The sequence below is a fragment of the Bos mutus genome, chromosome 10 (assembly GCF_027580195.1).
Source record: "Bos mutus isolate GX-2022 chromosome 10, NWIPB_WYAK_1.1, whole genome shotgun sequence".
Taxonomy (NCBI): domain Eukaryota; kingdom Metazoa; phylum Chordata; class Mammalia; order Artiodactyla; family Bovidae; genus Bos; species Bos mutus.
The window spans coordinates 50,365,169-50,437,257 of NC_091626.1; the positions used below are offsets into that span (position 1 = coordinate 50,365,169).

Consider the following 72,089-nt stretch of genomic DNA (forward strand, 5'->3'; position numbering starts at 1 on the left):
CTCTTCCTGCCTTCAATGTTTCCCAGCATCCGGTCTTTTCTAATGAGTCAGTTCTTTGAATCAGGTGACCAAAGTATTGGAGTTTCAGCTTTAGCATCAGTCCTTCCAATGAATATTCAGAGTTGATTTCCTTTAGGATTAACTGGTTTGATCTTCTTGTAGTTCAAATATTATATTACAAAATTTAGTCTTATCTCAAACATGCTTTCATTGAAAGACCTGTTTTTAACCCTAATTCTCTGAAGCTTTCCTACCCTTGACCTCTTTCTCTAAGATGCTACTAAAACTATCAACAAATTTGGCTATGCTTGAGCAACAGGTTATTTCAGTGGTCTTTGACACATTATAAGCTCTCTAAGGGAAAGCACAGTGCTTCTTATTTATTCTCTACCCTCTCCTCATCACTGCGGATGGTGATTGCAGCCATGACGTTAAAAGATGCTTGCTCCTTGGAAGGAAAGTTATGACCAACCTAGACAGCATCTTAAAAAGCAGAGAAATTACTCTGCCAACAAAGGTCCGTCTAGTCAAGGCTGTGGTTTTTCCAATAGTCATGTATGGATGTGAGAGTTGGACTATAAAGAAAGCTGAGCACCAAAGAACTGATTCTTTTGAACTGTGGTGTTGGAGAAGACTCTTGAGAGTCCCTTGGACTGCAAGGAGATCCAACCAGTTCATCCTAAAGGAGATCAGTCCTGGGTGTTCATTGGAAGGACTGATGTTGAAGCTGAAACTCCAACGCTTTGGCCACCTGATGCGGAGAGCTGACTCATTTGAAAAGACTCTGATGCTGGGAAAGATTGAGGGCAGGAGGAGAAGGGGATGACAGAGGATGAGATGGTTAGATGGCATCACCGACACAACAGACATGGGTTTGGGTGGACTCCAGGAGTTGGTGATGGACAGGGAGGCCTGGCGTGCTGCGGTTCATGGGGTCGCAGAGGCGGACACGACTGAACTGAACTGAACCCTCTCCTCCTGGTGTTCAAACACTGGTGGATGGGGGAGGAAAGGTGTCATGAATTTCAGAGGAGCTCCAGCAGGCAGAGCAGGGATGTACAGTGGTCAAAGAGAAGGAGCTCTTATTGCAGAGAAGCGGCATTCACAAATAAGAAATCCTGTGGTTAGGACAACCCTTCCCTTTTTCTTGGTTTTATCTACTCACTGTGTCCTCTTCACACCTGTTATTCAAATAGCATTATTTTAAATATAAAAAAAAATAAACCATTCAAACTCCATCCCACTCACTTAACTTCAAGCTAGTATGTGAGCTTTGAAGTGGTCTTTGCCTCCAGCTTGAAGCTTGAGGATGCGCATAATAATGGATATCTGGTTGCCAAACGTTTGGTTCTCACCAGAAATGGTGATTCGGTTACTGAAAAAAATGCTGACCTGCGTCTCTAATTTAATAAATACCTACTACATTTCACACAAATACTGGAAGGCTTCCTGGATTCAATCAGCCATACTAAAATAAATAAATAAGCTTTTTTTTGTCCTAGTGGGCCCAAGAAGGTACCAATCTACATTTCCCACTTTTCTCACTGTACACTCTTGTCCAAATTCTACGCTTCCCTCAGACTGGCTTAGTCCCAGTTCCTGCAACAAGCCAGGTGTTCCCCTCCTCCATGTCGTTGCTCATTCTGTTCCCTCCGCAGGAACAGCCACCCCCACCCCTCCACCCCCGCCTCCCCGCCACCTCCTCTAGTTTCACGGGCTCCTTCTCATTTGGCTGAAAGGTCAGCGGTGGCAACCTCATTTAGAAGCCTGTCTTAGCACTTGACCTTTAACGCGTTTGCCTTGTTCCTTGGCTGTTGCCTTCTAGTCCATCCATCTTCGGGTCCAGCTTCCTAATTCCCAGGGGATGGGGAAGTCCTGTTCCTCTAGGTCGTCCAGTCCCATGCACGTAGTAGGTGCGCAGTAAACGCTCACAAAGAGTTTGACCACTATGTGCTCTAACCCTGGGTCAAGTAGCAGAGCGAAGAGTGCCTGTCTGTTCACCTCCTTGCCAGCTCCCTAGCCCAGCCCAGCGCATCCGACCGGAGGCTGGGGACAAGCCCGCGTGCTTCTCTTGCCGCCCCCGCGGCGCGAGGAGCCCAGTCACGGGCGTTGGAAATTCCGGCGCGTGCCGGCGCGCTGGGCCGGGCGGGGGCGGGGGAACCCGTGGAGTGAGCCTGTGACGTACGGGGGCGTGGCTCCAGAGCCTCCGCCCCCTCTTCCTCGCCCTCTCTCGCGGGTCGGGGTTACATGGCGGCGACTGCGGCAAAGCGAGAGCCTCGGAGACGCCGCTGCCGCCAGCACAGCCGGAGACCTGAGCCGACACTGGGGGGCTGTCCGTGGGCCCCGCACTCCCTCGATGAGTCGGAGAAGTCCGGTAGGTATATGTGTGTGCGTGTGCGGGGCGCGCCGCCGGGGCAGCTCAGGAGGGCGCCGCGGCGGGCCCGGTGGCTGAGCCGGCTCTCTCCTCCATTGTGTGTGACCCTCCGGCGGCCGTCGCTCAACAAAGGCGCTTTTGTTCCTTCTCCCGCCCGCCCTCGGCCCGCCCGCCGGCTCGCTCTCTTGGGCCTGGCCGGCGCGTCCTCCCGCGGGCCGCCGGCGGCGGGCCGGGGTCCCCGCGTGGGGCCGGCAGAGCGGCCGGCGCGCCCCTCCCACCCGGCACGCCCCTCGCGGGCCGGGGTGCCGGGCCCAGCAGTGCGCGCCCGCCTCGGGCCCGGCTTGCTGGCTGCCTCCCGACCGCTTACGTCTGGCTCCGCAGGTTCGAAACCCGGCCCGGCCGGCGGCGGGCTGACGCGGGGCGGCGGCCGGGAGGGGTGACCCGCCCCAGCCGCGTGAGGTGGCGCGGAGTCTAGCCTTCCTGGCACGCCGCCTTTCGAAATGCTCCCGCGTCTCCTCCCCCATCCGACTCCGGTGACTCGGCCTCAGCTGACTCCGGCCGGGCAAAGTCTCCCAGTGCACTCGGCACATTGCGTAGCGCGCCGGTCACTCGACTCGGCGCGGAGCCCCGAAGTCCTCTGCCCGAGTTGAATCTGGCCGCTAAGGAGGTACAGAAAAACTCCTCCAAATCGGAATTCCTAATTTCTTCCCCCTTCCTTTACTACAGCCTTGTCTGAGCTGCGTTCGGGACGCGCAGCGGGGGTGGTCCTTGAAAGTCCCCAAATGAAAACTTGTTTTGTCGGTTCACTGAAAAAGAGCTTCCTCGCTTCTCGGTGCATTTTTCTCTGACTTGGTGAGGTTCGTTGAAAAGCAAGGATTTTTTTGGCCGCTTTTTGTTCCTTGATTGGTAAGACTGGTTCAGGTGTTAGGTGGGAGCGTTCCGAAGCAGGATCTTTTCGATTCCTTTCCTTTTTATTTCTACCTTTGCTCGCTCATTGGGAAAGGTCCACTAACGTGAGGTACTGCATTTGCAGCACAATTAGTGTTCTTTTCCTTCATCGCTAAAAATGCCCTCCAAAGTCAGTCTGAGTTTTGTTTTGTTTTTTTTTTTTTACAGATACAAGATGATTTATCAAAGGAAAGAAAAAGTAACAGGGGACAAAATAGAGCGATAACAGCTTCAGAGTACTTTTCCGATTGTTTGAGTCGTCTAGCCTTGTTATTTTTTAAAGCTCTGATTGGACGCATCCTCTCTCTTGAACGTTGGGGAACTGAAATGGAAAGAGTAGTCTAATTAGAAGATTGAAGGGATCAAACAGGAGTGGGCTCTGAAAGGAAATTGCCTCTAGAGTTTCTTCTTAGAATGTCAGATACTTATGTTTGAAATATGCTTGGTAATCGGTGGCAGAGGCTTTACATTTCTTGAATGGGTAGTTGTTCAGACATGTTTAGGAAGGGCTTGCTATGTGCCAAGGAGCAGAGTCCTTTCACATATATGTGCTACATCACTGAGTAAGAATTGCCTTGTGAAACTTGTAAAATTGCTTATTGGTGTCCTGAATTCAAGAATTGCAGTCGTCTAGGAAATATACCAGATTTGAGCACGAGGTGTTTCAATCACCTAAGAATTACTGTTAGAAAAAGAGCTCTGGGAAATGGAGGATTATTTATAAAAACCTTTATGACCATATTTTGTAGTTCAGTTATTTGCAAAAGAGGATTAAAAATGTTTGCTACTTTCTGTGATTAAGAAAGAATCCAGAGAAGATTGATTTGAAGATCAGTTAATTTTGCGATAGAAAAAGTACGTGTTCTAATGACAAATGTTAGTACTAAAAGTGTTGCAGCATTTTGCATAAGTTCGTTTAAACATCGTGAGAATTCATAACTGAGAAAATAGTAAGGTTTGCTGACTCAGGGTACATTGCTGAAGGGGATGGGGTCGGGTAGGAGGAAGCTTCGAAGTGCTGCAAGTTTTGAGTTGGGTGATGACTCATCCTGCCCACGGACTGCTACGTGGCCCTTTTTTTTTATACACTATTTTTTTTTTTTAATGATAGGCTAAAATGCTCCTGTCTACATTATAATTCTCTATCACACAGAGGAGCCACAGATTCTCTAAAAAAGTAATGGCTTCTGAAATTGCATTTTAAAGGGATATCTTATATCCTGCAGGTGGAATTTGGTAACATTTGTTGAAAAGAAAGGTAAAATTAATTGCTAGTCAGTTGGGGCAATGAAATATTTGATCCTATGGGTTGGCCAAAAAGTACATTTGGGTTTTCCTGTAAAATGTTAGGTGAAAACCGGAGGGAACTTTTTGGCCAGTGCCACAGCAGTTCCTTGGCTATTGATGAGAGAGGTTTCTTATGGATTTTTTACAGATAGTACTTTTATGGTATAGATAGAAATTAACCTTTTTGTTTCCATTGGTAATGTAAAAGTTAACTTTGTACTATCTAGAAATTAGTTTGTGTTGTAAAACTACAGCAGTGTTTAATCAGATAAAGCTCTGAACATGAGCATTTCACTCTGGTGGAATTATATATAGTGCTTTCTCCTTTTTTCTAATCTATATTAATTTAATAGACTATAATATATAATAATTTAAAAGTTAAAATAGGTATTGTTATAGGCACTATTTTTTCATCAGTCCTTTTCTTAGATGAGCTGATTGTATAGTTCCAAATTTAAGGTTTACATTGAAATTTGGTAATAAAATATTTTGACTGATTGTAGAAAGCCATTGTTTAGCAGGTTGGCCTAAAATAAGATTGAGAAAAATGGGGATTGAGAATAACAATGTGTTTTAAAAGTGAGAAGAAAAACTCGCCATTCTCATATTTTTCTTTGTGTATCTTCTCAGTGATTTATTTGAATGGTTTTGTGGGCAGTAAAGTGTATTAATGTGAATTAAATCTTTGAAGAGATTTTGGAAGAACATTGCATGATTTATATAGGGGAACTTTAATAAAGTTTAGTTAAAACTTTAAAATATACTTCCTACTAAAGTAAATATAAAAATACAAGTAGAAAGTATTAAAGACTTTCAAAAGCCTTTTAGAGGTTGAACGTGTATTTCCAGTGTGTGTTTGTGTTTTAAGAATGTAGGTAATTACCTGTCATGCTTAATTCAGAATTTATAAACTGGTTGTGTTAGTCTGTCTTCCTTCTATGAGGTATTGACTTATGAAATGATGATGAGCCTCCCTGTTGCTTTCCAGTTCTGTGTTTGCATTGCCCACTTGAATTCTGTGTTACTTTAGGGCCCCTGTTAAAATAGAACATGCCTCAATAGTAAATTCTTTGTAGCGTTGTTGGCTTCCCACTGTCAGCTCCTTTAGCCTGTTTTGTGGACTCTTAACGTTACCCTATAGCCTGCTAGAGATACGGAGATTTTGGTTGGTTTTATTGCTCAGTCCTGATTGAGACTTTACAAAAACAAAAATGTTATTGTAGTTACTGGGTTTTTTTCCCCTTGGGAGTTGCTTTTCATGTGGAACTGATTCCTTTAAAGTAATAGTGGCATGGGCAGAATCCACCAGTGTTTTTTTTCCTTCTGAACTGCATATTTGGAAAGTGTAGTGTATCCCCTTTGATACTTTTTAAAAGGTTTATCTTACATAACATGTCTACCTTTTAAATCCATTTCTGAAAAAGTATACAGAGATTGTAGCAAACGACATTTTCCCATTGATTTTCATTTAAATTTGATGTCTTTTTCATAGGGAAAAAAATTTATTTCAGGAAAGATACTGTCTCTTCAGAATGTGAGAAATCTATGTGCATTTAATTCTGTACAACCATAAAACTATAAAATGTTAGTTTTTACGGAGGAGTCATGGACATTTTATCTTCCCCCAGGTACATCATTTGACTGCTCAAGAAACTGAGGCCCAGAGTGATCTAAAATCTTGGTACAGGGTGATTTCTGGACCAGTAGTATTAGCATCATTTGGGAATTAAATGCAGAATCCTGACCCCATCTCAAGACTTATTTAGAAGCTACAGTTTAACTAGATTCTCAAGTGATTCAAACCCATGTTCATTTCTGGCAACACTGCTAAGTGATGCATACATAAGTTGCTCCGCTGGTTAGTGACTGATTTGGAAAACTCAGGTCTTCTGAGTTGCTCTTTCCATTGACCCTCCTAAAAAACATCAAAAGGAAGATTGAGAATCTAATCACTGTCCAGTAGAACTTTCTGTGATGATAGAAGTATTAGTATTTTACTCTGTGTTGTCCAGTGAGATAATCACTAGCCACATGACAGTTGAGCATTTGACAGGTGGCTAGTATACCCAAGGAACTGAATTTTTAATTATATGTATTTCTAATTAATTTATTCTTCGCTGCATGGAGTTAGTGGCTACTGTATTGGACAGCACATATTTAGATGATCTTTGCCCACATTAAGTTTAAAATTATTTGAGCTGTAATTTAATAACTGATTAGGCTTAATTTGGGATTCCCTGATGGCTCAGATGGTCAAGAGTCTGCCTGCAATGTGGGAGACCCAGGTTCGATCCCTTGGTTGGGAAGATCACCTGGAGAAGGAAATGGCAACCCACTCCAGTATTCTTGCCTGGAAAATCCCATGGATGGAGGAGCCTTGCAGGCAACAGTCCATGAGGTCACAACAAAGTCGGACAGGACTGAGCAACTTCACTTCACTTAAACTTAATTTAATAATTTCCTCCTAATTTACAAGTTGGAGTGATGGTAGGTTTCTAACTACCTACATCCCTAAAATGCCTAGGTATTAGTTTAGTAGTTATTATAAAGCAATGCCAATTTTCTGATATACTCCTGTGTTCAATAGTGTAGATAATCTAAGCTGCTGCTCCTGCTAAGTCACTTCAGTTGTGTCCGACTCTGTGCGACCCCATAGACGGCAGCCCACCAGGCTCCCCCGTCCCTGGGATTCTCCAAGCAAGAACACTGGAGTGGGTTGCCATTTCCTTCTCTAATGCATGAAAGTGAAAAGTGAAAGTGAAGTTGCTCAGTCGTGTCCGACTCTTAGCGACCCCATGGACTGCAGCCTTCCAGGCTCCTCAATCCATGGGATTTTCCAGGCAAGAGTACTGGAGTGGGGTGCCATTGCCTTCTCCGAATCTAAGCTGCAAGAATATCTATTTCCCCATTTGTCTCAAACACTTGGATTTAAAAATATTAAAAATAAACTGTTAGGGACTTCCTGGTGGTCCAGTGGCTGAGACTCCACACTCCCAATGCAGGGGCCTTAGTTCAATCCCTAGTCAGGGAACGAGATCCCACATGCCCCAACTAAGAGTATGCATGTCACAACTGAAAATCCCAAAGGCTGTAACTAAGATCTGGTTTGGCCAAGTACGTAAATATTTAAAATAAATAACCTGTTAAGTAAGTGTTCCTTAATTATCTTATGGGTAGCATTGAGGGGACAGTTTTTGCCTCTGGCATAATATCTCCAGGTTTTTTGGCAGTTGTCGATAGCTGCCAGATTGATCTGCCTTTTCTTGTGTTATTTCCAGGTGTAGAAACATTGAGTGGTTCTTAACCTTCCACCTTATGCAGTGGGAAGATTGTAACCCTAGAGTAAGTCAGAGTGACCTGTGTCCAAATCTTGCATGATTTTGGTGAACTTGCTTTATCTTTTGGAGCAGTGCTCTTGTTTGTAAAATGAGACTTAAAAGGTGGTGGTTCTGAGTAACAGAAATAGTTTTTTACTTAGAAAATGTGTGTGTGTACTCAGTCATGTCCGATTCTTTGTGAACCCATAGACTGGTAGCCCTCCATTCTCCTCTGTCCATGGAATTTTCTGGTCAAGAATACTGGAGTGAGTTGCCATTTCCTTCTCCAGGGGAGCTTCCTGACCCAGGGATCAGACCCACATCTCCCACTTCTCTTGTACTGTAGGTGATTCTTTACTGCTGAGCCACCAAAGAATCCCCACTCAGAAAATGCCTGGCACTTAATGGACACTCAGTAAATTTGAATTACCTTCCCTTTCCCTTGTTCTCAGCTTCTTACAGCCTGTATTTAGTTTTATGTTTAAGATTCTGATTTTAAATCTTGTTGGTTCCCACCAATTACATGACTTCTTGCCTTGCTTCATTCATGTATATCCCTAGTACATTCCTCCACTTGTGCTCTAAATTCCTTCTCTTGATCTTTTTTTTTTAAATATTTTTTTGATGTGAACCATTTTTAAAGTCTTTATTGAACTTGTTACAATATTGCTTCTGTTTCACCTTTTGGTTTTCTGGCCAAGAGGTATGTGGGATCATAGCTCCCTGACCAGGGATCGAAGCATCACCCCCTGCATTAGAAAGTGAAGTCTTAACCACTGGACCACCAGGGGAGTCCCGTTCTCTTAGCTTCTTAAGGACTCGTCTCTTGCCTGCCTCATGAATTTTGCCCCTTCTATTGGACTGTCTTTGAAAAAGTGAAAAGTAAAAGTACCAATCCAACTCTTTGCAACCCCATGGGCTGTAGCTCTCCAGGCTCCTCTGTTCTTGGAATTATCTAGGCAAGAATACTGCAGTGGATAGCCAATCCTTTCTCCGGGGATCTTCTTGACCTAGGGATCGAACCAGGTATCTTTATTGATATACAGATGTGCTGTAGAGCTATACAGTAGCCACTAGCCACATTTGGCTATTTAAACAAAAATTATCAGTTCCTTAGTCATGCTAATTATATTTTACTTGCTTGGTATCCTTGTGTAGCTATTGGCTTCTGTACTGGACAGTGTAGATATAGAGTAGAAATCTCTTACAAACCCTCTCCTGATTCCACATTTTTCTCTTCTAGCTATTGCCTCATTTCTCTAGTCTACTTTGAAGCATATTTTCAAGAACTATCTTTGTGTTCTCCTTCCACTTTGCTTTGTTCTTCAACTCCAGACTTGTGTCACCATCTCACCACTGAAAGTACTCTTAAGTCAAGGTTACCAGCGATACCATTTACCAAATCCATCTTAAAGGATCTTATAGCAGCATTCAGTATTGTTAACAGTTTCCTGCCTATTCACCTGCTTCTCTTAGTTTATGAGACACATATTTTTGTTCTCTTCCTACTTCACACCTTGTCATACATTAACAGGCTTCTCTCTCCTCTCCTGCCTCTAAGTATTGGCATATCCCAGAGGTTGGTCTGGGCTTCCCTGGTAGCTCAGCTGGTAAAGAATCCACCTGCATGGAGAAGGAAATGGCAACCCACTCCAGTGTTCTTGCCTGGAGAATCCCATGGACGGAGAAGCCTGGTAGGCTGCAGTCCATGGGGTCACCCAGAGTCGGACACGACACAGGCGACTTGGCAGCAGCATTGTCGAAGGTCAAGGGCCAAAGCAGGCCATATCTGACCAGAAACTGTGTGTGTGTCTATCTTTGGTGCTGTTTAAAGGCCTTGGCTGTACCCGGGTGTCTCAGCTTTGAAGGCCTGTGTCTCTAATCACTTCTGTTGCTTTGGGGTGGGCAATGATGAGTGTGTTGCTTCCATATGGGGAAATAATAATAATAAAAGCCTTGAGTTATTTTCAGATTCTCCTTGAAAAAAAAAAAAAAAGAATCCACCTGCAGTGTAGGAAACCTAGGTTCGATTCCTGGGTTGGGAAGATCCCCCTGGAGGAGGGCATGGCAAACCACTCCAGTATTCTTGTCTGGAGAAACCCCATGGGCAGAGGAGCCTGATGGGCTTCAGTCTTTGGGGTTGCAAAGAGTTGGACACGACTGAGCGACTAAGCACACAGAGGTTGGTCCTGGACTTTCTTCCTCTTCTCTTAGTTCTGTCCATAGATAGTCTCATTCAATTTAGTTTTTAAAATACTATCTCAGTTCATTCAGTTCAGTCGCTCAGTCGTGTGTGACTCTTTGAGACCCCATGAATTGCAGCACGCCAGGCCTCCCTGTCCATCACCAACTCCCAGAGTCTACCCAAACCCATGTCAACTGAGTCGGTGATGCCATCTAACCATCTCATCCTCTGTCGTCCCCTTCTCCTCCTGCCCCCAATCCCTCCCAGCATCAGAGTCTTTTCCAGTGAGTCAACTCTTAGCACGAGGTGGCCAAATTACTGGAGTTTCAGCTTTAGCATCATTCCTTCCAAAGAACACCCAGGGCTGATCTCCTTCAGAATGGACTGGTTGGATCTCCTTGCAGTCCAAGGGATTCTCAGGAGTCTTCTCCAACACCACAGTTCAAAAGCATCAATTCTTCGGCGCTCAGCTTTCTTCACAGTCCAACTCTCACATCCATACATGACCACTGGAAAAACCATGGCCTTGACTAGACGGACCTTTGTTGGCAAAGTAATGTCTCTGCTTTTCAATATGCTGTCTAGGTTGGTCATAACTTTCCTTCCAAAGAGTAAGCATCTTTTAATTTCATGGCTGCAGTCACCATCTGCAGTGATCTATTTCCCATGAAGTGATGGGACCAGATGTCATGATCTTCATTTTCTGAATGTTGAGCTTCAAGCCAACTTTCTCACTCTCCTCTTTCACTTTCATCAAGAAGCTTTTTAGTTCCTCTTCACTTTCTGCCATAAGGGTGGTGTCATCAGCATATCTGAGGTGATTGATATTTCTCCCGGCAATCTTGATTCCAGCTTGTGTTTCTTCCAGCCCAGCGTTTCTCATGACGTACTCTGCATATAAGTTAAATAAGCAGGGTGACAATATACACCTTTGACGTTGTCCTTTTCCTATTTGGAACCAGTCTGTTGTTCCATGTCCAGTTCGAACTGTTGCTTCCTGACCTGCATACAGGTTTCTCAAGAGGCAGGTCAGGTGGTCTGGTATTCCCATCTCTTGAAGAATTTTCCACAGTTTATTGTGATCCACACAGTCAAAGGCTTTGGCATAGTCAATAAAGCACTATCTACATGTGAATAATTATCAAATATATGTTTCTGGTTTAAATATCTCACCTGAATAGACTTAACGTGTCCAAAATAGAACTCCTTCTCTTATAGTGTTATTCCAGTCTCCCCATCTCAGTAATTGGCACCTAGGAGTTATGCTTAAAACCTATGTTTCCCTGTATCATCCACCATATCCAATCCATCGCCAGGTTTTCTTGGTCTCCAGAATATTCGGGTTGTCCTGGTTTTCTTCCTCATTTCTACCAGCCTGGTCTCAGTCGCCGTTATCTCATGTGGCCTGCTGAAATAGCTTTTAACTGGTCTCTCCTTTCACTTGACCATCTTCTTCAGTGCATTCTCCTCCCAGTAGCTAGAATTATCTTGGAAACATGGAAATGCAACCATGCCAGTTGTCTGCTTAAAATTCTTCAATAGCTTTCTTAGTTATAAAATTCAGAATCGTGCCTCTTTTTCGCATCACTCCCTGCTCCCTTTACTAAGGACACCGTCAGTACACTGGCTTCTTTTCTTTTCCTCCAAAATTCCAAGTTACATCCTGATCTAGATTGTATTTCTTTCCCCTCTGTTTGGGATCCTCTTGTTCCATCTCTTAGTAGTGCTGCTTCCGTTTACTATTCGGGTTGCAGCATTTTAGATGGCCATTTCCAAGCCACTCCATCAGAGCACTTGGCCAAACCTGAAGTTATACTTACTTGTTGGTCTTTTCTCATTAGAGTGTAAACTGTTTGGAAGCAGAAGAACCTTAATTGTCTTATTCTCCACTGTGCCATAGAACACTGCTTGACACATGCCAAGTGCTCAGTAAATTTTTGTGCACCTATAAAATGTTTGGCTCCCTTAAATTTCTGAAGGGAAAAATATGTTAAAGATTGCATTGTAGTCATTGTAACATGATTCTGAACTGAGTTTTTTAGCTCTCTGTACATTATTGGTACAGTTGCAAAAACTTAAATGGGATCTGAGTATTAGGTGGTAATACTATGCCAGTGTCAATTTTCTGATTTTGATGATTGTATTCTGGTTATGCGGAAGAATGTCCTGTCTATAAGAAACACTAGGGTTGGGAAGAAAGGTACAGTGTACTTGTCAATAAATTACATTACTATTAGAAAGAAGATCATGGGCTTTGGACTGAAACCTGAAGTTCAAATTCTGGCTCTCAGTGTGTGTGACTTTTAATGCATTATTTAAATTCTCTAAAAATCTCAGGACCCATTTTGCAGTGTTGTTAGGAGGATTTAGTGTAAGAGTAGTATGCTTCATATATAATACATTCTTAGGCTTTCTGTTGTTCTGTATTAAAAAAAATCTATTCTCATGTTCAGTGCTGTGATTTCCTTTATAATACAAATTTTTTCATTAATTGCTTTTATAAAAGCTGATAATGTAAGATAAATATGTACCAGATAATGTTATTTATATCCTCAAGTTAAAACTTTTTGAACTGTATTCCATAATGTAGTTCTTAAATTCTTAAAAACTGTATACTTTTAAGTTATAAAGTAGAGCCTCTAAAAATTATTTCAATTAAAATATGTGGGAAAAATAATAAAATATGTGTCTTTGTCTTGTGTAACATGGTAAATTTTTATCTTCTTTGAAAGTGTCAGTGAATCTGTGGTATTTAAATGCTAATGTATTAGTTTGTATCATTATTGATGTAAAAATTACACAAAAACTGCCTAGCAAAATGAATCATTACTTACAATTGGTGATTTTAGTTTTCTCTTTTTCTTTCCCTTCACTCCCCTTGATGGGATATTATTAAGTAAACATAATGACCAAAAAGGAACTTTCCAGGTGGCTAAGTGGTAAAGAATACACCTGCCAATGCAGGAAATGCACGAGATGTGGATTTGATCCCTGGGTCAGGAAGGTCCCCTGCAGAAGGAAGTGGCAACCCAGTCCAGTATTCTTGCCTGGAAAATTCCATGGACAGAGGAGCCTGGCAGGCTACAGTCCGTGGGGTCGCAAAGGAGTCGAACACGACTCTTGACTAAAACAGCACATACAGCAACGACAGATGACCAAAAAGGGAGAAGGTGTTTAAGGATGACCCCTGAGCCTTTTTATTTTTTTCAGTCTATTTTTCACAGTTTATTTTCACAGTCTATTTAAACAGTATAAACTACTTCACTAACACTGCAAACCTTAAGACCGCATGATTCAGGTCACCCTCTTGAAACACACTGTGCTCTTATGTTTTACTTCTACATATGCTGTAACCCCAATACATTACTACTTTTGCTTTAAACAATCAATAGTCTCTTAAAGACATTTAAACGTGTGGATTGGGTTGTTTTTTTTTTTAAGGCTTTTTGCTTTTTCCAATTATTTATGCTTTCTGTAGATCTTCCATTTGGTTCATCTTCATGATAACAAACTTCTTTTAGCGTTTCTTGTAATGGGGATCTGTTGGACAAATTCTTTTCATTTTTTTCTCTTTGAAAATGTTTTTGTTTTGTCCTTTTTGAAGTATGTTTCCCTCGATTTAGACTTCTGGGCTGGTTGTTTCTTTCGACACTTGAGAGATGATGTTCTGTTGTCTTTAGCTTTTGTGTTTGTCTGCCTTTGTTCCTATTGTTTTTCCCTAGTATATACTTTTTTCTCTTTCATAGTTGCTTTTAAGAGTTGCTCTTGACCTTCCCGCTCTCTAACTTTCAACAGTTTATCATGTGCCTAGATTTTTCTTTGTATTTATCCTGCTTGCAGTTCATTGACCTTCCAGGTCTGTGAGTTGATGTCTTTATCAGTTTGGGGAAGTTTTTGCCCATTGTCTCATCACATACTTCTGCCCTGTCAGCTTTGTAAATCATGTCAGCTTTCTGAACTACTTTTCAGCCTTGCTGCTGGCTCTTTGGATTGCTTGGACATTTTCTTTGATTTCCAGTACCACCTCCGGTTTTCTTTACATCAGGTTTTTGCCCATTTTCTTAGGAAGAATATTTGCCTTATACTCAAGAGTGCCTTTGAGGGATTTATCTCATACTTCCTGTCTTGACCTCCACCTTGAGAGGGGCATCTGTCTTGGACAAAATGGATGCCCATATGCTTCATGAGGTTTTCTCTCAGCTTTTCTGACTTGGCTTCAGACTTGTACTCTCAGTGAAGACCCGTGGGGAAGGATTGGCAGGTAGGGCTTGTAACTGGGCTTCCTCTGAATTCTAATCTGTTACCTGAACCCGCGTGCGGCAAATATCATTGTTTATAAATTTGACTGGCTTCTTCTTCGTCCTGTTAGTGGAAAATATCTTGTTCTCTTGCAACTTTATGAGAAATGAGAATAACCATGATCTCTTGTGTTAGGAAGGGCTTGATATTTTCTAGGGTTTAGAGTTCTTTGCATCCTTAGCTTTCAGGTGTATTTCTTAATTACAGTTCTGTAGCTAAGAGTCAGACACGACTGAGCGACTTCACTTTCACTTTTCACTTTCGTGTGTTGGAGAAGGAAATGGCAACCCACTCCCATGTTCTTGCCTGGAGAATCCCAGGGATGGGGGAGCCTGGTCTATGGGGTTGCACAGAGTCGGACACAACTGAAGTGACTTAGCAGCAGCAGCAGCAGCTTACTCAGTTTATCATGGTTTATCGGAAGAGAGTAATGGTATCTTGCAACTTTCTGCATTTTAATCAGAAGTGGAAATCCTGAGTTTTTCACTAAACTTAAAATATTTTGGAGCTGGAAGAGATTGTAGAAATCATGGAGTTTAGCTACATCATTTTCCTGATGAGGAACTGAGACATAGTAATATGAGAGGCTTTGATTACAAAGCTAGTTTCGCCACAGATCCTGGACTAAACTTCAGATCACTTTAGTTCATGCTTCTTTGTTTTTAATATGGGGTTGGTGACATCAGATGAGAAGTTTTCAGCAGTATCAAACTGTCATGTGACTCTGATAAGAGACTTATGCTATTTTTTTTTTAATTTGGCCGCATCAGGTCTTAGTTGCATCACATAGGGTCTTCGTTGTGGCTCACAGTCTCTAGAACTCAGGCTCAATTGTTATGATGCCTGGGCTTCATTGCTCCATAGCATGTGAAATCTTCTGGGACCAGGGATTAAACCTATGTCCCCTGCATTGGAAGGTGGATGCTTAACCACTTGACCATCAGGCAAGTTCCTACTTACACTATTTTCTATCTTACAAGCTTTCTTGTTTAGGTTTGGAGAAAATGAGAAACAAAGGAGAAAAGATATTCCAGAAAAGCTATATGCCATTCTGAATAATTTTTTTTAAAAATTGGGCACACTCTTAAATAAGCATGTGATTGTCTCCATTTGGTGGGGGTCCAGACATGTTTTATGTGGCCTTGAGCAGTGGGACCTTCTTCAGACCCTCACCAGGGTTAGCTCAGAAATAACAGCTGTTGTATTTGATGCCAGTCTGGAAAGCTGTGGTGCTTTCAGATTCTCCTAACATGGGATAAAGAACAGTACAATCAGAGAGTACTGGCATGATCTTCCATATCTTCACAATACCTACTTGCTAAGCTAGCAGGACTTTTTACAGAGTCCTGCTCATCTGGTTATATAGGGCACTGCTTCAGTGGTGCAGTCCCTCTCCACTACCTCAGCAAAACAAACTAGGAGCTATAACAGCTAACGTTTTTCTGTTTCTCCAGTCCAACTGGGTTGAAATCAATTGCTTTCTTCGTGTGTTGGCAGACCTATATGTTCACCATAGGGTGAGGCTCCTGAGCTAATGCCTGGAAAGGAAAGCACCGTATCTGGAGTCATCACCGATGTTCCCACATGGTAGGTCAGAATGTGATCAAATTCTGAAAAAATTGAGGGTAGAGCTTGTGTTCTCCAAAGCTTTCTCCTACCAAGTAGAATATGTTATTTACATTAATTCATTCAGTAGTGTTTAAGGTGCCTGCCATCAGGAACTATGCTCAGAAAATGTCAGTAAAGGTACTTAGTCCCAAACCTTTAAAAATAGAACTGCAGCAAGGGGGAAGGGAGTGGTGCCCTAGAAAATGAAGATTAGAGGATTTGAAGATTAGAGGGTAGATTAAATGAGATTGGGGATGGATGGCAAAAGACAAAGGAAGGAAAATGCTATGGAAAAGAGAAAGCAAGCCTAGTGGACAGAGAGAAGTCTACTACAATGGAATCTACTGCAGTGGAATACAATGCTCTAGGAGTACGTGCTCCATGAGGCTTTTTTTTTTTTTAACCAATTTGATGCCTTCTATACCTTAATGCCTAAGACAGTGCCTGGCATTTGATAAGCACTCAAGGTTTTGTTGAATAAAAATGTAGTGGATGGATGGAAGAATTGAAACAAACAGTGAAAGCTCTTAAAAACTGCTTCTGGGCCATTTTGGGATGGCATTTCCCTACTGCCTTGAAGTTGGTGCCACCATGTGACCTGCTTTGGTCAGTAAAATATGAGTAGAAGTGAAGTGTATGATTTGTTGGATGAAGGTTTACGAATCAGTGGGGCGGCCCAGGTGGATCAGTGGTAAAGATCCTGCCTCCCAGTACAGGAGATGCGGGTTCCATCCCTGGGTCAGGAAGATCCCCTGGAGGACATGGCAGCCCACTTCAGTATTCTTGCCAGGATAATCCTTAAGACAGAAGAGCCTGGCGGGCTACAGTCCATGGAGTTGTGAGCAGTTGGACATGACTGAGCACGCACGACGTTACATATCAGTGAGATATTCTCATTTCTTTCCCTCTGGCACATTGAGTGGCTGTGATAGAGGTGGTATAGCTCCTTCAGGAGTTTGGATAACAGCTGTTTCACTTGTTGCATGAGCCAGATTTAAAAGGTCTTTTTACTCACTGAGGTTTGGGGGTTATTTGTTACTGTAACACTGTATAAGTTGTCTCTCAACTACTATAGAAATTTGTATTCATTTTTGTTTAGTTGGAATCGTTAGATTTCCAAAGGTACTTGAAGAAGAAGGCTGCCCAAGTGTCTTCTGCTTATATATTTGCCCCAGTGTTTCCTTGCCATTGGTTAGGAGAAGAGTCTTAGAAATGACGGCTCTGACAGGAGGAAGATAGGAAGGGGTTGAAGGGTTATTATAATTATTTTAAATTTTCCAGCCATAAATTTGTAGATGGGATTGTGTTTAATGTTTTATGTTAAATGTTTAATGTTAATTTTATAGCAATTTCAATCACAGTTCCACCATTCTGGGCGTCCTAGTATATTAAGTGGGAGCAAAACCTAGTCAGGTTAGAAAACTTGTACTGTGCTTTCATAGGTCATAGACTTTTAGAATTGGAAGGGTATGCCTAGCCGCTGTTAACGGAGGAGGCAATGGCACCCCACTCCAGTACTCTTGCCTGGAAAATCCCATGGACGGAGGAGCTTGGTGGGCTGCAGTCCATGGGGTCGCTAAGAGTCGGACACGACTGAGCGACTTCACTTTCACTTTAGAGATCGTGTGACTAGTTTATCTAATCTGTAAAGTTCTGATATTCCAATGTGAGTACCTAGAGTAAATAGCAACTAGATATGAGCATCAAAATAAACATATGACGTTTATCTTATAATGGCCTTTTAAATGGTTGAAGTCCCTAATGTTAAAATGCATTTAGGCAAAGGTTCAGACAATTTAAGAACAGAAGTTAGGACTAGAAGAGAAGTTTTTAAAAAACTGGTTACTTTGTTAGAAGCTATGTAAGCATCCATCTTTGAAAGTCTGTCTCTGTAGCTAATGGCAGTTACTGATAGCAGGCAAAAGCCCCTTAGGCTTTGATGCTTAAGTGTTAAGGTCCTCCCTCTCACACAGAGTTCCTGAGATGATTCACTGACACTGGTTTGCACTTCGGACCTCCTTGAGGCCCAAATCCTGAGAGGGGTCCCTGATAACTGTGGGCTACCCTGCATTAGGAGTAAGAGCTTTGTCAGGAATGCCTATAAGCAAGCAGTTAAGCTGTAGTCTTTGGCTTTCTCTGCCCTAGAAGCTTAGTAGCTTTGATGAGAGCTTGAGAACATGATCTTAGGGAAGGGTGAATTTGCTATAACAACACCTCTCTGTGCCAGGGTTAGGAAACAGTCCTAGGTGAATGTAAGTAGAGCTCAACCTTTCCCTTCTCTCCAAAAGTAACTGAGCTTTGGCTGAGATGTGAGGCTGGCTGAATGCCAGTTAACTCAGGTTACTTGGTTGACCCTGGAGAAGAGCTAAATAGGCAAGAGCTGGTGAGGGGTGGGGGTAAGTGAGTGAGTGAGTGTGATCAGGCCAGATGACCCAAGTCAGCATTTAACCTGAGAAGCAGCAGAATAGAAGATGGAAGGGAATATCAGGCAAGTAACCTTTATATTTAAGGCCCTCACCTCAAACTTGTACTTGCTGACACTGACCAAGTTGTTCATGGGTAAGAAGGGAAAGAAAATCGAATTTCTGTAGAATGTGGAAATGAGGCTGCTGCTGCTGCTAAGTCACTTCAGTTGTGTTCGACTCTGTGCGACCCCATAGACGGCAGCCCACCAGGCTCCCCCGTCCCTGGGATTCTCCAGGCAAGAACACTGGAGTGGGTTGCCATTTCCTTCTCCAATGCATGAAAGCAAAGTGAAGTTATTCTACTGTCTTTTTTATTTCTTTCTTTTGTGTTTTATGACTTCATACACTTAGGCCTGACTTAGAGTACCTGCATTTCTCTTGGTGATGGAGTGAGCTAAGTGACAGAAAGCAGGAGGCAATTTAGGGAAGAAAAAGCTCGAGGCAACATTTGTGGCTAATGTAGTTTCAGGGAACTATCTTGTAAATGTTGGAAGCTGGTACTCAGCCTGGCTATACAGAGAGCTTTTACTTCCATGTTATGGTGAATCACTAAAAGAAGACCAAAGAGCCAGCTTCATTCTTATAAATCATTCTCTGCCCTTCATTGTTATTTACCAAATTGTTAAAAACAAAGCAACATCAACTTAGCTAATTAAAACTTAACCAGTGATCTCTCTCCAAGCAACACAGTATCAGCACTCAGATTAGTAGGAATGGGAAACATTTGGAGACATAGAAATTAAAAAGGTGGTGGGAAGGGTCATTTTAAAGTTACTGTCCTGGCTTGGTTTTCCCTTTCTTTCCTTGAAGTGTGTAGAAAGTGCAAAAGGAAGGAGAACTGCACATCTTGAGTCTGAGCCTTGAACTTTGCTTTTATGAAGTTAAACATGATAGATGGTGGAGAAAATGGTATAAATGAGACATTTCTAGAGGTTGTTGAGGTAGATGGAGGATGCACTGACCAGTAATCTGCTGATCCAGTTTAGTTGCAGTTGCATGCCCGATGACTGCTTGGTGGATGTGAAAGATGGAGGTGATTGGACAAGATCAGGATTTGAAATGTAACTGCTGTAAGGGTCATAGTGATAAGGAAGAAGCTGTTTTCATAGTCAGTAAGGAGGAGCATGGGAGGCCTTTGGCTTTTTATGGCTTCCAGAGGCGCATATCCTGACTGCTCTAATTAGGTCAGATCACCCAGTGTCTAGGCTCTCACAGCATCCTGTACTGCTTTTTCCCTTCTGCATTCCCTTTTTTCCTATTGTTGTTTGTTTCCAGCTGTACTATAAACTTCATGAGGGCAGGGGTCAAGCCTATTTTTACTTACCATTTTATCTGCAGTGCTTAGGATGCTGACAAGTACATAACACAATTTGCAAATACTTGCTGAATGGAGGGCACTGAATTGGAAGCATTTACTAGATCCACTTTATCATACAGAGGTATGGCGTTACCTCCAACTTACTGATTAAGGTGGGCTTACTTTTCAAGCTCCTGGATGAAAAGGTGCTAAAAAGCTTTTGGTCTAACAGATATTGAAGGACTTTGAAGACTACTACTCACAGAGCAGTGAGGCGACTATACAGGCAAGCACTCCCCAACCTTTCCTCTGCCACTCCCCCATCCCAGTTTTTTTTATTGGTACAGTCCTCACTGTCTGGTGGAATTACAGTTTAGTTGATAAATATTACATTCTTGAGATTGTGGTCTCATATTTCTGTAAAGTTTGCTCAAGGCTTTCAGTATAGGCATCATCTGAGTCTGTAATGAGAACTCTGTAGCTCTCAGCCTAGGCATAAGCTCTTACCTTCCCTGAAATGAATTTTTACCCATTCTTTACCCCTGTAAATGATGACCAGTGTCTTTGAGATTTCCGAAAGGGCATTCTCATCCTTACATTTGTTTCTGGTCTGTAATGCTTCTTGATCTCACTGAGATTGAAAGGGGCCCGATATGGATGGAGGTCTTGAGTCTGCAATTCATCCTCTGAATGGAGTTTCTACTGTGATACTTTTCTCGTGAATGAGAGTGGTGGTGTTTTAGCGAAGCGTTATTTCTGCTTGTCTCTGATTGCTGTGTTAGTGAACTAGAAGCTTATGAGAGTACTTAGAGGTTTTAGTATTATGTCAAGTCTGTTAAACAGACATAAAAATGTGCATTTATCAAAAACTTAAAACTTGATTGATCTTTAAGGAATTGTCTACATCAGGGCAAGAGGGGTCATTTATCTACTTAGTTTCTGAGTTATTCGTATTATCAGTTTCTCTCTCACACAGTTATTTTTCGTATTTATGGATCTCTCAGAATTGAAGATTTGCTCAGATTGAAGCATATGCTGTTACCTTATTTTTCAGGATCATATATTTCCACATGTGAAGTATATAGAAATATGAATGAAGCAGACAGGGAAATAAGGTAGATTCCTCTGTTGTATAGAAGCTTCACCACTGTGAAATAGCTGATGTGTTTGGTCCTAGCAGTTCTTAAGCCACACCTGAAGGTGATTGCAAGTTGTCATGTCTTCAGGTTCAGAATGGACAGCTTTATTTCATTCACTGATAAAAGTTTCTCCTGCCTTTAAATAATTATAATTAGCTCTTTGAACCAAGGATTATTGCAGCTGTCCTATTTCCAGTCCTTTCAGACTCATTGAGAAAATAGCATTGTATATGCACCTATACTAGCTTTAAGGTCAAAAGTCAGCACCAGGAAGCCTTTTCGTTTAAGGGTCTAGGCTGTATTACATGCTTATAGGCATGTATTAATATGTTTAAATGAGCTACTGCATTGGTCTCCTAGTTGCTTTTGGAACATGAAACAAATGCTCATCTTAGTGTATTTATTTATGCCTAATAGCTTTTTGATGTTTTTACTTTTTTCCAATATTTTATGATAAATTTATTTTGATGTTTTAAAACTTTTTATTTTATATTGGAGCCCCCTCTGTCTATAACAGTTACTTCCACATAACATCCTTAAGGCCCACCCACCTCCTTACTTCCTCCCTTAGAGCTTTGCTCCAGTAACACCTTATCAGAGAGGCATTTCCTCACTACCCTCTTTGTCTCTTTTTTCTATTTTATTTTTCCATACCACTTATTGCCATCTAATGTGTGTTTTGCTTTTTGTCTGCCTATGTTTCCGCCTGTAATATGAACTCTTCATTTACATTCTACCTAACTCTATAACATTCTAATAATTTGTCATACTTCAGTTGTTTTTTAAAAAATAACACATTAAAGATTGGTTGAAGCATGCTGTGTAATCCCCCCGCCCCATTCTTGTTTCTTCCTTCATTCCTAAGGTGATTATTATCTTTAATTTGTTATTTATCAATCTTATGTTTTTATACTTTTGCTACATCTGAATGTACCTTAAAATAGCTTTATTTTGCATGTTTATCCACCTGCTATAACTAGTTGCAGCATGCGTGTTTCTGTATGCAGTTTGCTTTTTAAATTTAGTATATATTTGATGATTTCTGCCATCTTCATTTTTACTATTATATAGTAGTTCACTGTATGACTATAACTCATTTATTCTTATTGTTGAAAGTTTAGGCTGTTTTTGTTATTTTGCTATTCCAAAAAAAAAAAAAGTGAACATCTGTATATCCATTTGCAAGCACTTATCTAGGGAATTTTCCTTGAAGAAAAATTGCCAAGTCATAGGTATGATATTTATTTATTTACTTATGTATCTACTTAATGCCAAATTGTTTTTTGATGTTCTTACTCTTTCCCAATATTTTATGATAACTTTATTTTGTTTTAATTTTTTATTAACTTTTTATTTTAAATTGGACTATAACTGATTAATAATGATGTGATAGTTTAAGGTAGACAGCAAAGGGATTCAGCCATACATGTACATGTATCCATTCTCCCCTAAACTCTCCCCTCCTATCCTGGCTGCCACATAATGTTGAGCAGAGTTCTCTGTGCTGTACAGTAGGTTCTTGTTGGTTATCCATTTTAATTATAACATTTTGTATACGTATCAATCCCAAACTCCCTAACTGTCCCTTGTAAACTCTCACCATTTTTGTAGGAAAGTTCCTGTTTTTCTACATTCCTCTCCAGACTTGATATTTGCAGTTGAGACACTTCATTCAAACTATTTTTCCAATCTGAAATATCATCTTCATGAAGTAATTTGATATTTTTGATCATCAGTGAAGTTAAACATTTCATAGGCTTTATTCATAGGTTAATTCACTGTTTAAGTTCACCCCTTTGTAAGTGAACTTACGAAGTTCACCTTGTAAGTTTAAGAGCATATTTGGCAAATTTCTTATTTGTACTGCTACATTTTTGTTCATTAGGTATTGTCAGGCATTAACTCTGTCAGGCAGAGTTAATAAATAAACATGCCCTTTAATGAACTAACACTTTAAGATATTATGTATGTATTTTTAGAAAAATGTTGCAAATGCTTTACTGAAAAATTCTAAAGAATTCTGTAAAAATATTATGAACTTTTCCTTTGCTCATTGGCATTTAAGAAATTATACAGCCTAATGACCTAGATAATACAAAGAATCTAGTATGGTGAGGTCTGGAGCCTGAGTCAACACATGTGAATTGCTTATAACATAGGTAGCTATTTTTGATTGAGGGTAAGCTTTCCATTTAGTGATGTATGTAAGTTTAATACACCACCAGTGGTAGCTTATAGCTAAATGCCCAGTTTGTGTCATTTTATAAAGTTGATTAAAAGAGCATTTCCTGCAGTGGTGACTCTTTTCCTTCTTTTTTCTCATCCTCCAGGTTGTATCAGAGTAAGATGGACGGTAGCTTTGATTGTGATTGTGGTGAGCTGGAGCCACCTGATCACTAACAAAAGACATCTTCTGTTAACCAACAGCCGCCAGGGCTTCCTGTTGAAATATACAGCAACAGAGGAAGAAAAGAAGCAAAACGGAAATAGCGCTTACCAGCACCTTAGAATGATGCTGCTCAGGACCAGTCCAACACTGAATGTATCTGCACTGTGAGGAGAATGTTCATAGAAGCCTGTTGTGTGCATATTTATTCACATTTTTGTTAAATGTTAAATCCTTCAGCACAGTAAATCTGAGTGCATAGTATGTCATTTCATTCCGTTTGAGTTTCTTGAGTGTTTTCTTTAAATGTCTGCAGAGTTGCTGTCCCTTTCTTGAACTATGAGTACTGCAATCTTTTTAATTCTCAGTATGAGTAGAGCTTTTTGAGCTTTAAATCTAAGGGGAACTCAACAGGCCTGGTTGGCATATGCAATGAGCATCAAGAAACCATCTTGCTGTGGACGCAGAATTATTTTTTTCTCCCTTTTTAAAAGATCTTTCCTTTTGATGCCAGTTTTATTCCTTGTTCACACAAGTTCAACAATTTGAAAGGAAAAGCCAATAGTAAGGGTTTAAAAATGGCAGAGAAATTTGAAAGTCTCATGAACATTCATGGTTTTGATCTGGGCTCTAGGTATATGGACTTAAAACCATTGGGTTGTGGAGGCAATGGCTTGGTTTTTTCTGCTGTAGACAATGACTGTGACAAAAGAGTAGCCATCAAGAAAATTGTCCTTACTGATCCCCAGAGTGTCAAACATGCTCTACGCGAAATCAAAATTATTAGAAGACTTGACCACGATAACATTGTGAAGGTGTTTGAAATTCTTGGTCCTAGTGGAAGCCAGTTAACGGATGACGTGGGCTCTCTTACCGAACTGAGCAGTGTTTACATTGTTCAGGAATACATGGAGACAGACTTGGCTAATGTGCTGGAGCAGGGCCCTTTACTGGAAGAGCACGCCAGGCTTTTCATGTATCAGCTGCTGCGTGGGCTCAAATACATTCACTCAGCAAACGTGCTGCACAGAGATCTCAAACCAGCTAATCTTTTCATTAATACTGAAGACTTGGTGCTGAAGATAGGTGACTTTGGTCTTGCACGGATCATGGATCCCCATTATTCCCATAAGGTATGTGGAAAGTCAGTTGAGGCAGACCTCTAAATTGATACACATCATCAGAAACGGGTGCTTGTAATTTCCTTTGTGTGTTGTGGCAGAATTTGTAGTTAATTGTATTAAACTTTGCATACTACCTTTTTTCCATTCACAGTCTCCCTGTGTTTGAAGTGAAGGTGGAACGGGATCCTAGTTAAATACAAATTCTGGTTATTTGTAATAACTGAAACTCTCTCTTACTTAAAAGTAGGATATATCATGTGTTTAGGGCAGAAGGTTGCTGTTTCAGTTTTTACTTTTTTTTGTTTGTTTGGATATACTCTTCTGTTATGCTTTGTTTAGCAAACTTAGTTTGAAATCTAAATTTGCACAAACATAAAGTAGGCAATAAGAATAGGCAGAAGAATTCATAGTAACTTTGCCTTAAATAAAATTTGCTTTTGTATAGGAAATTAATGACATTTTTTGAGCTGAACTCTTTAGTTTTAGTTTTTTAGTTTTCAAATGAAATCATATATGGGACTGTGATGTTTAAAATGTAAAAATGGAGCTGTTTTGGTATAAACCATCCCTGGGAAGCCTGCTTGCTTGGCTTCCCATAGCACACATCTAAGACACATCTTGGTATTTGCATGTATCATCTCACATTGAGTATAACTTAACTTTAAAAAAACTTCAGGATCAAAATTGAGTACCAAAATGAAATGGATGACCACATCTTTATGGATAACAGTGAAGTATTGTGGATAGAACACTGAACTAGGAGTTACACTATCTAAAATTGAGTTCCATTTCTACATCCAGCTAAACTATATGACCTGCAGACTCCTTAACCTGAGTGTTAATATCTACCTTCATATTTTCTCAGCATTATTTTTAGAGTGAAACAAGGCAACATATATTTAACTGTTTTTGTCAAATACTTCATAAATTAAAAGTAGTGAAATTGATTAGGAATGGCGTGTGCAGTATAGCCACATCCCCTGGGTTGTCAGTAAGGAGGTTCGTATTGCTTTATGAATAGCTCACCTTTGGTACTCTTTCCTGACTTTTCTCTCATTGATTTAAAGCATACCTACTTCATTGTTGACTTGAAGTGATAAATAGCTTCTCTTCTCAAACCTGTTGTGAATATGTGCCCTAGAGTTAACACTAAATTCTTATAGTATTCTTTGGTCAGAATACTTCATGAGAATATCATGTTATAGATGATATGTTACAGGGGGAGTTTAATCTCCATACAGCCTCAGAAGTGCAAGAGCCTTGAAAAAAGGCATAGAAACCACCAGTACTGTTTAAGGATTTTACAGTTACAGTTTGTTTTTAGATTAAGGGTGCTTTAATGAATCATGTTTTATGTACTGTTATTCAGCTAAAGTAAAAAGTATATTTTTGTTTCTTTTTCAGGGTCATCTTTCTGAAGGATTGGTTACTAAATGGTACAGATCTCCACGTCTTTTACTTTCTCCTAATAATTATACTAAAGCCATTGACATGTGGGCTGCAGGCTGCATCTTTGCTGAAATGCTGACTGGTAAAACCCTCTTTGCAGGTTAGAAATTTTAAAATAAATGGGAAAATTATCCAAGGAGAAATAATTTCATACATTTCTATGAATCAAGATTTATGTAAGATTTAAACCAATTTATTATAGTCTATTAAAATGAAAAGATAAAATGGTATTTTAAAGATTGAGAACACTTACATATTTACTGGATTGTTCAGTAAAGTTAGTCTGAATTCTAGTATTTAAGAAACATCTTAAAAAAATTAAGAAATATCTTTATTTCTTAAATATAATTTCCTATTTTATAGATCAATATTTGTTGGTTTTTATTAAATGATACCTGTGTTACCTGATTCTGTCAGTGTTTGTCACTTCCTGGTGAAATTTTTTTAGCTATTGTAAATTCAGTAATTCTTTCTTTGTCTCCTATCAATCCTGTTGCTTGAACTGCCATATCCTGTTGGCCTGACTGATGTGATATTTCAGAAACAACCAGTTTTATAATGAGTTTGGTGCTATGAGGGAGTCTAAAAAAGTGCATGAGAAAGTTTTGAGTTAAGGTGGATTAAAATAAAAACCTCTAAATAAAACAATTTTTTATCTTAAACCTTTGTACACTTTAAACACTTAATTAAACAGAAATGTTTATGAAATGATTTGAAAGACCCAGTTGTAGGTCCCTTCTAAAAACCTTTTCAGTAGGTTTGTGAACCATTCAGTAAAAGCAGCATGAGGGAAATCTATTGGTTAGGATAGGCCTCATATTAATAGCACCAAAAGGCAAGGCCTAAGCATTCATTGGAAATCTGTGTATTTTTAACTTATAGTAAGTGTTCTAACCTTATTTTTTGGTCTTACTCAGTATGTCCACTTAGATGTTTAATGGCATCTCAAATTTAACTTATCCAAAACTGACCTCCTGATATCTCTCCCTCCTACTTCCTCTTTCTGCTGTCTTCCTCATCTTAGTAAACCAGACCCACTTCTTAGTTGCTCAGGCCAGAATCTTGGCGTCATCTTTCACTTTTCTCCTTACAGGTCTTATGGGCTGTTTCTTTAAAGTATATCTTGAATCTTACTGCTAGTATCTCTTTCACTACTCTCATCCTCCCAGTCCAGGAAGTCATTCTGCCTCTCCTGGTCTAACACATGACCTCCTAACTGGCTTTCCTGCTTTAACTCTTCTTGTCTGTGGTCTAGTTACCACATAACCACATAGTAATTCTCTGAAAACACAGCTCATGGCATTTCTCTGTTCAAAACTCTGTAATGGTTTCTTATCTAATTCAGAATGATGTAAACTCTCAGTGTTCTGGTACCACTGGGCTCATCTCCTGTCACTTTCCTGAGTCACTGTACTTCAGCTACACTTGCCTAATTGTTGTTTCTTGTACACACCAAGCCCACTGTCTCCTCTAGGCCTTTGGGCCCTTTCTCATCTTCCTGGAACTCCCTTCCTCTTTATGAATGTATGGTGTATTACCTAACTTCCTTGTCAGCTTCTCAGTGAGGCCTTCCTTGGTCATAAGGATGATACGGTCATAACAACCAAGGGGTTGTTAATATAAATTAACCCTACTCCTAACAGTGCTCTCTGTCCCCCTTCAGTTCAGTTCAGTTGCTCAGTCGTGTCTGTCTTTTTGTGACCCCATGAATTGCAGCATGCCAAGCCTCCCTGTCCATCACCAACTCCCGGAGTTCACTCAGACTCACATCCATTGAGTCGGTGATGCCATCCAGCCATCTCATCTGTCGTCCCCTTCTCCTCCTGCCCCCAGTCCCTCCCAGCATCAAAGTCTTTCCCAATGAGTCAACTCTTCACATGAGGTGGCCAAAGTATTGGAGTTTCAGCTTTAGCATCATTCCTTCCAAAGAAATCCCAGGACTGATCTCTTTCAGAATGGACTGGTTGGATCTCCTTGCAGTCCAAGGGACTCTCAAGAGTCTTCTCCAACACCACAGTTCAAAAGCATCAGTTCTTTGGCGCTCAGCTTTCTTCACAGTCCAACATCCATACATGACCACTGGAAAAACCATAGCCTTGACTAGACAGACTTTTGTTGGCAAAGTAATGTCTCTGCTTTTGAATATGCTATCTAGGTTGGTCATAACTTTACTTCCAAGGAGTAAGCGTCTTTTAATTTCATGGCTGCAATTACCATCTGCAGTGATTTTGGAGCTCCCCAAAATAAAGTCTGACACTGTTTCCACTGTTTCCCCATCTATTTCCCATGAAGTGATGGGACCAGATGCCATGATCTTCGTTTTCTGAATGTTGAGCTTTAAGCCAACTTTTTCACTCTCCTCTTTCACTTTCATCAAGAGGCTTTTTAATTCCTCTTCACTTTCTGTCCCCCTTAGCTTACTCTAATTTTCTTCATTTGTCACTGTTTGATGTAAATGTTTACAGAAGTTGTTATCTGTCTTCCTCCATTATACTGTGAGCTCCACGAAGGCAGGAATTTGGTCAGTTTTGTTTCACAGGTGTATTCTAAAGTACCTTGCTCATGGTAGGCACTCAAGAAAAATTTTGATTATTGAATGAGTTTCTAGAAATAAGTGGAAAAACAAATGAATGTTTTGTTTTTTAAATATTAGCTGCCCATTTACCCTGAAGTTTCCCCTTTTATTTCTTTAATAGTGGTTCTGAAATGTTAACTGAGCTTAATCCATAACTATAAAACTTTCTGTTTCACAAATCTAGTCTAAGGCTCTATTTTATTGATAGGGAAATTAAATCATCACCGTGTTAAATATTCTCCAAGTTATAGTGAGTTAATTAGTATGTATGGTTGAGACTAGAATCTCATCTTTTAAATCTCAGTTTATTGCTTTTTTCACTACTTTCTGATACCTTAATATGAGGCCAGACTTCAAGTCAATTTCTTACGGAAACAAAGCAGCTAAAACTGAACATATCAATGAGCAGAATTTGAAAAAGATAAGCTTTTTGAGCAGATTGATGATGATGTTCAAAGTAGTGCAATCTGCTGATTAATGATGCAGTTAAAACCATTTTCCTCTTTGATGGTCATTATAGTTCTGTTAGTTTCCTGTAGCTTTAGAATGTTTATTGCCAATAGGTTAAACATTGAGAAATGTGTTTATTAATGTTGTATTTGGTATTTTTTAATCTTATCTAGGTGCACATGAACTTGAACAGATGCAGCTGATTTTAGAATCTATTCCTGTTGTCCATGAGGAAGATCGTCAGGAGCTTCTCAGCGTAATTCCAGTTTACATTAGAAATGACATGACTGAGCCACACAAACCTTTAACTCAGCTGCTTCCAGGAATTAGTCGAGAAGGTACTATAACTGAAGAGTAACCATCATGTAATGGTGTGTTTATGTGTGAGCAGGATGTGTGTAGGGAAGCTTTAGCTTTTTATTGTTATAGATGTGGCATTCTCCCAAATAGTCTTTAGACACTCAAGGTGCACCTAAAACTTAAGCTCTTGCTTTCCTTTTTATAGCCAAGCACTTAGGCTGGGAATCTTTTCTTTGCTCTGAATAATTTTCCAGATTCCAGTGTACCCCTCTTTTCTGGTTCTGACTCCATGTGCTTTTCCAACTTTTACTTCTGATCATCTCTGCTAGGTGAACGTGTTTATCACTGACTCTCACTGAGCTGGAATGGGATTCTCTGAGGGTTATATGATAAGTAAGTAAGGGTACAAATATAAGTGTGATTTAGATATGAAAGAGGGTATTGATTTGAAGGAAAGCAGGGGTTTTAGAGCAAGGAAAAGATGGAGGAAAGATCAAAACTACATATGAACAAACTTGTTACATAAAAGATTGCAGATTGGTGTTAGTAATACTGGGTGCTAAATGTGACAGTTTGTGCAGACTTAATAGGAACATGGAGAGAATCAAAACTTCATTGACCATTAAAGCAGTTAATTTCATACATCAGAATGGAGAGATGTATCTTCAGGGTTTGTTGATACAAATAAGATACAAAAGTCTAAATGCTGTAATAGTTATCTGTAATAAGATAACATTTTTTAAAAGAAGAGCATTAGAAATGAAAAATATCTTCCTTAAAAGTTGATTGTATCATACCTTTAAGGATTATTGTACTGTATTTAGCTGTATCCATGCCAGAATTGTGATAGTTTTTTCCTGAATCATAAAGTTAGGGAGATAGAGTTTCCTAAACATCTTAAACTTTCTCTTTATATGTTTATTGTTCATATCACCCACTCTGATCATTATGTAGTTAAGGTTAATGTGTATCAAAGTGCTTTAACTTAGCAAGTGTTTTGAGAAATAGGCACTGGATGGCAAAACTGATGACATTGTCTTTTTTCCCCTCAGCTATGCTCGGAACTCATTATTAAATGCTTGAATGAGAAGGAAGCAACTGTATTTAATTTCAACAGGTTTCATAAGCTTCCTTTTCAGGAATGCTACATTTTTAACCCGTCTTTTAGAGTATCTTTACAGTCAGTAATATATTGCTGACTTTCTGACTCCTGATCTTGTTGCCACTGTCATGATGGCATCCTGTTCATAACTGAACAGCAGTCATGTAGCACTTGACTATGCCTCAGAGTTGTCTGTTGGAACTCTTTAAAAAGTGCAGAATGTTAAATCAGAATCCAGAGGTGGGGAGGCAAGCAGGACATGTGTCTGCTCTGCAGGTATGACCCTGCTCAGCCAAATTGAGAGAGAGTGCTCAGGGATTGGCTTGGAGTCACTGTTGCCATTGCTGAGTCTTATCAAAACAGGCAAGCTAGTAATACAGAACGTTGCTGTTGAGGCATTTGTAACCTAATTAAATTTGAATCTTCTTTTCCCTTCTCCTCATTAGTCAGCTGTGAACTAACCTGAATATTTAGTTGGTGCCTGGGATTTATTCATAATGTGTTGAACAAATGTCTTTGATAATAGGTTCATTAAAGTAACCATTGAACAAGGATTCTTGATTTTTATAAGTGATAGAACTCTGTGTGTGTGTGGGTGCACGCACGTACTCATTCATGTCCAACTCTTTGCGACCCCATGGACTGTAGCCCATCAGGCTTCTCTGTCCACGGGATTTTTCAGGCAAGAATACTGCAGTGGGTTGCCATTTTCTACTCCAGGGGATCTTCCCAACCCAGGGATCAAACCTACGTCTCTTGCATCTTACGCATTGACAGGCAGATTCTTTACCACTAGTGCCACCTGTACTCGCATACAAATGCATTGCAGAGTGTTCAAAGTTCCTGAAGCTAAAGACTTGTTACATAGATGTGCTCTGCAAGTTTCTTCTTCATTACCACTGGAATTTTGTTTGGAGGCAGAGTACCTTCTGAGCAAAGGGGAACTCTTAGAGTAGTATATGTTCCTTTCTCACATTCTATTTATGATCTTCAGAGGGAAAAAGCAGACAAGATTAAGTACATGTGAATTGACACATTAAGACTACTGGAACCCTGTACTGGTTAGTGTCTTTAAATGGATACCCAAATCTTTTAAATTTTCCTTCATGGTTACCTTTTATCCTCCCTTTCTCTATAGTTTACCACTTATTTCTTTGTCTTAGCATACCATTGTAGTAAATAGACTGATTTCCTCTAGAGCAGGGCTATCCAATAGAATTTTCACAATGATGGAAATGTTTTTTATTTGCATACATTTGGGAGTTCAGCCTGACTGTTAGCCCTCCCTTTTCTCCCTGCTATCAGTTTTAGGGATTCTAGAGTATATTCCTCTCATGTAGTTGGATATGTTTCACTCTGAGAATGGCAGTTATGCTGAGTCAACTATCAGTAACTGTGCCTTAGATTGTCTGTTGCCTTGAGACACGTGGGGCATTGACTTGCAGAAGAACCAAGAACAGCTTGATGTATCATGGAATCATTTCCTAGGTTAGGGTAATATAGTAGAGGCGGGTGGGGAAAAGTTGGAGCACAGGCAGGAACCTCAGCCCTGGGCCACTGAAGGGTATGAATAACAAGGAGCCTTACCTTTCTTCTCTTTAGTACTTCATTGGACTGATCTGAGGATTGAATGAGATAATGTAGTGAAGCACTTTGTGGAATATAAATCACTGTATAAATGTCAGCTACTTTTAATATTAATGAGAGATCGGGAGTTGAGAATAAGGTCCTTTCTAGAGTGCAGCTTAGTTTTAGAGAAGTGCTAACTAGCTTTTCTGTTGAGATAGAAGGCAAGGATCAGTAGATGTGTGACAGACCAGAGTGAAGAAGTAGGGATTGAGATAAATGTGAAGGTTTATCTGCTTAGAACAATGAGAAGATTGAGAGCAAAAAGAAATGGTGAGGAACATTGCTGAGCCATTTCAAAGGCCAGTTGAAATTCCACAGTATGTGTGAGTCTGTAGAGAGCTTAGAGAGAGAGAGAGAGACACGCACGCGCGCACACACACACACACACACATATGATTTTGCATCCAGCTTTTATCAGTACTGTATAACTAGGAAACAGAAAAAGTAGAAGGTGGGAATGGTTCAGAGTTGAAGATGGTGTCACTCATAAGGCATTCAAGTGTGTGGTGGTGGTAGAAGGCTGGTGACAGTGATGCAGTCTGAGTTAGTGAAAAGATCTGGGTTTGTGGTAGCTATGCTGTAGCCCTAAAGTGATCAAATGCATTGTGTGATCTGCAGTAGTATGATTGGTGTGAAACAGAAGTCAACAAAATTAGTACAACAGCTGGTCAATGAAGTTAGGGGAGCAAGGGGCTTTCTTTATATTGAGCACTAAACACTATACATTTCATTTTTATACCTTATACCTATCTCTGTATCCATTCTACACATGAAAAAATGGAAGTTCAGCAAGTTTAACCTCTCCAGTTCCACATAGCTAGTAATCCAGCTAACCTAGTGAGTTGCAGAACTGAAATTAGGACCTATGTATCAGGTTATGCCATATGAAATTGCTGTTTTTTGACGGACAAAAATGAAAATTTCATATGGTTCAACTTCATATATTCCTTTTCCTTTATAATTGGCCATAATATGAGATTGGGATATATTTCAGACACTTACTTTGTTTCTTGGACACATGTCTTTTTAATCAGTGAATCAAGTAAGTTGTTTTGTTTCTCTGACAGAACTTCAATTAACTTACCTTTTAATTGTGTAATCCCTTTTTTTCTTTATGGGTTGGTGGACCTCCAGTACAGTTAAGGTTTTTTCCTTCCTCTTGTAGCACTGGATTTCCTGGAACAAATTTTGACATTCAGCCCCATGGATCGGTTGACAGCAGAAGAAGCGCTTTCCCATCCTTACATGAGCATTTATTCTTTTCCAATGGATGAGCCAATCTCAAGTCATCCTTTTCATATTGAAGATGAAGTTGATGATATTTTGCTTATGGATGAAACTCATAGTCACATTTATAACTGGGAAAGGTAAAACTGACCCTAAATTAGGAAAAGCTTTTGTTTTGAATAAAACATAATTTAGTGAGTTTTATTTTAAATTGTATATGATAAGACAATGTAAAAATCTTAAAAGTTTAGAAATGGTCTTTTTGGCTTTCTGCTAAACTTATTGATGTCTTTGAATAGCCTTTATGTAATTTCAATATTTAATAGTTACTGCTTAGTATATACATAATGGGAAAAATTAAATGCTACTTTGGAACAAGAAGTAGTTAATGTTGAAATTAGTTTGTTTACTTGCTGCATTTTTTAACTCCTAAAATGTTGAAGTATTTATGATCAAACATATCTGCCAACCATCTACATGAACATTTCTACTATCTATATATATAGTTGTTTTCTCACATACCCAGATGTCTTCCAGTCTCGACATTTTCTACCATACTTATTAGTTAAGTCATCTGATTTCTTTTCTATTCTCTCCTCTTCAACCGCCACTGTTTTCGCTTGTGTCTTAGTCTGCCTGTACTTGGTTGTAGTGTGGGCACCTTGCTGTAATGTGTCAGTAAGAGGATACCACATTCAGTAACACATTTACATGGAGACTTGTTTTGTTCTACTTATGGTGATGAGTTCCAGCAAGCCTTCCTCTAGTCTGCTTTATTACCATAGAGTGAAAATCTGTACGGCACCTGATTGAAATTAGGGATCTACATTTTGTGGCCATAAAGGTTTTCTTTTTCACCCGTGTGTGAAATTATGTTTATAGAAATTTTGAAATTGAACTGTAGACCAGCCAGCCACTCAGCTGTTTATGTGCAGTTTATATAATTATATGCTCCGTTGCATCATACTGCTTTATATAGTAACAGGGCTTACCTATCCATTAAGATTATAAATTCTTATATGACTTAATACTCTTATTATTCCCCTCAGAGACCTAGCAAGCACAGTGCTTTGACTCAAAAGGCATGCAGTAAATTTGAAAGTGAAATCATATACCTGGAGTAACACTAATGTATTAATTTTTTTCAGGTACCATGATTGTCAATTTTCAGAGCATGATTGGCCTATACATAACAACTTTGATATTGAGGAAGTTCAACTAGACCCAAGAGCTCTGTCTGATGTCACTGATGAAGAAGATGTACAAGTTGATCCTCGAAAATATTTGGATGGAGATCGTGAAAAGTATTTGGAGGATCCTGCTTTTGACACCAGTTACTCTACTGAGCCTTGTTGGCAGTACCCAGATCATCATGAAAACAAATACTGTGATCTGGAGTGTAGCCATACTTGTAACTACAAAACGAGGTCATCATCATATTTAGATAACTTAGTTTGGAGAGAGAGTGAAGTTAATCATTATTATGAACCCAAGCTTATTATAGATCTTTCTAATTGGAAAGAACAAAGCAAAGAAAAATCTGATAAGAAGGGCAAGTCAAAATGTGAAAGGAATGGATTGGTTAAAGCCCAGATAGCTTTAGAGGAAGCATCACAGCAACTGGCTGAAAAAGAAAGGGAAAAGAATCAGGGATTTGACTTTGATTCCTTTATTGCAGGAACTATTCAACTTAGTTCACAACATGAGGCTGCTGATGTTGTTGACAAATTAAATGACTTGAATAGCTCAGTGTCCCAATTAGAATTGAAAAGTTTGATATCAAAGTCAGTAAGCCGAGAAAAACAGGAAAAAGGAATGGCAAATTTGGCTCAATTAGAAGCATTGTATCAATCTTCTTGGGATAGCCAGTTTGTGGGTGGTGGGGAGGACTGTTTTCTCATAAATCAATTTTGTTGTGAGGTAAGGAAAGATGAGCAAATTGAAAAGGAAAACACTTATACCAGTTACCTGGACAAGTTTTTTAGCAGGAAAGAAGATACTGAAATGCTAGAAACTGAGCCGGTAGAGGATGGGAAGCTTGGGGAGAGAGGAAATGAGGAAGGATTTCTGAACAGCAGTGGGGAATTCCTCTTCAACAAGCAGCTTGAATCCATAGGCATCCCACAGTTTCACAGTCCAGTTGGGTCACCACTTAAGTCAATACAGGCCACATTAACACCTTCTGCTATGAAATCTTCCCCTCAGATTCCTCATAAGACATACAGCAGCATTCTGAAACATCTGAACTAAAACACTCAGCAGACATTTCTCTTTGTATTCTTCATGAAATGTGTTTTGTCTTTTTTATTACTAGTGTTTAAGTCTTTTTTTTTTTTTTTTTACTTGAATCAGATGGTGTCATTTAGAAAGGATTTTTTTCTTGGTTTTTAAAATCCAGACTTTTTTTCTACATGTGAGATGGTTTTCATTTTAACTGGCATGTCGTTTGCACACAAAAATAAAGAATAGAGCAAAATAATGCAATGCAGGAGGAGACAAAAGAAATGCACTAAGACAAGTGAAAAACATTCTCTTATAGAACAATGATCTGTTTTACAGGAAACAAAAATCTTGCCTTGAAATTTACACAGTGAGACTGTACATAATTGCATGAAAATATCTATTTTTTTCCTAAAACATTTTTCATTCATGAGTATTTTCAAGTTTTTCATACTGTACACATTTCTTAAAAACACATGATACCAGCAGCAACTGAAAATGAATGCCGAATTTGGTACACATGTGTTATCTACCTCAAGGTAACAAGAGTATGTGGCAAAACATATACCACCCATAGTGCTTCACAATATGCACTTCTATTTAGCCAGCGTTTATTGTAGTAAACTCTTCTTAATGAGATTCACTCACTGTTTATAAATGTTCTGGTATGCATTCTTTATAGTGAAGTGTTACATCACATCTTATTTATTTTAGCAAATCAGTATATTTTCTGTATTTAATGATAAAAAGTTAGTTTTTGAGATTTATTTGCAAATACACTTTTTTCCATTTGGCACTATGGTTTGTTGCCTACTTAGCTGAATATATAATGTCAGCTTATCCTAAGGCTGTCCACGTACTTAATTTACTTAAGTATTCATTTTAAGTAAAGCGCTCACTGTGTATAGGAATTTGTATTTTGGAGGTGCTTGATCTATCTACAAAGAAAAATTAGGAATTACTTTATTATAAAATGCTCCTAGAAGTCTTAATTGTGTTTATTTTTTAAAAAACTGTAATGTTAGACTTGTGTGCATGGAAGTAATTAAGGTACATCATTATTGTAGTTTAAAAGTTGTACATGATAAGACATATTTTGTTTTTACTGTATGTTTTTACTGAATGATCTATTCCCCATCCCAAAGCAAGCATGAATAAAATTAGGTTAAATGTAGCATGTGGCATCGCAGTCTCTTAGAATTTGTCTCATCTATTTTACTTTATGGAATACTGTCTGTATCTTTGGTTATCCTGTTTGAAGAAAAAGGACAAATAAAACATGGCCAGCAAATATGGCTCCTGTTTAACTCTTTGGCTTCCCTGGTAGCTCAGCTACCAGTAAAGAATCCTCCTGCAGTACAGGAGACCCTGGTTCAATTCCTGGGTCGGGATGATCCGCTGGAGAAGGGAGAGGCTACCCACTCCAGTGTTCTTGGGCTTCCCTGGTGGCTCAGCTGGTAAAGAATCCACCTGCAATGTGGGAGACCTGGGTTCAATCCCTGGGTCAGAAAGATCACCTGGAGAAGGGAACAGCTATCCGCTCCAGTATTCTGGCCTGGAAGATGCCATGGACCGTATAGTCCATGGGGTCTCAAAGAGTCGGACACGACTGAGCGACTGAACTGCACTGAACGGAACTGATACTATATAATTCTTTTAAGATGCAACTCGGTTTAGTTGGCTTGTTTTGGGCTTTTTTTTTTTTGAGGATTTTTGTATCTATTCATCAGGCATATTGGTCTGTAGTTTTATTTTCTTATATCTTTGATTTTGCTATCAGGATAATGCTGGCCTCATAGAATGAGTTTGGAAGTATTCCCTCTTTAGTTTTTTGGAAGAGTTTCAAAAGGATTGGTATTAATTCTTCTTTAAATGTTAAACTTCTCTATTGAATCTGTCTGGTCCTGGGGTTCCTTTGTTGGGAGGCTTTTGATGATTGATTTAATCTCCACTTCTTCACAATTCACTCTTGTAGGTTGCGTATTTCCAGAATTGTATCCATTTCTTCTAGGTTATCCAATTTGTTGGCATACAGTTGTTCATTATAGTCTAATATCCCTTTTTAATTTCTCTCTCATTTCTGATTTATGTGGACTCTCTTATTCTGGCTCAGCATTTATTAAATTTGTTTATTTTTTCTATATTTCCATTTATTTCTATTCCAGTTTTTTTTTCTTCCTTCTGATAACTGGGTTTAGTTCTTGATAACTGGGTTTAGTTCTTTTTTTGTTTTTTTCCCTTGCTCCTTGATGTGTAAAATTAGATTGTTGATTTGAAGCCTTTTTTTTTTGGTCTTTTTTTAATGGAATTTATTTTTAGGGAAATTTCAGATTCTCAGCAAAAGTATGCATAAGGTACAAAGATTTCTGATATATCTACTGTCTCCATATATGTATAATCTTCCCTATTATCACCATCCCCCACTGGAGTGGTACATTTGTTATAATTGATGAACATAGCACTGACACATCAGAATCAGCCTAAGTCCATAGTTTACCTTAATTAGGGTTAACTCTTGTTATTGTATGTGGGTTTGGACAACTGTATAATGACATGTGTCCACCATATGTCAGGTGATTCATAGATCTCCATTTCTTTTTGGTCAGTTTATGGAGATTCATTTTGTTTCTTTGAGCTTTGTTTCCCTGTTTATTCATGTGTCTTGTTATTTTCTTTGTTCTGATTTTTGCATTTGAAAAAACAGGTACCTTTGCCTGCTTTACAGACTGACTTGTACTGGGAAATATCACCAGTCTTGTCAGCTCCAGTAATTTGACCACCTGATGCGAAGAGCTGACTCATTTGAAAAGACCCTGATGTTGGGAAAGATTGAAGGCAGGAAGGAGAAGGGGACAACAGAGGATGAGATGGTTAGATGGCATCACTGACTCAATGGACATGAGTTTGGGTAAACCCCGGGAGTTGGTGATGGACAGGAAGGCCTGGCGTGCTGCGGTTAATGGGGTCCCAAAGAGTCAGGCACGACTGAGCAACTGAAATGAACTGAGCTTCCCAGCTAGAGAAGTTTCTCAAACCTTTTATAGGATTGTGTAATCTCTGTACTTGTATGTATAAACTCCTCCCCGCCCCCGCTCCAACTCTTCATCCCCCAACCAGATTTCTTTTCCGAGGGTTGCTTTGTCTAGTGTCTGTCCGAGATTGTCTGATACTACAGCAATTCCCTGAGCTGTCTTTTGTTCTCATTGGCCCCCAGGCATTCAAGAATGGTGCTTTTAATCAGGCCAAACTGAAATCAAGTCTCTTGGGCAGCCCCCCAAAACCTGGAACAGTGGGGGATTGTTCCAGTCTTCCATTTCCCTCCCAAAGGAGGAGCTACAGGGTGGGTGGGCTTTCCCTCCCAAGCAGGAGCTATGCTGGCTTGAGGAGGGGGCTGACATGGTTGAAATAAAACTGCTTTTCAAATTATTCATTTAAGTGTATCTGTTATTGGTTTTGAGATTGTCAACTGGTGTCTGGAGTTCTCATGAAGGCTTTTTGGACCATATGTTGTTAAGTCAGTTTTTCTCTGAGGTAGTGAGGTCTAGGGGTTTCTATTCTGCCATCTTGTCTATGTCCAAAAATAATTTTTAAATGACTGATTATGACTTAGAGGAATGTCCCAGCTGTGGTGCAGCTTTCAGGCTTTTGGATGATCTGTGTCATGAGATGAGTCACATCTCTGAACTAATGGCTTGGCATCACGATTTTTAGAGCTACTTCTGAATCTTAGATATTAGGTTTAATTTGGAAATAGCAACACCTTCCCTCCCACACTTCTTTGGTTGGTCTTTAAGATTTCAAGCATGTAGAAAAAGAATTTTTTTAAAAACATACCACTTGCTTTATTAGTTTATCTAATGTCAGTTTGTGTCAGATAAACACCTACAGATAAAACTGAATCCCTCTCAGCCCTCCCACATCTCATTTCCCTGCCTCTGTCCTCAGAGGTAGACGCTTTCTGAATTTGGTTTATCATTCTTATGCACAGTTTTTGCGTATGTAATGTTGCATGTTAAAATCATGGCATATTTTTTCAACTTAGGTTTTTCATTCAACATGTCTGAAGTTTATGTTGATGTGTGTAGGCCTCCTAATTCCATTTTAATTGCTGTTTTCAGTGTATCCATTTTTGAAATGACACTTGTTTTTAAAATTTTGCTGCTACAAACACATTTGCAGTGAGAATTCTTGTAAACACATATAAGAGTGTCTTTGGGGTAATATATAGTACAATTGCTAGATCACAGAGAAAACATATCTTCAAGTCTGTGAGATGCTACATTGCTGTCCAAGTGTATGAAAGTTTCTGTTAATCACATCCTCCCAAAGAAGAAACCAACTCTTCTACTCAGTTAACCCTACCAGGCTCGGTGTGTTTACTTGAAGTACAGTTCAGTTCAGTTCAGTTGCTCAGTCGTGTCCAACTCTGCGACCCCATGAACCGCAGCACACCAGGTCTCCCTGTCCATCACCAACTCCCGGAGTTCACCCAAACCCACGTCCATTGAGTCGGTGATGTCATCCAACCATCTCATCCTCTGTCGTCCCCTTCTCCTCCTGCCCTCACTCTTTCCCAGCATCAGGGTCTTTTCAAGATGAGTCAGTTCTTAGCATCAGGTGGCCAAAGTATTGGAGTTGTAGAAATCGAAATTTCTAATTCCAAACAACTTCACGACAAAGTTAAGACTACACCTTAGGGATTTTTGTGCAGTCGCTTCAATGATGATGAGATAGTCTTGCTTCTTATTTCTCACTGCAGTTGCTGCAGCTTGGGGACAGGTGAGTCAATTTTATAAATTTATACTTGGGCCTATATCTAGGGAGTAAACCAAACTTTTAAAATAAAATCCAATATGGTATCACCTTTACTTCTAGGTTAAAATAATGTATTTTACTAGGTTCTGCACAGTATTATTCCTTTTGAAATTATTTAGAAGTACTGTTTTCTGTAGCACATTTAGTGGGCTGGTTTTGTTCTTTGAATTGCTCACCTCCTAATCCTGGCCTTCTCAGTTTCCATTTACTGTTGAATTCAAAACAAGCAAAGACTCTACCCTAAATGGGTTTATCATGTATCTACTATTAATAAATATTAATAATTAATAGTTTGCCTCTTAATATTAGGGTTTCTTACTATTTAATATGTTGAAATCTGGCTTGAGAGGAAAAAGGACAAATTGGGAGATCCAAGTTTTGGATCCACTTTCACCATTAACTCATCTTCTCATTGGGTGGCACTTACTCTTTGGACCTAAGGTTCTTGTTAATTTAGGTGATACAGATTACTTGAGCCTAATAATACAGCCTACCTGGGACAACTCTGAATGGGACACCTTTTGAATTCTAACCCACTATAATAGCCATGATGTTTAACCTTTACCAGTATATATTCCTTCTAGGTCTTATTTCTGTAATAGATGCACTGGGCTGAGTAAATTAATTACTCTGAAGCAGAATAAGAATGAAACTTTGTGTTCAGTGCAACCTTGCCAGAAACAAAAGTATTCAAAGTCCAAAGTTGTTTACCTTTGAAAGAGCATTGTGAACTCACCAACCTCTTTCTTCATAGTGCCTGGGGCATGCTCCTTAAATAAACCAGGTGAAGAGAAGGATCTTTACAAGCTCTTCCAAAGCTTAGTGTGTAATAAGTATCTTACAGAAAAGATGGATGTTTGATTACCCATGTTGGAACATCATCTCAGTTCCAATGCGGAGATCTAACAAATTCCACTGGATTTGTATGCTAACCCTTGCTGTCTTGATACAGCACAGTGATAGTGTTACAAGTCTAGCTAAACAGGATACTTACCTTGGGGTATGTCTGCATGTACAATGCCTTCCTTATAGCTCGGTGCTGCTGGAGTAGGATGACGGTTGCTTTGCCGGATCCTGGGCTTCTGATTTCAGACTCCAGCCCAAGCCTGTTTCTTCACGTCCAGCTTAAAACCACAAATTTGGATCCAAATTTGTCTGTGTACTTGGACTCTGCTTCCACTTGAGCTTACCACTCCCACACCCACATAACTTGAGATGACTTCAGCTGCCTACTGAGACATTGAAACTTGCAGTATTGTGCAGTCTTTAAGCACACAAGCTTCAGAGTCAGATCCAAACCAGGCTTAATACTGTCTTCTACTGCCTACCAGCCATATGTGGGTTATTCATCCTCTTGCTTTTCCTCATCCGTAAGATAAGGCTAATGACACCTAACTCATGGGGTTTTGTAAGGATTAAATGAAATGTATTCAAACTCTTTAGCAGAATGTGTCATATATCATAAACTGTCCTTGCTCTTGTCCTGTTTCAGTTGTTGCCTTTCCCTCCCCAATTGGACTGAAACTCTGAACTCTGACCTTGACTTTGCTTTCATTATCGCTTCCCCTTATCTAAGTATCATAACTTCTGGCCTTGACATACAGATGGCATTTTGTTCTAGGCATACTGCTCATCAGCTCTGCCCAACTCCTGCCTCCAGGTTTTGATCCTTCCTCAGCCCAAACCCTGGCCTGAACTACTCCAGCACAGGCAGCTCTCAGATCTATAAAGACTAAACAGTTCATGTCCACTTTCTGTGTTTGCTGTAAATAGTCTGTGTTGCTTTTTGTCTCCCTGGAGAACAAGTGTCTTCATTTGAAAGTCAGAAGCCTAGGAGTCACTCGGTGTTCCTTCCTCTGAAAACCCACAACCAATCCCTCAGTGAGTCTATGGCAATATCTGGAGTCTGACCACTTCTCACCATCTCCATCGCTGCTACGTGATCTAACCCACCATCTGTCTGCTGGACTATGGCCATAGTCTCCTTTCTGGTCTCCCTGGATCCCCTACAGTTTATTCTCTGTACAGCAGCCAGAATGATCCTTTTAAATCATAAATCAGATCATGTCTCTCCTCCAATTACTCAAAATCTCAATGACTGCCCTCCTCAGAATAAATGTGAAGGTTTTGACTGAGGCCTACAAGGCACCCATCCACAACTCCTTGCCAAGTTCATGAGACATTTTGACGTAGGAGAGGGAAAGTGAGAGAGGGATGAACAGCCACCTTGGCTCCCACCGGCCCCCACCTTAGGCTGTGTACTAGCTCTTCCCTCGGCCTAGAAAGCTCGACCCAGAGTGCAGCATCCCTTCCTCCCTCCCTTCTTAGAAGTCTCTGTTCAAACATCAACTTATCACAGAGGCTGTCCCTGACCAGTGCATGTGAGGTAACACACATCTATTACTCCTGTACACCTGCGCTGGTTGATTTTTTTTCCAGCAAATACACAAACACATAATATCCCCATTTTATATTGTCTGTCTCTCTCCACTTAGACCATAAGTTCCTTGAGACAAGGACCTCATCAGTTTTTTTCACAGCTGTATCCCCAACCCCTAACGCAGTACTTGGCACATAGTAGACACTCAATATTTGTTGAATGAAGGCATGAAGGAAATGAATGATGACTGCTGTTTTCCAAATTTCCTTTTGGATTGACGGGGCTCAGGGCTAGTGAGGCTCTATTGACTTTTCTCGAAGAAGGCAATGGCACCCCACTCCAGTACTCTTGCTTGGAAAATCCCATGGATGGAGGAGCCTGGTAGGTTGTAGTCCATGGGGTCTCGAAGAGTCGGACACGACTGAGCGACTTCCCTTTCACTTTTCACTTTCATGCACTGGAGAAGGAAATGGCAACCCACTCCAGTGTTCTTGCCTGGAGAATCCCAGGGACAGGGGAGCCTGGTGGGCTTCCGTCTATGGGGTCGCATAGAGTCAGACACGACTGAAGCAACTTAGCAGCAGTAGCAGCAGCATTGACTTTTCTATTTGCTAAATAGTTTTGAGGTTAAATTATAGTGTTCATGGTTCTCCAGCCTTTCTATGATTTGCAGTGGGGAAGGAATAACTTTGGCGTTCCTTAGGTGTGACTCTCCATAACTAAGAAGCTCTAAATTGCAGTCTCAAGAGCAGTTAGAAATTCTCAAAAAAATGTCATCTGGTCCAGCAGGTTCATTTTCCTGAATTGCATTTCCAAAAGTGGGTGCAGTTTAGGTTAATGACAGTCTTTGCTCCTGACTCAGCTGCTTGCCTATTTTCCTGTTCTCTTTGTTGGAATGACTATACCTGTCAGGGTTGCACAATATGTTCATGACCCAGTTAAGCCAGGACGAGGTGGTTTATTTTTTAACTGCCTCTCTGCTATTCCTGTTAATCGTAACCCTGCCAAATGAGCCAGGCCTAGACTGTATGTTTAGTTCAGGAACTTTGGCAACAGAAACCATGCTAACCTTTGAAAATTTGTCGGGATTCAACAGGGGACTCATGGAGCCCAAGAACTGGGCCTCAAGAAGAAGCAGAACCAGGCTGGAGGACACCAGCAGCACAAGGAGGGCTGTTTCTCAACCCTGCCTCATTCTTTCTAGAACAACCGGGCTTCCTGGCCCAAAGATGGCTGCTCACAGCTCCAACTTCAAGTGTAACTTCCGGATGTACAGAATGCTTCTGTCTAGGTGTGCATCTCTCTGTTTCCCTCTCCTAAGTCAAAGCTTCTCTGGAAGAAAATCATATTGGCCCACCTGTGTTTAACTATTACCAGTGACTGGGTTGTGTTGAGGAAACACTGCTGCTGGAAGTCAGCCCTTTTAGTGGAGAGTGGAAGGCAGGTAGAGGGGTTGTTTTTAGATGGCTGTCCCCAGTTGCCTGCGACACATGGTGATAAACTCTCTTTCCTCGATCATTTTGAAGGACAATGCTTTTGCAACTGGACCCCACGGGGTCTTCCAGGCATTGATTCCACTGGCTTGTCTCTTGTTGGGTTTATCAGAACAATCTGTAGCTTCATCAATCACAATTCTTTGATTTGTATATAGTGTTTGAGGATTTTTTTTTTTTTTTTGTCTGCACTGGATTTTTATTGTGGTGGCAGGCACTTTGGTGCTGTGAGCCAGCTTGGTTGTTCTGTGGCGTGTGGGATCTACTTCTCCGACCAAGGATGGAACCCACATCCCCCACATTGGAAGGCAGATTCTTAACCACTGGACCACCAGGGGAGTCCCTGTTTGATGACGTTTAGAGCATACTAATATACTTCATGTGAGTTTCACAATAACCCTATGAAGTCAAGTAGACCATATATTATTATCCCCAACTGCAAGTTTAAGGATACAGATAGAGAAATAAGTAACTACCCCAGGTTTGGGCAGTGGTGGAATCAGGACTAGAATTCAGGCCACCTAATTCTTAGGTGCTTTTTCAGGTTTTTTAATTAGAATAAAAATTTCCTTTAATGTCTGCTAAGTGACTTATTTGAAAAGACCCTGATGCTGGGAAAGATTGAGGGTGGGAGGAGAAGGGGACGACAGAGGATGAGATGGTTAAATGGCATCACTGACTCAATGGACATGAGTTTGGGTAAACTCCGGCGGTTGGTGATGGACAGGGAGGCCTGGTGTGCTGCAATTCATGGGGTCGCAAAGAGTCAGACATGACTGAGCGACTGAACTGAACTGAAAGTGTCACACCAGTATATTTCTCTGTTGGTGGTATTAAATAACCAATTACTGATAAAGGAATTTTTATTTTTAATTTAAAAATATGTGTATAGATTCTTTTAATTTAATTTTTATGTATCTATCTGGAGAAGGCAATGGCACCCCACTTCAGTACTCTTGCCTGGAAAATCCCATGGACGGAGGAGCCTGGTAGGCTGCAGTCCATGGGGTCGCTAAGAGTCGGACACGACTGAGCGACTTCCCTTTCACTTTTCACTTTCATGCATTGGAGAAGGAAATGGCAACCCACTCCAGTGTTCTTGCCTGGAGAATCCCAGGGACGGGGGAGCCTGGTGGGCTTCCGTCTATGGGGTCGCACAGAGTCGGACACGACTGAAGTGACTTAGCAGCAGCATGTATCTATCACTTAATTGTCATTAATTATAATTCTTAAAAATTATATTTATTCATTGTGAGATAGTAGAAATATATTGGTCCTTGCCCCTGGTTCCTGGCACAGAGTTTTTAAAATCCTTGTAATTTCTTAAGTGATAAGACCACTAGAAGCATCTTATGTTCTAATATTTGGTCTTTGACTCCAGTTCTGACACGGAATTCCTAAATCCCTTGGAATTTCCCGGTTAGCAGTGTCTTTTGTTCCAAAGAAGTGACCCCTGGTAGGCTTCTAGATGGGGACTGGTGACCAGAAAGACCAACTATGATTAGAAGCTTGATGTTTTCAGCCCCTTTCGCCATTCTCCAGGGATGGAAGAGGGGCTAGAAATGGGATTTATGACCAATCCTATTAATGTGATGAAGCCTTCATAAAAATCCTAAAAGTATGGAATTCAGAGTTTCCAGGTTGATGAAAACATGTGTATTCTGGGAAGGTGATTCACCCAACTACATGGGGAAGAAACTCTTGTGCTCAGGATCCTCCCAGGTTTCACCTGTATCTCTTCATTTGCCTGTTTATCTGCATCCTTCATCACATCCTTTATTTCACAGCATAAACTTTTAAGCGTAAGTAGACGTTTTCCTGAGTTTTATGAGCTGTTCTGGAAAATAATCAAATCCAAAGGGGAAGAGGCTGTGGGAACCCTCAATTTGTAGCCAAGTTAAAAGTTGCAGGTAACCTGGGACTGACTGCTTGTGATTGGCATCTGAAGTGGGGGCAGCCTCAGATCCCCTTAACGTGGGATCTGATGCTATGTCCTGAAAGACAGTGTCAGAACTGAGTTTATTTGTGGGAGACCCAGCTGGTCTCCCAATTGCAGACCCAACTGCAGAATTGGAAAACACCCTCAACATGTAGTGTCAGAATGTTGTGAGTACGGTAGTAGTAGTAGGGCAAAGACACAGGAGAAGTGTCGGTTTTCTACTCATTCATTGAATATTTTGTCTTATTTCCTTACATATCACCACAGTTAATGTAGGTTATGATTTACTAACATGTTATGTCTAAAGTTTATTATCTTCTGGAGTGTAAGCTTCTTGAGGGTAGAGATCTTTGTCAGAGTTTTTCACTGATGACCTACTTCAACACCTAGAAGAGGGCCTGCATATAGTAAATCCTCAAATGTTTGTTGAATCTGTTTTTTATTTAACACAAATACATAAAGGTAATTTCATACATTTTTAGTGCATTTTATTCTCTTTGCTTGTTTCTCCCCAGTTGTCTACTCCCTCTCAGAAATCCCCACCATACGTGCCTGGTAATCACATGTATCCTAACATACCATACTTATAGTATATATAGACAGATAGATAGATATACACACCATATTCACACATATGCAAATATACTTTTAACGTTTAAAAAATGATTGGTTTTCAAAAATGTCATATTGTTGGAATAAACTTCCTTGTCTATCTTGCTTTAAGATACGGAACCTGCCTGACTCGATTATTTACTTACCAATGGGAGAAAAGACAAAAGGAGTTCTAAGACTTCTAACAAATTAAAATGTTACCTTATTTACTGTATGGACTCACACATGTCAGTTGAGTACTGTAGTCCATAATGATCAATTAGCATAATAGAACTTTCAAGTTTCAAGTCCATGTTGCACCAAAAATACCTTAAAATTTTGAAGTTCTGATGCCTCAGAGAGACATTTTCATGATTACTAAGTATGTGACTTAGGATTTCATTCTTTTTTTTCCCTGTACTGTACCAGGTGGCATGTGGGATCTTAGTTTCCCAACCAGGGATCGAACCCATGCCCCTTGCATTGTGAGCGTGGAATCTTAACTACTGGACCACCAGGGAAGCACCAGGATTTCATTTCTGTATGTGTTTCCAGCACCATTTCTCTTAACATTCTCTTCTAAATGGCTTCATTGTTTGGAAACTAAATCCTTTTGTACCCGTGTCACCGAGTCTTTCCTTATCTGTTTAACTGGTGAACAGAAAGGCATTAGGACGTTATTTTATTTCTAACTATTTTTTTCAACAACTAATAAAAACTCATTGAAAAATTAGAAAATGCAGATAGGCAAATGGGAAAAATTCTCCAAAACTCCATCACCTAGGTAAAAATCAATGTTAATTACTATTCCTATATTATACCTTCCCTCTCACCTTCTCTGCTTCCTTCCTGGTTTTCTCCTAAGGTAATTGCTTTATTTTTCCATATTTATCAAAGTATAAAAATGATTCAAAGGTATACAAAGAAAATTTCCTCCCCCCACCCCCCATACTCTCTCTCTTCTAAATATCCAGTCCTCACAGGTAACTGCTGTTATAGTTCATTGTGTACTTATCCAGAATTTTTTCTATGCATATGCAAACATCTATACCATTACTTTTTCAAAATTGGGATCACATTAGACATACTGTTCTGTAACTTATTTTTCTTCTCTAACAATGCATTTCAAGCATCTTTCTATGTCATCAGTAATTGAGTTTTTTTTTTAAATGGCCATTTAGTGTCTAATGGTAAGGATTCATCATTTGTAGCTAGTTTCCTATGAATGGACATTAATTGTTTACTACTTCTGTGAAGAAAGCTGAGCACCGAAGAATTGATGCTTTTGAACTGTGGTGTTGGAGAAGACTCCTGAGAGTCCCTTGGACTGCAAAGAGATCCAACCAGTCCATTCTAAAGGAGATCAGTCCTGGGTGTTCTTTGGAAGGAATGATGCTAAAGCTGAAACTCCAGTACTTTGGCCACCTCATGCAAAGAGTTGACTCATTGGAAAAGACCCTGATGCTGGGAGGGATTGGGGGCAGGAAGAAAAGGGGACGACAGAGGATGAGATGGCTGGATGGTATCACCGACTCGATGGATGTGAGTTTGAGTGAACTCCGGGAGTTGGTGATGGACAGGGAGGCCTGGCGTGCTACGATTCATGGGGTTGCAAAGAGTCAGACACGACTGAGTGACTGAACTGACTGACTGACTGACAGACATAGCTGTAGTAAACATTCTTTGGGTGTCTTTGAAACATTTCTGAGGATACAATTCTAGAAGTAGAAATGCTGGGTCAAAATTCTCCTTACACTGAACATTTCAAAGATCCCCCAGGGCTTACTTTTAGCCTGCTGCCTCAAGGTGGAAGGCTGGTTATTCTCAGCTTCTCACTCAGACATGAAAATGTATTGCAGGTCCCATATGGCGCAGTGGTAAAGAATCTGCCGTCAATGCAGGAGACATGGGTTCAATCCGACTGGTGGCAACCCACTCCAGTATTCTTGCCTGGGAAATCCCATGGACAGAGGAGCCTGGTGGGCTTCAGTCTATGGCTTCTCAAAAGAGTTGGACACGATTTAGCTACTAAACAACAACGAAGTGTGTATACACCAATTGTGACCTTCCAATCCATCCCACTCCCTCTTCTCCCCTTGATAGCCATAAGTTTGTTCTCTATGTCTGTTTATTGTGATTTTGATTTCCATTCCCCTAATGACTAATGATGCTGAGATATTTTCATGTGTTTATTGGGTATTTGTATATCTTCACTGGAGAAATATCTACCTGGATCTTTGCCCATTTTTAAATTGGGTTGTCTTTTTATTACTGAGTTGTGAGAGTTCTTTATGTGTTCTCTGTACAAATCCCTTAACAGATATATGATTTGCAAATATTTTCTCCCATTCAGGGGGTTGTCTTTTCAAATAATGAATTAGAAAATATTCTTTCTTCTATTTTGGGGGAGAGTTTGTGAAAGATTAGTATTAGTTCTTCTTTGAATGTTTGATAGAATTCATCAATGAAGTCATTGGAACCTAGGCTTTTCTTTCTGGAAAGTTTTAAAATCAACTACTAATTATTAGATTTATTTTTGTTCTTGATTTTAAGGTAAGACTCTAACTTAGTTTTTTCTAAATAGATAGTCAATTGTTCTAACATCATTTACTGAATAATCTGCCTTTTCCTGCTGATTGTAAATGCCACAAAAATTTCTTTAGACCATGTTTGGATCTTGTTTGCAGCCTTACTCCTAATGAAGTACAAAAGGAATTTGCTTTATCAGTGGCTAAATTCTTTGTCCTGGGGCATGTAAGGTTGGAAACCATAAGGGACCAGGAATGGCTCATGATTTCCCTGTCTCACCATGAATGTGTCAGTGTGGTCTGGACTGCACACAGAGTCCACCAACACCCCCAAGCCTTTGTCCTCGTCTGGGAGCATATCCTTGGATGCCTGCCTGCCTGCCCACACCACAGCAGAAGTTCAAGCCAGGCCAGGGCCACCAGTCTGCTGGCCTTGCTCTTGTGGTCTGGATCCCTGCCTTGGATGATTTCCTGGACTTTGGAGTCAGATGGGCCTATGCGTCTTTCCTGAACCTCTCTGCAATCACGTTTTTCTATGACCTTGGACTTGGTCTTTTAATGTGCATCAGTGTCCACCACTCCTTCCATGCTTGGGAACAGTGAGTTGTGTTCTCTGCTTTCTTTCTAATCCAGAACACTAACTATACTAATCTGCAACTCTCCTCTTCCCCGCCCCCCGCCTTATTACATGCCTCTACTGATCTCTGAACTACTCATTCTGACCCTCTCCACTCTGACTCATCCCACAATTGTTGATGGTTCAGTATGAACATGCAGACTCAGCCATGACACCCCGGAAACAGGACCCTATGCTTGATTTGACTTGATTCTGAGTCCTCTCCTCTCTCCTAATTCTATTATGTGTAATAGATGCATGTGAAGCCATGGGAATAAATGAGGTGGTTGAGAGCAAGAGTGAATGGTGAGGAGGTGCCAAGACACACCCTGTCAAATACCAACATTCAGAGCCCAGTGAGAGAAGTAGAAGCTGAGAAGAGTGACCAGGGAGGTGGACAGAAAACCAGGAGAATGTGGTGACTGAGAAGTCAAGACATGAGAATGCTCTAGGATGGAGGGAGAGGGCAGTGGGACCAAACGCTACCTTGAGAATTCACGTTAGATTGAAAAGTACAAAATGGATTCGGCAACACAAGGGTCATTGGTGACTTTAGTAAACTTCGGTATCAATCATCAGCTAACTCCATTGTTTAAAACCCTCAAGGCTTCCCGTCGCCCTGCAGAGAAAGTGGCCTCCAGTCCAGCATCGCCCCTTACCTTGTCCACGCACTCAATGTCAGACTCCAGCCAGGCTGAGGTTACTGCATAAAGAGATGCCCCATTCCCTCTCCTGTGCTGCTCCCTCTGCCTGGAACCCTCTCCTCTTAGACTCCCACATGCTCTTCCCATCCAGTTTAAGTACTGTCTCCTCCAGGAAGCCTTCCCTGATCCCCAGGTTGGGATAGCTGGTCTTCTTCTCTTTTCCCAGCACATCATGCATTGGGATGAGAAAGATACATTTTCCCCCAGGAGCATGCCTAGTCCCCCTTCATTCTCTCATCCTCTGGCCAGGACCTGCCCCACCATGTTTCCAAGCATGCAGGGAAACAAGCCTCAGCGATGAAAGTGGGATTGCACCCAGCTTCCCTCTGACCAGGTAAGTAAACACTTGAGAGTCAAGTTGGTTGGCAGCAATGGGATGGCTGCTTCAGCATCACGAACCACAAGTGTTTCTTTGCTCTTTGGTTTCACGTGGGTCAGGTTTGCTAAGAGACCCATGGCCAGGAGTGCAATTCCTGGTGACCCCTTCCTCGGGGTCATGAGGTTGCAAAATCCCCAGTATCAGTTCAGGTCACAGGCTTTTCACAGCACTACCTGTGCCTCCAGTATGGACTTGCTGGCCTCTGCCTCTTTCTGCTTCTCCACCTGCCCTCCTCCCCTGGAGCCCTTCCCTCCTCTATGTACCCATCTTTCAAGCATCTGATAACATCCTGCTGATTCACATTTGCTTCTGCATTGATGAATCTCTGCCAAATCTTCCCTTGCCCCCACAGGTCTCTTCCTCCTTTCCCAGTGGAAGGGTAATCTCTTGTTGAATTGTTAATTCCCTAAGGTCGAGGAGCATATTCTTCCTTCTTGTATTTGCTGAGTCCAAGTTTTGCTAAACTGTACTTGCTAACTGATTTCAAGGAAAATGGACTTTAAAAAATTAGTTTATTTATTTTAATTGGAAGATAATTACTTTACAATACTGTGGTGGTTTTTGCCACACATCAGCGTGAATCAGCCATGGGTGCACATGTTTCCTCCCATCCTGCATCCACCTCCCCCCTCCCTCCCCACCCCATCCCTCTGGGTGGTCTCAGAGCAGCAGCTTTGAGTGCCCTGCTTCACACATCGAACTTGCACTGGTCATCTATTTTACATGTGGTAATACACATGTTTCAATACTATTTTCTCAAATTATCCCACCCTCGTCTTCTCCCACATAGTCCAAAAGTCTGTTCTTTACATCTGTGTCTCTTGCTATCTTGCATATATAGGGTCGTCATTACTGTCTTCCTAAATTCCATGTATATGTGTTAATATACTGTGTTGGTGTTTCTCTTTCTGACTTACTTCACTTTGTATAATAGGCTTCAGTTTCATCCACCTCATTAGAACTGATTCAAATGTGTTCTTTTTTTTTAATATATAGCTGAGTAATATTCCATTGTGTATATGTACCACAACTTCCTTGTCCATTCGTCTGCTGATGGACATCTAGGTTGCTTCTATGTCCTAGTTATTGTAAACAGCGCTTCAGTGAACCTTGGGGTACATGTGTCTCTTTTACTTCTGGATTCCTTGGTGTGTATGCCCAGCAGTGGCATTTCTGGGTCATATGGCAGTTCTATTTCTAGTGTTTTAAGGAACCTCCACACTGTTTTCCATAGTGGCTGTACCAGTTTGCATTCCTACCGACAATGTAAGAAGGTTCCCTTTTCTCCACATCCTTTCCAGCATTTATTGTTTGTAGACTTTTTGATGGTGGCCATTCTGAGCGGCATGAAATGATGCTTCATTTGTGATTTTGATTTCCACTTCTCTAATAATGAGTGATGTGGAGCATCTTTTCACGTGTTTATTAGCCATCTGCATGTCATCTTTGGAGAAATGTCTGTTTAGTTCTTCAGCCCACTTTTTGATTGGGTTGTTCATTTTTCTGGTATTGAGCTGAGTGAGCTGCTTGTATATTTTGGAAAGCAATTCTTTGTCAGTTGTCTCATCTGCTATTATTTTCTCCCATTCTGAAGGCTGCCTTTTCACCTTGCTCATAGTTTCCTTCCTTGTGCAAAATCTTATAAGTTTAATTAGGTCCCATTTATTTTTTGTTTTTATTTCCAGAAATGGACTTTTGTATTATTACTGACCAGAGAGGCAGGCGTTAGAGTGTCAGAAGCATTCCAGCCACTCTGAGCATGGTTCTTTAGGTGTGGAGGTGGACTTTTGAAAAATTTACCCTTTACACATGGCTCCCTTGAAATCCAACTCCTGACTCCTGACTCAGCTGCCTCCTTATTTAAAGGTAAAGCTCCCACCTGAGGAAGAATACAGTCTCCTCAGAAAGGTCAGACCCCTTACTGCTGTCAAACCACACCTCCTTGCCCCTTTAAGAACACCTTTCCTGGGGTTGAAAGGTAAAATAGCTCTGCTTTTTAAAACATGTAATGTTATATATTGTTTTACTTCTGATAATAAACTAGGTCTATTTGATGTTATAAGTGTTAGTTGCTCAGTCGTGCCTGACTCTTTGCAACCCCATGGACTGCCGCCCACCAGGCTCCTGTGTCCATGAGATTTTCCAAGCAAGAATACTGGAGTGGGTTACCATTTCTTTCTCCAGGGGATCTTCCCTGACCCAGGGATCCAACCCGGGTCTCCTGCACTGCAGGCAGATTCTTAACCAACTGAGCTACAAAACATAGCAAATACACTAAACTATAAAAAAAAAAAATTAAATAAAAAAATCACCATATTCTTCCACAGATAGCCACTGTAGATATTTTGTACTTTTTTTCTATGAAAATACAAGATATGTAAAGAAACCACATGGATATATATACAGTATAGTTGTTAAAGCATAAATTTAACAGGTGAGGTCATAGATGTACTTTTGCATATAGGTGTTCTTCTCTTGATAGTCTTGTGGACTAAGCCCTTTGTCTTGGAGCCTTTGTGCCTCTGTTTAGCCCTGCAGCCAACCCTTGCCCCACCCCTCAGCATTCCAGTTCCCCATCCTCCTCTACTTTTGTTTTCTTAACACTTATCATCTCTTACTTATTAAGCAATTTTCTTATTTCTTATGCTAACTGGTTGTTGTGTGTCTCCCTCATCCACTCAATGTAAGCTCCCAGAAGGCAGGACCTTGTCAGTTTTGTTCAATAATGTATCCCAAATGCCTAGAGCAGTGCCAACCATATGTATGTGTGTGTGTGTGTGTGTGTGTGTGTGAAGTCGCTCAGTCGTGTCCGACTCTTTGTGACCCCGTGGACTGTAGCCCGCCAGGCTCCTCTCTCCATGGGATTCTCCAGGCAAGGATACTGGAGTGGATTGCCATTTCCTTCTCCAGGGGATCTTCCCAACCCAGGGATTGAACCCAGGTGTCCTGCATTCATTGCAGGCAGACGCTTTATCCTCTGAGCCACCAGGGAAGCCCCAACCATATAGTAGGTACTAAATAACCCCTGTGGACAGATAACTCAACACTATATGTCTTCCATTTTTCATTACTAAAAGTTATAAGCATATGTATTACTAGTAAAGAAAAAAAAAAGTGTACTGTAACTAAACTCAGGTTCAGCTGTTTGCCACTTAAAAGCCAATACACAAGAGTGAGTGTTGTTGATGGCGGAGGAGTAGGACAGGGAGAACACTTTCTCCCCCACAAATTCATCAAAAGAGCATTTAAACGTCGAGTAAATTCCACAAAACAACTTCTGAATGCCGGCAGAGGACATCAGGCACCCAGAAAAGCAATCCAACTCTTCGAAAGGAGGTAGGAAAAAATATAAAAGACAAAAAAAGAGACAAAAGAGGGAGGGACGGAGCTCCGTCCCGGGAAGGGAGTCTTAAAAAAAGAGAAGTTTCCAAACACCAGGAAACCTTCTCACTGCCGAATCTGTGCCGAGCTTTGGAAGCACAGAGGGCAACATAACAGGAAGAAAAAATAAATAAACAATTAAAACTCAAGATTGCGAAGTCCTACGGTAACTCCCCAGTGGAGAAGCAGCGCAGACGCCTGCAGGCGCCATTAACAAGCGGGGGGCTGGGCAGGAGGCGCAGCGCGGGCTGCATCGCTTAGAGTAAGAATCTGGCCTGAATACCTGAGCACTATCTGAGCGAAATAATTTGGGCTAACAAACCAGACTGTGGGATATCTACTACGCGAAAAGCCAGCCCCAACCTAAGACCGCCAGGCCCGCGCACGGAACAAAGAATTGAACAGAGATAGCCGGCTGCAGACCCCCCCTCCGGTGATAGGCAGCCAGAGCCGGAGGGGGCAATCGCAGCCCCAGAGAGACATTATCTATAAAACTGTAAGCAGGCTTCTTTGCTAACTAAAACTTCTTGGGGGTCTGGACGATTAACATCTGCCTAAGAAGGTGCGCCGGTTTTGCGCCCAGATAACCGAGTGGCGGGGAGGCGATAAGTCGCAGCATTGGCGCTCGCCAAACACCTCATCACTTGAGCTGCTCGGACCTGGGAAGAGCACAATACTCAGGCCCAACTGAGTCTGCGCCTCTGAGGACTATCCAGTGCCTGAACCTGAGCGGCTTGGACCTGGGAGGTACATGCAACCCAGGGCCAGCCTCGGACTGTTCCCGGCGGAACAACCTAGAGCCCGAGCAGTGTGGGCAGGGAGGCTACACGCGCAGTGAGCGGGGGCAGACCCAGTGTGGCTGAGGCACTGCGAGCGCACGCCAGTGTTATTTGCTTGCAGCATCCCTCCCTCCCTCCCCACAGCGCGACTGAACAAAGAGAAGAAATACAGTTCCACCCATCAGAACACTGACACAAGCTTCCCTAACCAGGAAACCTTGACAAGCCACCTGTACAAACCCACACACAGTGAGGAATAGCCACAATAAAGAGAACTCCACAAACTGCCAGAATACAGAAAGGACACCCCATACTCAGCAATTTAAACAAGATGAAGAGACAGAGGAATAGCCAGCAGATAAAGGAACAGGATAAATGCCCACCAAACCAAACAAAAGAGGAAGAGATAGGGAATCTACCTGATAAAGAATTCCGAATAATGATAGTGAAATTGATCCAAAATCTAGAAATTAAAATGGAATCACAGATAAATAGCTTGGAGACAAGGATTGAGAAGATGCAAGAAAGGTTTAACAAGGACCTAGAAGAAATAAAAAGAGTCAATATACAATGAATAATGCAATAAATGAAATTAAAAACACTCTGGAGGCAACAAATAGTAGAATAACAGAGGCAGAAGATAGGATTAGTGAATTAGAAGATAGAATGGTAGAAATAAATGAATCAGAGAGAATAAAAGAAAAACAATTAAAAGAAATGAGGACAATCTCAGAGACCTCCAGGATAATATTAAACGCTACAACATTGAATCATAGGGGTACCTGAAGAAGAAGATAAAAAGAAAGACCATGAGAAAATACTTGAGGAGATAATAGTTGAAAACTTCCCTAAACTGGGAAGGAAATAATCACCCAAGTCCAAGAAACCCAGAGAATCCCAAACAGGATAAACCCAAGAGAAACACCCCAAGACACATATTACTCAAATTAACAAAGATCAAACACAAAGAACAAATATTAAAAGCAGCAAGGGAAAAACAACAAATAACACACAAGGGAATTTCCATAAGGAAAACAGCTGATCTTTCAATAGAAACTCTTCAAGCCAGGAGGGAATGGCAAGACATACTTAAAATGATGAAAGAAAATAACCTACAGCCCAGATTATTGTACCCAGCAAGGATTTCATTCAAGTATGAAGGAGAAATCAAAAGCTTCTCAGATAAGCAAAAGCTGAGAGAATTCTGCACCACCAAACCAGCTCTACAACAAATACTAAAGGATATTCTCTAGACAGGAAACACAAAAATGGTGTATAAATTCGAACCCCAAACAATAAAGTAAATGGCAACGGGATCATACTTATCAGTAATTACCTTAAACGTAAATGGGTTGAATGCCCCAACCAAAAGACAAAGACTGGCTGAATGGATACAAAAACAAGACCCTACATATGTTGTCTACAGGAGACCCACCTCAAAACAGGGGACACATACAGACTGAAAGTGAAGGGCTGGAAAAAGATTTTCCATGCAAATAGGGACCAAAAGAAAGCAGGAGTAGCAATACTCATATCAGATAAAATAGACTTTAAAACAAAGGCTGTGAAAAGAGACAAAGAAGGTCACTACATAATGATCAAAGGATCAATCCAAGAAGAAGATATAACAATTATAAATATATATGCACCCAACACGGAGCACACCGCAGTATGTAAGACAAATGCTAACAAGTATGAAAGGAGAAATTAACAATAACACAATAATAGTGGGAGACTTTAATACCCCACTCACACCTATGGATAGATCAACTAAACAGAAAATTAACAAGGAAACACAAACTTTAAACGATACAATAGACCAGTTAGACCTAATTGATATCTATAGGACATTTCATCCCAAAACAATGAATTTCACCTTTTTTCTCAGCGCACATGGAACCTTCTCCAGGATAGATCACATCCTGGGCCATAAAGCTAGCCTTGGTAAATTCAAAAAAAATAGAAATCATTCCAAGCATCTTTTCTGACCACAATGCAGTAAGATTAGATCTCAATTACAGGAGAAAAACTATTAAAAATTCCAACATATGGAGGCTGAACAACACCCTGCTGAATAACCAACAAATCACAGAAGAAATCAAAAAAGAAATCAAAATTTGCATAGAAACGAATGAAAATGAAAACACAACAACCCAAAACCTGTGGGACACAGTAAAAGCAGTCCTAAGGGGAAAGTTCATAGCAATACAGGCACACCTCAAGAAACAAGAAAAAGTCAAATAAATAACCTAACTCTACACCTCAAACAACTAGAAAAGGAAGAAATGAAGAACCCCAGGGTTAGTAGAAGGAAAGAAATCTTAAAAATTAGGCAGAAATAAATGCAAAAGAAACAAAAGAGACCATAGCAAAAATCAACAAAGCCAAAAGCTGGTTCTTTGAAAGGATAAATAAAATTGACAAACCATTAGCCAGACTCATCAAGAAACAAAGGGAGAAAAATCAAATCAATAAAATTAGAAATGACAGTGGAGAGATCACAACAGACAATATAGAAATACAAAGGATCATAAGAGACTATTATCAACAATTATATGCCAATAAAATGGACAACGAGGAAGAAATGGACAAATTCTTAGAAAAGTACAACTTTCCAAAACTCGACCAGGAAGAAATAGAAAACCTTAACAGACCCATCATCAAGCATGGAAATTGAAACTGTAATCAAAAATCTTCCAGCAAACAAAAGCCCAGGTCCAGACGGCTTCACAGCTGAATTCTACCAAAAATTTAGAGAAGAGCTAACACCTATCCTGCTCAAACTCTTCCAGAAAATTGCAGAGGAAGATAAACTTCCAAACTCATTCTATGAGGCCACCATCACCCTAATACCAAAACCTGACAAAGATGCCAAAAAAAGAAAACTATAGGCCAATATCACTGATGAACATAGATGCAAAAATCCTAAACAAAATTCTAGCAATCAGAATCCAACAACACATTAAAAGATCATACACCATGACCAAGTGGGCTTTATCCCAGGATGCAAGGATTCTTCAATATCCACAAATCAATCAATGTAATACACCACATTAACAAATTGAAAACAAAAACCATATGATTATCTCAATAGATGCAGAGAAAGCCTTTGACAAAATTCAACACCCATTTATGATAAAAACTCTCCAGAAAGCAGGAATAGAAGGAACATACCTCAACATAATAAAAGCTATATATGACAAACCCACAGCAAACATTATCCTTAATGGTGAAAAATTGAAAGCATTTCCTCTAAAGTCAGGAACAAAACAAGGGTGCCCACTTTCACCATTACTATTCAACATAGTTTTGGAAGTTTTGGCTACAGCAATCAGAGCAGAAAAGAAATAAAAGAAATCAAATTGGAAAAGAAGAAGTAAAACTCTCACTATTTGCAGATGACATGATCCTCTACATAGAAAACCCTAAAGACTCCACCAGAAAATTACTAGAACTAATCAATGATTATAGTAAAGTTGCAGGATATAAAATCAACACACAGAAATCCCTTGCATTCCTATACACTAATAATGAGAAAACAGAAAGAGAAATTAAGGAAACAATTCCATTCACCATTGCAACGAAGAGAATAAAATACTTAGGAATATATCTACCTAAAGAAACTAAAGACCTATATATAGAAAACTATAAAACACTGGTGAAAGAAATCAAAGAGGACACTAATAGATGGAGAAATATACCATGTTCATGGATTGGAAGAATCAATATAGTGAAAATGAGTATACTACCCAAAGCAATTTATAGATTCAATGCAATCCCTATCAAGCTACCAACAGTATTCTTCACAGAGCTAGAACAAATAATTTCACAATTTGTATGGAAATACAAAAAACCTCGAATAGCCAAAGCGATCTTGAGAAAGAAAAATGGAACTGGAGGAATCAACCTACCTGACTTCAGGCTCTACTACAAAGCCACAGTTATCAAGACAGTATGGTACTGGCACAAAGACAGAAATATAGATCAATGGAACAAAATAGAAAGCCCAGAGATAAATCCACGCACATATGGACACCTTATCTTTGACAAAGGAGGCAAGAATATACAGTGGATTAAAGACAATCTCTTTAACAAGTAGTGCTGGGAAATCTGGTCAACCACTTGTAAAAGAATGAAACTAGAACACTTTCTAACACCATATACAAAAATAAACTCAAAATGGATTAAAGATCTCAATATAAGACCAGAAACTATAAAACTCCTGGAGGAGAACATAGGCAAAACACTCTCTGACATACATCACAGCAGGATCCTCTATGACCCACCTCCCAGAATATTGGAAATAAAAGCAAAAATAAACAAATGGGACCTAATTAAACTTAAAAGCTTCTGCACATCAAAGGAAACTATTAGCAAGGTGAAAAGACAGCCTTCAGAATGGGAGAAAATAATAGCAAATGAAGCAACCGACAAACAACTAATCTCAAAAATATACAAGCAACTCCTACAGCTCAACTCCAGAAAAATAAATGACCCAATCAAAAAATGGGCCAAAGATCTAAATAGACATTTCTCCAAAGAAGACATACAGATGGCTAACAAACACTTGAAAAGATGTTCAACATCACTCTTTATCAGAGAAATGCAAATCAAAACCACTATGAGGTACCATTTCACACCAGTCAGAATGGCTGCGATCCAAAAGTCTACAAATAATAAATGCTGGAGAGGGTGTGGAGAAAAGGGAACCCTCTTGCACTGTTGGTGGGAATGCAAATTAGTACAGCCACTATGGAGAACAGTGTGGAGATTCCTTAAAAACTGGAAATAGAACTGCCTTATGATCCAGCAATCCCACTGCTGGGCATACACACTGAGGAAACCAGAAGGGAAAGAGACACATGTACCCCAATGTTCATCATGAGCACTGTTTATAATAGCTAGGACATGGAAGCAACCTAGATGTCCATCAGCAGATGAATGGATAAGAAAGCTGTGGTACATATACACAATGGAGTATTACTCAGCCATTAAAAAGAATACATTTGAATCAGTTCTAATGAGGTGGATGAAACTGGAGACTATTATACAGAGTGAAGTAAGCCAGAAGGAAAAACATAAATACAGTATACTAACGCATGTATATGGAATTTAGAAAGATGGTAACGATAACCCTGTGTGCGAGACAGCAAAAGAGACACTGATGTATAGAACAGTCTTATGGACTCTGTGGGAGAGGGTGGGAAGATTTGGGAGAATGTCATTGAAACATGTGAAATGTCATGTATGAAACGAGATGCCAGTCCAGGTTCAGTGCACGATGCTGGATGCTTGGGGCTGGTGCGCTGGGAAGGCCCAGGGGATGGTATGGGGAGGTTGGGAGGGAGGAGGGTTCAGGATGGGGAGCATGTGATTTTTTTTAAAAATAAAATAAAAAAAAAAAATAAAATAAAAATAAATTAAAAAAAAAAAAAAAAAAAAAAGAGTGAGTGTTGATTAGAAAAGAAAAGTTGTTTTATTCAGGAGGTTGGCAACTTGGGGAGAAGGTGAACTCATGTCCAAAAACCAGCTCTGAAGATTCTGCAGCGGCCATGATAGTGTTTGAAGGGAGAAACACCTGGGGGGCGGGGGTCAGAGTCTTTGTGGTCTTCCACAGTCTGCATACTTTCTCCTGATTGGTTGGTGGTGAGGTAACAGGGTGGTGTTCCAGGAACCTCGCGCAAAGCCTGAAGTTAACGTCCTCGGGCTGGGCGGAGCTTAAGGTCTCACAGAAGAACTCAACGGTGTTTTGTTGGATATGTTCTCTGAGGGAAGCAGAAGCCTGCCGCACACTGCGCTGCTGTCTCTTGACTGCCTCTCCTTTGTTTCTGCTTGGTGTAGGGGAAAACCTCCAGACATTTGGGGATCAGGAGTGTCAGAAGTGAAGTGTTTTGTGTGAGTAGTAAAGAAGACACAGTAGGAAAACACTGGGGTTTTCCTGGCTCAGGTGGAAAATTGAGTTTTTCCTTTATCATCTATTTCTACTTTGATCTAGCTCTGACCGCTGAAAAGGCCTCTATTTGCATAGGGCTAAAAAAAAAAATCATTTCTCATTCTCTGTGAAGTTTACGTTTTATAGTTCTCTTCTTTTGAAAAGCTGAGGAAGGTAGAATGTCAACTACGTTACTAAGCAACATTGTTTATGGTAAAAATGACCTACTATATCTGGACAATGAGGACAGTGAATGAATTAGAAAGACATGGTGGAAAGCTGTGGCTTTGCAGTTTCCTGAGAAGTATGACTCTTGGAATTGGACATATCCCTTGAGGGAACAGGGAAGCAAGCTAGTCCCATAAAAATATTGCTAATATTAGAATATTAGTTTCTAGTTGGATTATATGAGGATTATATATGAGGATTATATTCATTGTTTATCTGAAATTCAAGTGTAACTAAGCATCCTGTACTTTATCTGGTAATTTTTGGGGGGAGGTGGTGTCAGTTTGCAAACTGGCTCCTGTACAGGGAGGGCAAGGAGGAGAGCCTGAAGAAAGAGGCAGCCCACTCAAGGTTGGTAGGTGGCAGGCTTTAACAAACAAAGCAACTCACATACAAGGCTTGTCCTAGGATGCCGAAAGATGAAAGGATTTCTGGCGCCCTCCAGCACCTGCCTGCTAGAAGCTTAATGAAAAGTTCAAACAGTCATCCTCCCTTGGTATCCTCAGGGGATTGGTTTCAGGACCCCCATGGATACTAAAATCCATGGATGCTCAAGCCCCCTACATAAAATGGCATAGTACTTGCATATAATGTATATGAATATTTTCCCTATGCTTTAAATCATCTTTAGATTACACACAATGCCTAATACAATGTAAATACTATGTAAGTAGGTGTAAATACAATGTAAATGCCATGTGGTTACTGGTCCACTGGTAAATTCAATTTTTGCTTTTCAGAAGCCGTTGGAATTTATTTTTGACTCTTTTCCATCTGAGGTTGGTTGAACTCAAGGATGTGGAACCTGTGGATACAAAGGGTTGATTGCCTTAACTGGGTTCAGTCATGTATACTGTCCAGATGGTCTCAATAACACCTTACTCAAGGCTGCATCCTTGGAACAGCTCCCACTGTGGGAACACAGGGCAGAACATGCATTCCAAGGAGCGGGTAGTGGATGAGGAACCTCTGACTGCCTGGGTCCAGCTCATGGATCAACCGGCAGTCACGTCCTTTTGATGACCTCCTTCAAGGGGTAAGGAATGGGGGTACCTAGACAAAGGCCTGCCACTCCCCTGTTGGTGGGCTGTTTCTTGTCCTGTATCCTTATTCTAAGTGAAGTCAATGCCAAGTGTGGCCTATTGTAGTGATGTGAGTCCAAATGTTTACTAGAGCCTGAAAAGAATGCCCAAGTAGGCACTGTATCCTAGAAACGGTGATCAGCTGATGCAACAGCACCCTGAGAACCCAGACTGCATTCTCGAAATACTGTTTCTTATTTAAGGAAATGGCTAATTCTACTGGAACAGTAAAAGTACAGGATGAACCTGGAACATTTTGTCATACCAGAAAGCAGGACCACTTGAGGATCGCTATGTGCAGGTCAAAGAACTCAGAAGCTTGCCTCGAGTGGTTGGGATTTGCTTTTTGAAGTGATAGGTTGTAAGGAAGGGTATAAAAGATGAAAAAGGTTGGCTGTGAGTTGATAACAGTTTAAGCTGGATTTGTAGAATGTGAGGAATCACTACGTTGTTTCATCTAAATTTGTATTTTTGAAATTGTCCATAATAGAAGTTTAAAAATAATAAAAAAAGGTGTCTGTGCCACATAAAAAGGACCAAGATGTAAAAAAAATTGTTCCTAAAGTTGAATAAGGGCTTCCCAGGTAGCTCAGTGGTAAAGAATCCACCTGCCAGTGCAGGAGATTCAGGAGATACAGGTTGGATCCCTGGGTCGGGAAGATCCCCTCGAGGAGAAAATGGCAATCCATTCCAGTATTCTTGCCTGGGAAATTCCATGGACAGAGGAGCCTGGCGGGCCTGCAGTCCATGGGGTCGCAAAGAGTCCGACATAACCGAGCACACATGCACACACGCACACACAATTGAATAAATAATTTAAAAATCTAGATTCAGGGAATCCCCTGGTGGTGCAGTGGTTAAGACTCTCAGCTTTTGCTACTGAGGACTCAGGTTTGATCCCTGGTCAGGGAACTAGGATCCCACAAGCTCCATGGCACCACCATAAAACAAACAAAAAACTAGCTTCAACAGGTAAAGAGCTAAGGTTAAGAGAGAATTTCAATTCTCTTCAAAGGAAGTTGAACGAATCACACTGGCAATTCTGGTATGCATGTACATCTGTGCTCATTTATTCTCCCCTCTGGGAGCAGAAAAGAGGCAAACCAAGCATCTTGGGACCCTCGAAGACCCAAGCCTTCCCCACGAGCCTAGAGGGGAGTGTGACCTTCCTCCTGCCTGGGCACAGCCAGGGCCTGCATCCCTCCACCTCACTGGTGGCCAGGGGACCCTCTGAAACCTCCAATAAAGAGAAGAGCCAGGATTACTAAGAATTACTGTTTAAGAGCCTCTCCTCATCTCTTCAGTGACCATGAAGATGGTCATGTTGGGAGACCAGCAGAGAGTAGCGCTGTATCCAAGTACTCCCCTCATGCAGCCTAGGTGCCAGCTCGCCCAGTGGCTCAGTCAGCACGAGGTCACCTGCTGCCCTTAGCCCACCAGGTGCCCTTCCCTCACCTCACTGCAATGCCACTTGCTATTTCTGGGCCCCTTGTTTTATTCAGTCGTCACATCCCTTCCCCTTCTCCCCTCCCCCTACCTCCTCATGGAGCAGGCCCTGGTCACCACCCTCCTAGGACAGTTGCCAACTCGAGGGCTGCTCACAGTTACTGGAAAGCAGCTTTAAAAATATAAATAGCTGCAGTAAAGACTGGTCAGAGCTGTCAAACCACAGAAAACCCAACTTCTCTTTCCTGAAAACTGATTTCTGAGAAATAGGCTTCTCCCCTTGAATAGCTACCCTGGTCTCCAGCTGTGGGGGCAACTCTTGTTCCCAAAGGTATACCAGATCCTGTGGTCGACCATGATGCTAAGTTCCTTTTATCTGACCTTGTCTGACTTTTTAGCAGGAAGTCAGTTTCATAGCCAAATTAAGCCTTTTCTGGATGTGCAATTGGTGCTTAATACATGTCTTTTAAACAAAATTTACTCTTGCTGTAGCTGCTTGATTTTTTAGTGTGGTGGAAACATACAATTACAATCATGCTGAAATGCATTTGTTTCTAGAAAGTTTCAGTGTCTGGTTTTTAGGATGAAATGAGCTTTATTTCTTAAGCCATTCATTTGCTCCTTGTTAAAACTCTGATTCTGGACTGGTCTACCTTGTGAACACAGATTGTGTGCTGTGCTAAGTCACTTCAGTCATGTCCAACTCTTTGCGACCCTACAGACTATAGCCTGCCAGGCTATAGTCCATGGGATTCTCCAGGCAAGAATACTGGAGTGGGTTGTCATTTCCTTCTCCAGTGGATCTTCCCAACCCAGGGATCGAGACTGTGTCTCTTATGTCTCCTGCATTGGCAGGTAAGTTCTTTACCACTAGTGCCACTGGGAAGCCCAGGAACACAGACTGCAGTGTAATTATTATTTAGGTTCAATATATATTATAGGTAAGATGCATCAATGGGTATGCCAGTACTTTTGATAAAACCAAGCATTCCCCTGCCAGACCTTTTAGGTCTTTTTTCCCCTCTTGCTAATTTAAGAAATGCCACCCCTTACTCTCCAAATACTATAATTCTCTAAGCTTGTGAAGTGTGTGCAGTGGGGTTTTAAATGCTGTCTCATAGCCATGACACTGATCTCTTTTCAGTTCCCCCAAGCACCTTTGGTATCTTCGGGTGCTTTGATCAAGTTCCTCTTTTATGTAGAGGTTTTTTGAAGACACCAAGAAAAAGACCTGGATACATTTTTTAAAATTTTATTTATTTATGGCCATGCTAAACAGCATGTGGAATCTTAGTTCCCCAATCAGGGATTGAACCTGTGCCCCCTGCATTGGAAGTGCAGAGTCTGGATTGCCAGGGACATCCCAACCTGGGCACTTTTCTTTCTCAGTTTTCTCCCTTAGAGAAGACACAATTTCGTGTAAGACATCTATGAGCTCAAATCTTTCATCCTCTCTATAGCATTCAGCCAAATAAATGTTTATCAAGCATCTACAGTAAGCAGGAATCTATCAGGAATAATTGGCTGCAAGTAACAGAAAATCCAACCTACAGAGTTTATTTTAAAAAAAAACAACACAAAAAACAGATTCATTTTTCTCATGTGAAAAACTCAGGAGACACTCAGATTCTGATACTGCATCAGTGGTAAAAATTATCAGGGATGACATCTGTGATTATTTTGCCTATCTCCCATGGGTTCAAGATAACTCTTACAGTTCCATTTTTATCAATATGAATCCATATTCAAGGGAAGGAGAAGAAGAGGCCATACTAGCACTTTTCTGTGTCTCAATATTAGGGAAGCAAAAGATTTCCCAGAACCTCCTGACAGACTTTTGCTAACACCTCATTGGCCAGACCATGTCACATGGACACTTCTAGCTGCAAAGGCAGCTGGGAAACAACTTCCACAACTGAAGGACACAGTTTTCAGGTTGAAAGGGCTCACCTAAGTGCCCAGAACAATGGATGAAAACATACCCATATATCATTGTGAATTTCAGAACTCTAGGGTCATAGAAAAGATCCTAAAGGCTTCTGGAGAGAAAAAATGAGCCACCAAAAAAGGATCAGGAGTCAACACTGCAAGCTAAAAAAACATGGAAGATTGCCTTTAACACTGAACTAGAAGAAAATGAAGAAACGGATCTAAAATACTGAAGGAAAATGATTTACAATCTAGAATTTGATACTAAAAATATTAATCAACTGTGAAGGTGGGACTAAGACATTTTCAGACATGCAAGGGCTTCAGTTTTTTTTACCTCCCACATACTCTTTTTCAAGAAGTTAGTGGAGGATGTATTTCAGCAAAACGATGGAGTCAACCAAGAAAGAGAAAAGACTGGGGTACTGAAACAGGAGATCTGGGACTGCCTTTGTGGTTCAGTGGTTAAGAATCTACCTTCCAATGCAGGGGAGGTGGTTTCAGTCCCTGGTAGGGGAACTAAAATCCCTCATGCCAGGGGGCAACTAAGCCCAGCATGTTTGAACTACTGAGTCCTCAAACTCTGGACCCTGTGTGGCACAACTAGAGAGAAGCCCACGTGCTGCAACAAAGATCTGACACAGCCAAAAATTAAAATAAATATGTAAAGTTTTAGAAAAAAGAAACAGGAGATCTTACAGGCAATAAAAGCTAAGGCAATCCCAGGATGATGATACTGAATGGATGTTGCAGGATAATAATTGTGTACCAGGTACAGATGGCAACCAGCACAGATTTGAGCAGGTCAGAAAGCTCTGAGAGACAGTTCTTCAGGAAGATGAAATTTATGAAATACCTGATATTAACTAACTTCCTTGAGTTAATACCTGCCTTAATTTTCACTTGATTAGGTTTTTAAGTGAGTATTTTTATTTTTAATTATTTTTTTGCTGCACCCAAAGGCTTGTGGGAACTTAGAATTTCAAAAATGTCTTGAGAAGAGATTTAAACAACTGTTGGAGAATTTAAGGATGGATTACTGAAAAGTTCATAGAAAACTAATAAAAAAAACTAATCAAGTGGGAAATTCTCCTCAGGTCCTGTGGTTAGGACTCTGAGCTTTCACTGCCGAGGGCTCAGGTGCAGTCCCTGGTTGGAGTTTAAAGATCCCACAAGCCTCCAGGTGCAGCAAAAAAATAAATTGATTAAAAATAAAAATATTCACTTAAAAAAACCTAATCAAGTGAAAATTAAGGCAGATATTAACTCAAGGAAATAAGAGAAATGTACATGAAAGGAGAAGTAATCATAGTTTGTTACATGGCTCAGCTCTGAATGGTGTACAAAATCAAAATAATGTAAAAAATTAATATTTATTTAAGCAAAATCATGATATAAATATATTGGGTGGGAGTAGAGGGACAGAAATTTGTGTGGCAGGAGTTGAGGGGATAAAAAAGATAAGTCTTCACTATCATGGTGTGAAGACAATAGATAACATGCCACACTGATAATCAAGGAATAATAATCCAAGAATTCTGTTTAAAGATATAGAGGCAAATCCAAAAGAATCAGTTAAAAGCATTGAAAGGAGTTGTCTCTGGGGCTGGGAAATGGCAGGAGAGGGTCTAAGAACTGTTTCTCCAACAGATCTTACTGAACCATTAGACTCTTTAATTTATGACTACATATTACTTCAAAAAAAGTAAAAAAGAAAACAAGAAATTTGACAATGATTTAAGTGGAAATCTTTAACTATCTTGAGATTTAACTGAAATCTTTACTGGATCAATTAGTTTGATTGGGCTCAAGAGGAAATGTATTATCATGAAAGGTTAACTATAGGGTAAGCATTTAATGAGGTGGTTCTCAACTCTGGCTGTGCAACTCTGTTTGCATGGTAGAATCTTCTAGAACCTGTTCAAGCTGTGCCCCACACAAGTCAATCAAATTGAGATTCCAGAGCTGGCAAAGGCATCCATAGTTTTAAAAGTACTTGAGGTGATTCTGATGTATATCAAGACTGAGACCCACAGGTCTAAAAACAAACTGAGGAACATATTTTACAATTTACCTGCTTCCCTTTATTTTATTTTTAAAAACAACTTATTCATTTATTTTATTTTTGTCTGCACTGGGTCTTTGTTTCTGTGCAAGGGCTTTCTCTAGTAGTGACATGCCAGGGCTACTCTTCGTTGTGGTTTGCTGGCTTCTTGTTGCGATGGCTTCTATTGTGGAGCACAGGCTTTAGGGTACATGGGCTTTCATAGTTGCAGTTCATGGGCTCACTAGTTTTAGATCCCAGGTTCAGTTACTCCACAGTGTATGGAATCTTCCTGGATCAGGGATTGAATCCATGTCCGCTGCATTGGCAGGCAGATTCTTATCCAGTGTACCACCATGGAAGTCCTACCCTAATTCCTTTAAATAAAGCTCATAGGATACTTAAATAGCGACTAGAAAATAATAAAGAGTTTGACCCCGTTCCCAGAAGAATAGGTGATGTGAAGATATAAGTGAAGTCTGACATGCTGGCCCAGCATGGAGGCAGCTTTGGACCAGGGTATCTAGGCTGTATGGAGAAGTCAAGGTCAGTGTCACTACAATCCTAACATCAGGAGAGCAGTGGCCTCCATGGTTTCAACACAGGATAAGGGTGCAGGGTTCAGATCACAGATTTCTTAACTTTATCCTTTCTTTTTGCATTTTCAGCTTCTGAAAGCCAGATACTCAGAGGTTTCCTCTTCATCAGGTGATTAGAGCACAAGGTAGCCAGTGACCTCTGAAAGCAGAAACACATAAAATCAAGCTCTCAAAATGCTTACATTTTGCAAACTGATACGTGCAAACCGATGGTCTCTTTATGATCCTGTACATCCCTTTGGGCTACCAGACTGTCTTTTATTAGTCTTGAGGCAAGATGACTTCATGACTCATCAGGTTTGAATCTTATTTTTTTAAATATGTTTTATGGATAAGCATTAGATGAGCAGAAATGTCTTCCCCACTTGGCATTCTTCATTAATTGAATGCAGAAAACACTTGGAAGAAAGACTGTGCCAGGAGATCCAGGACTCTATCAGGAAATCAAAAGTCACTATCATTATAATCCAAGTCAAGAGGAATGGGCTCATTGTGTCTTACCTCTTAGGATATAATTTCGGCAGTTATGGGGTCTCTTTACCTGAGGCCTAGGGCGGAAACTGGCTTGTAAGCAAAATGGGGAGTCCCACTCCCTGAAACATGACCTATCCCCCATCTCTGCCCTTGTCTCTAGGCTTTGCTAGATCTCTCTGAGGCTGGCTCTGGGATCAGGAATGCAGTTATAACAGCAGTGGATTTTTTTTTTTTTGGCTTTGCCCCTTGGCATGTGGAATCTTAGGTCCCTGACCAGGGATGGAACCTGCACCCCTTGCAATGGAAGCCCAGAGTCTTAACCACTGGACTGCCAGGGAGGTCCTATAATAGAAGTGTTCTAAGTGCTTTGTGCATATAATCATCACTGGAGTGTTCAAGAGTTTTGTTGTTGTTTAGCCGCTAAGTCATGTCTGACTCTTTTGTGACCTCATAGACTGTAGCCCACCAGGCTCCTCTGTCCACAGGATTTCCCAGGCAAGAATACTGGAGTGGGTTGCCATTTCCTCCTACAGGGGATCTTCCCGACCCAGGGATTGAACCCACATCTCCTGGATTGCAGATGGGTTCTTCACCACTGAGCCACCAGGGAAGGATTTAAGGTAATTACAAAAAGAGTCAAAATTCAAAGTGGAAGGCTCAAGTTTGGGACAGGGCTAGGTTAAATGTCCAGGCAAAAGGGACTCCAGAGAAGAAGCCAGGAGGGCTGCTGCGAGGCGGCAGAAGGTGGAGGTGATGCTGGTACCAAGTGGCACCCCTGTTCATGGCTTTTCTTTCCGCTTTCATTCAACCTTCCCATCCCAGCTCATCTCTGCTGCTTGGCCCATCATCCTCTTCCTGGGAAAAACACAGGGGCTAGGGAGGGCCTGCAGTGCTTCAGCGTTAGCACACACCTCTGGCCTGACGTTTATGACTGATTAGGGGGTAGTGTGAAGCACCAGGCATCGCTCCAGTGCTGAGGTCCCCAGGCAGCCAACTAGGAAGAGGAGCACACCTGGGTCACAGGCAAAGCGCTTGTGTGAAGAGGTGCGCTCTCAGCCACCGCTTTGCAGAGCCTCGAGTCTCCGTTCAGTTCAGTCGCTGAGTCGTGTCTAACTCTTTGCAATCCCATGGACTGCAGCATGCCAGGCTTCCCTGTCCATCACCAACTCCTGGAGCTTGCTCAAACTCATGTCCATTGAGTTGGTGATACCATCCAACCATTTCATCCTCTGTCATCCCCTTTTCCTCTTGCCTTCAATCTTTCCCAGCATCAGGGTCTTTTCAAATGACTCAGCTCTTTGCATCAGGTGGCCAAAGTATTGGAGTTTCAGCTTCAGCATCAGACCTTCCAATGAATATTCAGGACTGATTTCCTTTAGGATAGATAGGTTGGGTCTCCTTGCAGTCCAAGGGACTCTTAAGAGCCTTTTCCAACACCACAGTTCAAAAGCATCGATTCTTCAATGCTCAGCTTTCTTTATAGTCCAACTCTCATATCCATACATGACTACTGGAGAAACCATAACTTTGACTATGTTAGGTAGTTAGAATAGGAAACAGGAGTCCAGAATGGCGGTGGCTAAAAGACAAGGAAGGGAAAAGCCTGTGAAAATAGAACAAAGGAAGGTCCGAGGACCAGAGTGAGGACCTCAGGTAGAACAAACAGCACTCCTGGCGAGCCCAGTTTACAAAGGGCAGGCCCGGGGGAGAAAAAAAAAAAACATATAAAAAGAGGAACCGAAGGGCAGGGGCTCCTCTCTTCTCTTCGCGTCTTAGGGTTGGCATGCCCTCACTCCTCGAGGATGTATTTTCCTGCTATTTTCTAAATAAAATTGAGCTATAACACGGAGCTGTAACACTGATCTAAGAGCTATAACACAGTCTGTTCGAGACCTGAGAGCTATAACACGGTCTGTCTGAGAGCTATGACATGCTGAGGGCTCTAATGTCCGTCGCTTCAAATTTTTGTTGAGACAAAGACAGAACCGACGATACACTCGCCTGACAACTAGACAGTACCTTTGTTGACAAAGTAATGTCTCTGCTTTTTAATATGCTGCCTAGGTTGGTCATAGCTTTTCTTCCAAGGAGCAATCGTCTTTTAATTTCATGGCTGCAGTCACCATCTGCAGTGATTTTGGAGCCCAAAAACATAAAGTCAGCCACTGTTTCCATTGTTTCCCCATCTATTTGCCATGAAGTGATAGGACTGGATGCCATGATCTTAGTTTTCTGAATGTTGAGTGTTAAGCCAACTTTTTCACTCTCATCAAGAGACTATTTAGTTCTTCTTCACTTTCTGCCATAAGGGTGGTCTTATCTGTATATCTGAATGTGTCTTCTGCATATTTTAGTTTAAGGCAAAATTGTTGTGGGAGGAAGCCTTAAAAATAGCTGAGAAAAGAAGAGAAGTGAAAGGCAAATGAGAGAAGGAAAGATATACCCATTTGAATGCAGAGTTCCAAAGAATAGCAAGGAGAGATAAGAAAGCCTTCCTGGGTGATCAAAGCAAAGAAATAGAGGAAAACAATAGAATGGGAAAGACTAGAGATCTCTTCAAGAAAAGTAGAGATACTAAGGGAACATTTCATGCAAAGATGGGCACAATAAAGGACAGAAATGGTATGGACCTAACAGAGGCAGAAGATATTAAGAAGAGTGACAAGAATACATAGAAGAACTGTACAAAAAAGATCTTCTTGACCCAGATAACCACGATGGTATGATCACTCACCCAGAGCCAGACATCCTGGAATGCAAAGTCAAGTGGGCCTTAGGAAGCATCACAACGAACAAAGCTAGTGGAGGTGATGGAATTCCAGTTGAGCTATTTCAAATCCTAAAAGATGATGGGAATACCAGACCACCTGACCTGCCTTTTGAGAAATCAGGTCAGGAAACAACAGTTAGAACTGGACATGGAACAACAGACTGGTGCCAAATAGGGAAAGGAGTATGTCAAGGCTGTATGTTGTCACCCTGCTTATTTAACTTATACGCAGAGTACATCATGAAAAATGCTGGGCTGGATGAAGCACAAACTGGAAGCAAGATTGCGGGAGAAATATCAATAACCTCAGATACACAGGTCATACCACCCTTATGGCAGAAAGTGAAGAAGAATTAAAGAGCCTCTTGATGAAAGTGAAAGAGGAGAGTGAAAAAGTTGGCTTAAAACTCAACATTCAGAAAACTAAAATCACGGCATCTGGTCCCATTACTTCATGGCAAATAGATGGGGAAACAATGGAAACAGTGGCTGACTTTATTTTTTGGGGCTCCAAAAACTGCAAATGGTGATTGCAGCCATGAAATTAAAAGAGATTTGTCCTTGGAAGAAAATCTATGACCAACCTAGACAGAATATTA

At 40.7% G+C, this 72,089-nt stretch overlaps 1 protein-coding gene across 3 annotated transcripts; it reads left to right on the top strand.

Moving 5' to 3' along the window:
* The first annotated feature begins 2,235 nt into the window (after positions 1-2,235).
* Positions 2,236-36,555, top strand: MAPK6 (mitogen-activated protein kinase 6). Of its 3 annotated transcripts, none has more exons than XM_005900456.3 (6): positions 2,236-2,374; positions 23,250-24,438; positions 25,834-25,978; positions 29,077-29,241; positions 33,100-33,301; positions 34,310-36,555. In XM_005900456.3, exons 2-6 carry the CDS (start codon positions 23,884-23,886, stop codon positions 35,409-35,411), a joined length of 2,169 nt encoding a protein of 722 aa, XP_005900518.1. In that variant the 5' UTR covers positions 2,236-2,374; positions 23,250-23,883; the 3' UTR covers positions 35,412-36,555. The 3 variants fall into 3 exon arrangements, with proteins under 3 accessions (XP_005900518.1, XP_070234004.1, XP_070234005.1); XM_070377903.1 differs by lacking the exon at positions 2,236-2,374 and adding an exon at positions 2,904-3,041; XM_070377904.1 differs by lacking the exon at positions 2,236-2,374 and adding an exon at positions 15,975-15,997.
* Positions 36,556-72,089: the final 35,534 nt, after the last annotated feature.

What these genes read in the sequence shown, in the direction of transcription:
- MAPK6 (XM_005900456.3), top strand. Translation starts at nt 23,884, where the DNA reads ATGGCAGAGAAATTTGAAAGTCTCATGAACATTCATGGTTTTGATCTG. An exon ending in ATCCCCATTATTCCCATAAG is followed by an intron (nt 24,439 to 25,833) that starts GTATGTGGAAAG and finishes TTTCTTTTTCAG; the next exon opens with GGTCATCTTTCTGAAGGATT. An exon ending in TCCAGGAATTAGTCGAGAAG is followed by an intron (nt 29,242 to 33,099) that starts GTACTATAACTG and finishes TTCCTCTTGTAG; the next exon opens with CACTGGATTTCCTGGAACAA.